General features: G+C 34.9%; 2 pseudogenes; one reads left to right on the top strand and one right to left on the bottom strand.

Moving 5' to 3' along the window:
• The first annotated feature begins 14,159 nt into the window (after positions 1-14,159).
• LOC101413370 (ribose-phosphate pyrophosphokinase 1 pseudogene) lies at positions 14,160-45,051 on the top strand (annotated as a pseudogene).
• Positions 45,052-58,890: 13,839 nt separating this feature from the next.
• LOC101413816 (four and a half LIM domains protein 1 pseudogene) lies at positions 58,891-60,221 on the bottom strand (annotated as a pseudogene).
• Positions 60,222-72,089: the final 11,868 nt, after the last annotated feature.

Raw genomic sequence — 72,089 nt, 5'->3', positions numbered from 1 at the left:
AATTTTTTTCAGTGAAAAATATTATTTAAAATTTGTTGAGCATTGAAACAAAGACTAAATATTTGACTGTACACAAATATTTGTCCATGGACAAAAAAGGGAAAAAATCTGAAAGAGCAATGATGTGATATGGAGAACATATTTGAGAGACTTCAGCATATCTCCAGCATCTAATATATGTTTCAAAAGAAGAAACGCATATATATATAGAGAGATATACCTTATATTTAAATAAAGAATAACTGAAAAATTTATGGAATTATAATCATAAGTTTTTAGCCTTAAAATATAAACTAAAAGTAAAAGCAAGTTAGATAAAATTAAATAAGCAACTACTCATTTAGATTACTTAAAAGTAAATTACTTGTACAGTGATAATAATTTAGTAATCATATAAAGTAGCTATCAGCAGACAATAAAATAATAGCTTCAAACTGCTGAAGGAAATCTGCTATATTGTGGTCAAATTATGAGAGTGTAAGATGTTTTAGACATGATAGCTTGACATGACTAGAATTCATGAAAGAAATATTAAAGAATTTACTTCACTACCAAAAACATGCAAACAGAGGCAAGAAGTGAAATGAAAGGACAAATGAGAGTCAAAAACACTCAAAATATTTAAGCATATTATAAAAATGACTTTTGTTTCCTCAAAACTGAAACAGGGACGGAGCAAGAAGGGGAAAGGGGTAATTTAGTATGAATTTCTCCACAATGTACACCAAAACTAGATTAGAGGGTTCTCATGCATGCTGAAAACAAAGAGTAACTTATATGTACCAAAACCAGTAGGTTTGGCCTCAGTAAATAGTATACAGTAGCAACAAGTTGGTAAGTAGAGTGGGTGAATATTTCTTAAATTTCTTAAGTTCCAGGAAAGCACAACCCAACAAAAATAAAGTTCTCTTCCCCAGTCATAAATAGTCCATTTTAAGTGGGAACTAGTGTGGGAATATCTGAGATCAAACAGAGCATTAACATGAGCCAATTTTTATAATAAATCTGTCTCTCTTCTCTCGCTCTCTATTTCTATCTTTTGCTCTCTCTATATATTCTATAAATTCCGTTTCTTTAGAGAACCCTGATCAGTACATCAACCAATAGTTAGTTGTAAAACTCCTAAAGAGAACAGTTGTTGAAAAAATTTAATAAAATATAATTTTATATGATCTAAAAACAAAAATTGCACAATATTCAGAAAAGTGAAAAGACAGAAAAGTTGGAAAGTAGGATATACTTGATAAATGCCTCATGTAATAGCTTGTAGTAAAAGAAAATATTAGCTTAGATTTCCAATTCATATAGATGCTTAGGCATATTTAAAGTACAATTGATAACAAAAAATATGATACCATTGGACAGAATTACAATAGTGGAGGAAATGGAATGAAAAGAGAAGAGAAAAACAATTTTATGTTTCCAACGTAGTAGAGAGCCAAAAGTCACTATTGAAAGACAAAGGGCATTATAAGTTTTATATAAATATATTACCATGTGGATAGTAACCAGGACAAAACTAAAGAAGTCTTATTTTTTGTTACTTCTTTTTTTTCAAAGATTTATTTCCTTTTTAAATTTTCCCTCTTCCCCTCCTCCCACCCTGCTGTTTTTGCTCTCGGTGTTGTTCTCTCTTCTTATTTTCTATTCTCTAGGATTCACCAGGATTTGATCCTGGAGACCCCTGGTGTGGGGAGAGGTTCCCTGTTAATTGTGCCACCTCAGTTCTTGGTTTCTGCTGTATTCACCGTGACTCTCTCCTGGTCTCTCTTTTGATGCATCATCATCTTGCTGCATGACACACTTGCGCGGGCACTGGGTCACCACATAGGCACTCGTACAGGCACTGACTCACCAGGTGGGCACTTGCACGGGCACCGGCTTGCTGTGCAGGCACCACATGGGCACTCGTACTCACACTGGCTTTCTGCACAGACATACTTTCTATTCTTCTTTTTCACCAGGAGGCCCCAGAGATTGAACCCGGGATTTCCCATATGGTAAGCAGAAGCTCTATCACTTGCATCATATCTGCTTCCCTAAAAAAAAGTCTTATAACTATCAGGGGAAATAAAATTTAGCAAATGAGCAAAATATATATACCTGATACTAAAAATTTTTGAAAATTAAATACTGGAAAATTTAGGCAATTAAAAATGATAACTTTAGGTGACAGAGTAGAAGGATTAAGATGGAAAGAGCTGGCATTAAAACAAGTCATTTTATAGAAATAACCTGAATAATACATACTAAAAATATAAAATGAGATCTTTTTATCAATTAAAAATAAACTGCCACAGCCAAAATTAAATACAGTCAGGAGCAGGTGTAGCTAGTGGTTTGAGTGCACGTTTCCATGTCCAAGGTTCAGGGTTCAACCCCCAATACCATGTAAAAAAAAATATGTACAATAAAATTTGTAAATAACCACAGTGAAAAACCGAAATTTTGTCTGAACAAATTTCAATCTGAGATAAAGAATTATAAAGAAATTTTATACTTCAATCAATAGTTTTATGATTTATAGTAATTTCTCTGTTGCCATATTTAAACCACTTTCTTAACATGAAATAAGTAAAATGAGTAATTATATCAATCAAGATTCTAAATAAATATTTTTAATTTTAATATTTTAAAAAGTATGGAAATAATGGGTAGTAAACACATAATTTCTATCTCTAGTGTCATTTCACAATAGTAGCCACCAAGGTGCTTTAGAGGAAATATGTGATTGAATGCTTGGATATCTTGTGACCAAAACTTAAAACTTTTTGTGGTATCAGCTAAATGTCAGCATAGGTGCTCCAAGGGCCCATCCCTCCACAATAACACTGAAATATCAATAAATAATTGTCTGAATCAAATTTATCAGAACTCTTAAATATAGTCCAAGGCTTACAACAATCAAGCGAATGTTCAATGAAGATAAAAGCAACTTGAAAAGGATAGGAAAGGCTTATGATACTTCGCCTGCCCTTGTGCAGTTACCTCACCCCTCAACAGCATGTCATCTTCAAGACCCTTTCAGCAAAGGTCTTGAAGATGGCAGTCTATATTTGTAATGTGGAGCCTGGTCCCTGGTTCCAGACATAGCAGAACAGTCTTTATTATCAAATTATATGTCTTCTTTGGCTAACCTGAAGGACTGACATAAAATGTTTGCCTTTGTTTCATCCATCTGGAAATTACCTCAGAGCGGAAAAGTAGCTACCCTGAAGGCATTTCTAAAAAACTTTGTAAGAAAATGAACAAACTGCTTCTGTGTGTGTGTGTGGGGGGGGGGGGGGGTCAAAGATTACAGTTGAGGCAAACTGTAGATTGGCCAAAATCCTGGTACAAAAACCTGGGGTAAGTGTTTCTGTGGGAAATTAGGGCTTTCAAAAGAACTAGGGATTTTAGAAAACTTCACGCATACCCAGAGCAGAACACATGGTTACCAAAGATATGAGAAGACTCCAGGCTTTCATCTCAAGCTGATTTTTTACTGAAATCAGCTGTACAGAAAGAAAGCTAAGGCAAAGTTTTAAATGACTTGGTTAAGAATTGAAGGATCCCAAAACATGGTCAGTCTTCAAAGATAATGAAATTTTTTTTCTAAAGTTTCTCTTCCATTTTTAATTGCACCAGTTATTTGAGGATATTTCTGTCAGAACCCTAAATGACCGCAAGCTAATGGAGCAGAGATTTCAGAGACCATATAAGATAAAGAATATGGACTTTACAAAAATAGTTTAGAAAAGTTACTAAACACACAAATGACTGCATTGCCCTGCAAGCAATAACTCAAATCCTGAGGAAGGAAAATAATCTTATTTGAAGTGTTACTGCATTAAATTATTTAAAGTGTCCATTAAAAAAAAAAACATAACACATGTAAACAAGCAAGAAAACATGGCCCATTCACAGGATAAATTAAGAGAAGATTGTTCCTGAGGAAGCACAGGCATTGTACCTATTAGTCAAAAACTTTAAATCAATTGTTTTTTATATACTCAAAGTGATAAAAGAAACAGTGGGTCATGATGTATCAATAAACAGAGAATGTCAATAAAAAGAAATTTTTAAAAACAAATTCTGAAGCTGAAAAGTATAATATCTGAAATGAAAGAAATAAATAGTGAATGTAGAGAAGAATAAGGACTTGAAGACAGTTTAATTAAATCATCCATTTCTAGGAGTGAAAAGAATAAAAATTAAAAACTTAAGTGACCCATGATATAACATCAAGCATAACAAAATAGGTACAATGGGGGTCCCAGAAGAAAAGAACAGAGAGGAAATGTCAGAAATAATATTTGAGGAAAAGAAATAATGAAATTTCATAAATTTGATTAAAGAATGCAAATCTTTATATCCTCAAAATTCAAGAAAATCTGCAAATGATAAAAGCAAAGAGATTCACACCAAGAAATATTATTAAAAATTTTTCTAGAGAAAGCAACAAGAGAGAAGGAAATTATAAAATCTAAGGGAGCCTCAAAGAGATTATCAGACATACATATTAAGACAAATTAAATGTAAGACTTAAATATAAATTAATATTTATTAAATTTAATATAAATCATTAAATATAAATAAATTTAATATAACTTTAATTTAAATTTAATATAAATTTTATATAAAACTTAAATATAAATATATATTAAGATTTAATATAAAGACTAAAATGCATAAAAATTATACAACTATGTTAATGGGTAGATTATGTGTGTAAAAGTAATTTGAAAATGATATAAATGGGGAGAGTTTCAATTGTATAGGAAAAGATTTTTTGTATGCTATTCAAGTTAGGGTGGTATTAATTCAAAATGGATTGGTAGAAGCTTAAGGATTTAATTGTAATTTCCAAGGTAAACACTGGGAAGTTAAATAAAAATACACAGAAAAGGAAATAATAATGGAATTAAAATGATAGACTATAAAACAAAAATTATATACAAAAAAGTCAGTAGTAGAGGAACTGAGGAACTAAAAAATATGAAACATATAGTCAACAAATAGAAGTCCTGCCTTATCAGTAATTACTTAAATGTAAAATGATTACACTATCAAATTAAAAGGAAGAGATTGGCAGAATATATATGAAAACAGTTTCCATCTAAAACCTATGTACTAGAGACTCACTTTAGATCTAATGCCACAAGTTGACTGAAAGTGAAAGAACGGAAAATAATATCTCATACAAATAGCAACAACAACAATAAAAGCTGGTGTGTCTATAATAATAGATAATAGATATATAATATAATAATAATTTAAGTCAAAATTATTGAATGAAGCAAAGTAGGTCATTAGATATTATTGAAAAAGTCAATTCATCTAGAAAATATGGCAAATTATAAACATACAAAGACCAAAGAACAGTCTTAAAATATGTGAAGCAGGCATTGGCAGACTTGAAGGGAGAAATAGAAAGCTCTATCATAATAGATGGAAACATCAACACCTCACCTTCAATAATGGATAGCACAACAGGACAGAAGATCAATAAGAAAACAGAATGGTGGAACAAGACTATAAACCAGCCAGACCTAATAGAATCATACAGCACACTCCTCCCCAAAACATATTATACATTTTTTTCAAGTGTACATGTAACATTCTTCAGTATAGACAATATGTTCAACAACAAACAAGTCTCAAGAAATTTTAAAAGATTGAAAATAACCTAAGTATCTTTTCCTATATAATATATTGGAACTAGGAATCAATAACAGAAGGAAAATGGAAAAATTCACAAATATGTATTAATTAAGCAACACACTACTAAACAATCAATGAGACAAAGGAAAAATCAAATCAGAAAACACTTTGAGGTGAATTAAAATAAAAACTTATAGTACATCAGGAAAACAATTTCATGTTTGTCAATGAATACTTTTATACAAGAAGGAACTAAAATCCATAAGTAACTTTATACATTAAAGAACTAAGGAATGAAGAGCAAATTAAATAGGAAGGAAATAAAGATTATCATAGAGATAAAGTAGAAAATAGAAAAATAATACAGAAAATCAATAAATCCAAAAGTTGGTTCTTTGGAAATATCAACAAAATTGGCAAACTTTTACCTAGAATGTCAACAGAAAAAAGTGTGAACTCAATTTTTTATAGTCAGAACTGAAATTGGGGAAATAACCACTGATCTTATGGAAATTAAAAAAAGAATTATAAGAAAATTCAATCAGGTATAGTATACCAAAAAATTAGATAACATAGATGAAATGAAAAAATTCCTAGAAATGGGATAATACCAGATCTAAGAAGAAATAGAAAATCTGAATGGATCTATACAAGTAAACAGATTGAATCAGTGGTCAAGAACTTCCCAAAAAAGAAAAGCTGACAACCAAATGATTCCATTATTGCGTTATACTAATCATTAAAAGAAGAACTGGCACCAACTTTTCACACGGTCTTTCAAAAACAGAAGAGAGATAATTTACCAAAACATTCTGTGAGGCCAGAAATATCCCAGATATAAAATATCCAAAATAGGTAAATCCATAGACACTGAAAGAAGGTTGTTTGTTCCCTGGTCCTAGTTTTTGGGAAAGTGAATGTGAGTGACTGCTTAAATGGTACTGGGTTTTCTTTTGGTGTGATAAAAATGTTTTGGTATTTGATGTAAGTGTAGTAGATGTCATTGATTTGCATACTTCAAGTTGCTAATTTTATGTTATGCGAATATAACCTCAATAAAAACAAATGTATAACAATTTAACAAAATTTACTATTACCTATGCTCTTCAGGTGATTTATCTGTGTCTGAGGGCGGTCATACTATTAATATAAAATGGTGTTTTGCCACGCATTTCTTCCCGACTTTGCTTTTATTGAAACCACATTGCTAGTTTCAACTGGTGTGGTGGGAACTTTTACATCTTAGAAAATGGCCAAGCTAATGCTGGGACATTATTGTTTTGTATAGTGTTCAGGCTTCAAAAATTAATAGCAAAATATTAATAAAACTGATTAAAATTAAAAATGTGCCTTGTTTTTAGTTGTTATATTTTCAATACCATGAAAAATTGAGAAAAAATTCTTCCTTTATTCAAAATTATTAACCAATTCAATAATGAATTTGCTTACATCATTGAAAAATAAGATCCAACATGCCTTTTCATTGTTTCACTTTTGTCTTACTCTTTAATTTTAAAGAAAATATCAACCAGCATTCATTTTGGAACTACATTTATCCATAAACTGCAATTGTAGTTTAGTAAAAGATGCAAATATTCGGCAAAAATTAATGAAAGAATTCTGTGAAAGGCAAGTGATTATATAGAATTCACAGTAAAGACTCCTATGTATTTATCATCATTTTTAAATTGTGTGATGCACATCTTTTATATCAGAAAAATATATAATAATTATATGTATATATAAAAAATTATGTGCAGACTATTTTTTCAAAAAATCAGTTGTTAAACACTTATGGGCAAACCACTGACCCTGAAAAGCACTCAAATTGATTTTATTATAATTCCCACAAATAAAAGAAAGTTCTGAAATGAATAAATTTTCTTAGAAGTATGTGTTAGCTTAATGTGTGTTTATTTCTGTTAATATTAGCTACTGATTGTCTTTCATGTATACATTCCTTTCTGTCATGATCTTTGACTTTTGAATAGTGTTCATTCATTTGATTTTTCAAACAGCATAATTATCAACTGCAAGAAAGCACATCAACCAGATTATATATCCCGGACAGTTCTGTTGATCTTTTCAGATGTTTAGCAATGCCCCCTTTATAATGTAAAAGCATCAACAGGCTGTCTTTGGAACTTCTTTTGTTGAAAATGCATAAAGGTGATTCATAGTGGAATGCTTTCTTTCAATGTTTGTGGAAAACTAGATGTATAAAAAATACTACAGTTGTTCTTGTTCAAAATCAATGACGAAGAATTTTCCTAAAAATCTTTTGACTAGATATGTATTTCAAATAATGTGCTTTTATTCAATAAAGGTGTTTCTATTCTAACCTATTAGGAAACAGGAAATATACAATCACACCTGTGAATAACACAACTCTAATGTCACTTTTATAACGATGCATTTAAGGTCTGTGTGGGTAAGTATGTCATATCTGTTCCTCAGATTTGACAGTTGTTCCTTCAGTAGAAATTTAAATAGTAAATAAATCATCCCTTTTGAGCTGAATGTTAAATGAGACTTACATACATTTATAGAATGTGCTTTCACTACTCTGTGTTTTTTATTTCTTTATTTGAAATTGTAATCACCTTTTAGTAGGCTTGATCTGTCAAAATCATATGGTGCAATGTGATTGTTCAAAACTAAAAACGTTGTCCGGGACTTCTGTAAAAAAATTCTTAACAGATACTTGGAAAGTTGTTCTGAATAATTGCTGAGACAAGGAAAATTCACAGAATGTTAAGAATCTAGTATAATCAGTGACCATAATGACCTTAGATCCTATGTTTTGTTATTGTTATTTTTATACTATCTACTATCTTGTATGTATCTTGCTTATAAATATTCAGAGATTTTAAATGTTATCTTCCTGATCAACTACAAGTTTATCAATGCATAATTGAAATTCTCCATTACTAGATTCATCCTATTTATTTTATTTAAATCATTTATTATTGTTTTATCTGATTTATTTATATTATATCCCTTAATTTTTTTAGTTTCTCATGGCTATATCCAGGTCTCTCTGCTGCTTAATAATTTTTTTCTGTAAATACTAACTGTGTTATAACATATCATCATTAAATCCTCTATCACTAAGCCACCTTCTCTCCCTTTCACTTAATTTATGGAAAATATTATGATTCTCGAGTATATCACATCTTCTTAGTTTCAAATTTTCTCTGTTGTCTATTCACCACTCTTTAGTCCAAGGGGATGTAGTGATATTTTTCTCATTGATCCCTTTCATTTGTAGATTCCAAACTGCAAGCACTTAGGTGCCAGTGGCATGTGAGGAAATGCCATGGGGAAGAGAATATCTGGATTGCTTGGGGAAATAAATGCCTGCTAGAAGTGTCTCCTCTTGGGATATTAAGAGTGACCAGCATTTGGGAGAGAGGAAAAACAGATGGTGACTCTGAGAAAAAGAACATGGTAATGTCTTCTTCCCTTCCTGAAATAAGCATTAGTTGCATGAAATCTACAGGATTAACAAATAGGATGGTTGTTCATTTCCCAAGTAATGGTCAGCAGTAAGTATAGACTACCAAGCTCTTGATTTCAAAAGAGTGGAAAATATAGACACTGACTGAAATTTCATTTGTTAGTGAAGATAGACAAACATAAAGGTGTGCTTTTCGTACCTAAAAGGAAAGATAGCAAAACAATAAACAATTTGAGAATTTGGGGTTAGAAGATATTTTAAAATTATAATCATTACTCTTCCCCTCTTTTTCTAGACCCATTTCCAAGTTCTGGTTTTATGTCATAAGAAGTTTACCATCAAAACTTTAAGTTGTATGTTCATATTTCAATGAATTTATCTACCAACTTTACATAATGTCTATTTTTTCCCAATGAGAAACATTATTATTTATTGTTCTTATGTTATTCCTTATCTTTGCTCTTCCACACTTGTTCCAATATTGTAGAACAAATAATGTTTTTTTCTCCTCTAATGGTTACATTTGAATCTTGCAATATTTGTAATTTTGTCAGCTTTTGACAGTGTCTACTAATTATGTGAAAGTGTTGTAGAACTTGAGAGAAGTTCAATTATTTGCATATAGAGAGGCCAGGGCTCAGGAACGATTTTGAGAAGGAAAAGTGGTTTATTGATGGCTGGCCAGACTCGGGAGCTTCCTGTTGCAAACCTGAGCCCCAAACAAGACTTTCAAGTTTCTTTTATACAGAGAGGAAAGGTTAAATGGTCCTTTTGTTTCAGTTCTCAATAGGCTTGAATTAGCATATATATGTTCCAAATATTAGGTAAGCTTTTAGCATGGACTTCAGACATTCTAGATAAGCTCTTAGCATATCTGGTTTGCATTTCCCCTGAATACTTAAAGTTTATAGACCTTGCATTGTTAAACTGTTTCCTGGGACTGGAGTCCTTGCCTTGGTCACAAAGGGCAGGACTGCAGCCTCTTACCATCTCATATCCACAAGTTACAGACAGCATAGGTTATCTTTGAAGAGACAAAGAGCCTCCCACCCATATCCCCATCATTTCCCCCCTTTGCCAAAGTTTAACTTGCTAAGCTTTGGCATAATTATTGTTGGAGCTATGAGGTGGATGGCTGTTTGTTGTTTTGATTGATTATTTATCAATCTTTAGTGTAGCATCCAGGACTTTGTTTTTAGATGTTTAGATGTTTTTATTCTGGACAGCAGAATCCTGGGGTGGAGGACCCCTGCAGTCATCCTGGGGCCACTGGCACTCATGTGGATTTCCAGTCAGGTTCCAGATCCATCTAATAATTTTGTTTTACCTTTAAAGAGTTTACACCTTTAATCTAAAAGGGATGCTGAAGGGAGATGATCTCTTTTCTGTAACTGCTTCCTGCTGGCCATGGGTTGTAGTCATTGCCTAACAAGATGTAAAATTCTTATTTTATTTTAACTGGAGGAAGATGGATCTGGCTTTCTGTACAAAGTTGGATGAGCTTTTCATATGGTTAATAAGATGTTCACTCTGAAAGAAACAAACTTAATTAAAAATTTGGAATACCCGTTTTTAAAAGAGGACATTGGATTACAGAGGTAGACAAGGTTAGGTGCTTATAAAATTGGCCCTCCTTTTTAAAAGCTGGTGGGAACAGTATATATATACTTTTTAAAAGTTATTATTAGAGAGAAATTGCAATAGATACTTAGCTTTGTTTGAAGACACATTTCAAGCTGTTTAATGATTGGCACTCATGTGCTCTGTCAGATGCTCCTGGTGAACTAGCAGCCTTTGGGCAATTGGTTTCATTCAGGATTAGTACACCAAGTTGGAAATTTTCTTAGTTTTTAGCTGTGGGAGTGATCAGAACTATAGAATAAAGATTTTTTTACATTTTGGTTTTAATTGTACAATTTCTAGTAATTTTGACTTGTTCAATAGGTGACTCATTGTTAGTAAGCAAGCCTCATTTTTGCTACACAGTAGAGTACAGTAGAATATAGTAAGTTGACTGAACCTGGCTGAGATTGCCACTTTATTTTATAGACATGTTTGTTAGCTGTTTAGAAAATGAATTTACCAGGAATTTAACATGTCTAATACACTTTTGCACTTGATTCAAAATAGAAAAGATAACGTTATAATTATTAGGCATATATTTAGTACAGGATTAAAAGTACAGCACTTAATATTAACTAATGTATTACTTAATGCATAAGGATTCAGAGTTGCAATTATTAGTTTTCAGTTTCAGGTTTGTAATAGTTTACATGTTATCTCTCCATGAGAGCAGGCCTTAATGCCAATTGCGTTTAAGTTTTACTTACAGTATCCTGGTATCATGGGTCTACTTAGCATGTTCTTTACACAATGAGCAAGTTGCAGCATCATTGATCCTAGAGAAATTTTCCAGTATTCTACTAGCTTGGTGCCTAGTGCTCTCTGGCACTATGAAACAGTGCCAGTCTGGAGGCGATATCCATTGTACACTTGGCTGTACTGAGTCATCATTGGCTGCTGCAGGAGCTTGAAACTACAATGTAGTTTCCATCGACTTAAGGAGCAGAACCAGAGACTGATAAAGCAAATATTTTTAATTGAGGAATCAGTGACCAACCTAGCCAATAACTCACATGGAGAGGCAACCTGTAATGTATTCAAGGCCTGGTGTGAATGCACAAAAGAGTTTGACAATGTTAAAGTTTATTCCTTGTTTTTATATGTATTTTAAACAATTTAATACAACACATCATATATTAAATGACTGTTTACTTACACAGTTTTACTATGAAGATAACAGTAGGTACTTTTCTTTAGTAATAGAGGGAAAAAATTATTTTTCATTGTTAAAATGAAAACAGAAGATTCTCAATAGAATCAAGATAACTTTTTATTACCATTTACTTAAATATGCACCTTGCGGTGGCCTTCAGACAGGTTTTATTACCACCAAGTTATTTTTTTGCAACCAATACCAATCCAAGTTTTTAGTTAACAATGACTTCTAGAACTATTTAAGTATTTTCAAACTCTTTATAATTGGCTATAACCATATTGACTAGCCACCTCATGTTTAAATAAACTTATTAAATTACAATTACCAACCAAAGAAATTTACTTTATTTGTTTAAGAGAGCATATCTACATTCTTTTTCTATTAGCCTAATTTTACCAATGTGAACTTACAGTTTCCATTACTTTAAAGATTTTGTACATATAATGTTAATTTAGTTTATAAGTTAACTATGGGAGATTACACTCAAGTTAAATAAAATTGAAACCATTATAGATTATGCAAGGAATGTTCTCTTGTTTCCTTACAGGAAGCTAGAACTTTTCTTTTGTTTAAGTTATGAAAATGAATAATTTTTTTTAAAAGCACATTGACTACCAGGTTTCAAAACACATTACACAATTATTTAATTCATTTAATCATAATCCCTGAAAGATCTCTCCATAGTTTTTATGGACTTTACTTACTGAAATTTGTCAATAGAGCCACTAATTACCTTTATTTTTGTTGGAAAGAAATTTTTTGGAAGAAAATAAGGCTCACCTGATTGTGGAGAAGAAAAGAATTTATTCTAAATCTTGCAAGAAGGGGCACACAACCAGAAAACATGGCTGACACCCCAAACAAAGGAAAATGACACAGTTTATACCCCTAAGCTTAGCACATGAGCTTTTCATCTGTTTCTCTATAGATTGGATACTTCAGAAGTTACAGCCTATCTGAGAAGATCTAACTTTCCCGTGTAAAAGTTTGTGATTTAACCACTTCCTCTATCACATTCCAACCATTTTAGTTTTTACCTGCTCCTCTTTGTCAAATAAGGAATGGAATTTAGTCCTGAATTGGTATTGGCATAGCTCTTTCTTGGGCATCTCTTATTGCCTATAGGACTGGCTTAAACTGGTTTCCTTTGTTGCTGTTTAACACGGGAATTGGAGACTGAGGCAGTAGGCTGCCAGGTTACATTAACCAATATTTTCTTCTTTTATGTGAAAACTAAACTAATCTTTGTTTTTCTACATTTTATGGTTGACAAAAGGTTTAAACTGGGAAATGACAGGGCATCCTGATTCTTAATTCCTTAGCCTAGTAGATAGGTTTAATCTGCCACACCTAGTCTTGCCTTCAAGCTCTTGCAAAGAGGAAGCCCTTTCCCAATAGTTTTTATAATCAGATTTTTATATGATTTTTTCATCCTGCTTAGTCCAATTTGGGCTCCAAGAATATTTATTCACATATATAACTGTATATTTAATTTTTAACAATTTGAATAGAGTTTTTTTAAGAATTCTCATTTGTTAATTTGATACTATCATCCTGATATGTGAAGACATACACAGAGCAAATGGTAGACACAAGTAGAGTTAGACACAGAAACACAACTCATTGATGTTACTTATAATTTGCTTTATTTTATATACTGTTTAGCTTAATTTGGGTTTCAGAAATATATATTACTTATATAACTGTATTTAACTTCAACAATTTGAGCAAATAGGCAGACATGAATAGTTTGACACAAAAACATAACTTTAGTTACTTAAAACTTCTATTTTTTTTACAAAATAAGTATGACTGCAAAACATTTCAAAGACTCCTGAAACTTTTCTTAATTTGCACTATGACTGTGCAGTTTTACACTATGACTATGAAGTTTTATACAAGAATTTTCTTTTTTAACTAATGGCTTGTAAACAAAATGTTCCCAATGTTTTAACACAATTCTCCTCTGTTTCAGAACTTTATATTTTACCTTGAATTTAGCAGAATTTTGATAAGCAACAAGATCAATTCTTGAAACTTCAGGGAGACAGACTGGTGTCTCTCATGAATTGCCACTCTTAGGAACACTGACAGTTAAAGCAAGAGATTTCCTTTATTCCCCCCCGGTCCTTGGAGATAATAAAACTCCAGTGGTTGTTTAACCTTAAGGGCTAAGAATTTCACCAGGCAGCAATTCAGTCCACACATAGATTCATGAGAGAAAGCAGGGTTAATAATACCAGTAGGCTAGGAGCTGTTATGAAATAACCATAGGCAATGGCAAGAGGTGAGGCTAGGATCGAAGTAACCATAAATGAAGGTAAGGTTAGTTTAGAATTTACACTTACAATAATATTTTCAGGCTAAATTCACCCAGTTATAATTTTAGTCATTATCTTTCCACTGTTTTATAATATAAATGCATTTATAAATGATTTTAACTTTTAGCTACTTTTTTTTTAAATTTTTTTAAACCTGTTAATTTTATAACACTTTTAAACACCTTTCATTTGACTTAAAACATATTAAATGAACTTAACTATTACTTTAATTTTTCTTTTAAGGTAAAAGAACAAATCTCTTGCAGTTAGTTTGAAATAAAAAACTACTTTTCAGGATTTGATTTCTAGAACATAATGTTCTTTTAAAAAAGATAAGACTCTTCTTTAAACACTGAGGAAATGATGAAGTTAAAGCACAAGAAGCTATTTTGATAAAACAGATTTTCTTTGTATATTGATTATTCAAGAAACTTTTACTAAAAGAGACTAATGACTTGAGAGACTTTGAGAAAGAACAAAATTTTAACTTTGCATGAGTATACTACTTGATACTAAACCCTTTAAAACTTTATATAGACTTATTAAATCTTACTCAGTTTTAATCAGAAAAATTTTCTTCCACAAACTTTCTGCACTTTCAGTATTCATTCTGGTTTTGTCCCACACTCTACTCTTTCCAATAATCAATCATTTTATCTTAGGACAAAATCAGCTCCTGTTTCCTTAACAATAAAAATACATTCCATATATTCTACGTACTAAGTTACCAGGCAAACTTCTTACAACATATAATTGCCATTAACACTAAACAAGCTTGTTAAAATAATGAACTTTTCTTCACTTTAAATACTTAGTAGCATGTAATACCAGAAACAGTTTTTTAGAAGCAAGTTGGCAGGGGAGGCTGGCCACCAACAAGTTTTCCTGTTATAAAATTACCTTTTATTAGTAGGATAATCAATTCAGGTTTTGTTTAATAAAGACTTTTTGAAATTAGCCATTTAAGTACCTTAATTTAAACAATGCTTCATTAAACTTTTTATAATTATTTATAAATTTAAGACAAATTTTACCTTCACAGAACACATTCGCTTATTTAAAGTTACCACAATACCTTCTAAGAACCTGGGCAGATTGCAAATGTATTTTGGCTTTGACACCCTAGGGAGGGAACTTTACTGCATTTATTTTGATTCTGCTTTTCATTCCCTTCACTCCCCCCCCCCCCCATTCCAGGCAGTCAGGTGCACAACAATCAAATAGGAATATGGCTTATGAATAGAAGTTGTGGATTCACTGGAAAGGGGCAAGCCACTCCCCCCTTTCCAGCTTTCCGCCAAAATGAGCAGACAGAACTTAACTCGAATTCAGCACCCATTCTAGGAACTCAGCCACCCTGACTGGGGCAGCCCCAACAAACCTGGGTGCAAGGTGCTGACACAGATGGCCTTCATGCCCTGGCAAAGGGGCAGACCAGAGATGAGGCAGCAGAGCATGCACAAATATCCAGACTTTGCAAACATCCAGACTCCTCACTTTTGCCTCATAATCCAGCTCTACTAAATTCTACTTTACATAACCACACAACTCCAACACTAGCACTAAGCTGACACAGACAGAAGCACAAAGGTCAGTAATCTGACCCACAAGTTCTATATATATATTTTTCCAACATGGCTGCCCCTGCAGCCATCACAAACTTTAGAGAGAATATTTAACACTAGCATCTGGTATAAAGCAAATTCATTCAATATTCAGCACCATAACAAGAGGTTCCAGCTGATCTTTTTTTTTTTTTCACTGTTTAACTTTACACCCAGACCAAGCTTCACTAGAAAAGCCAATCCATTTTCCTGTAACCAATTTTTAAAAAAACATCCAGACCAATTTCCAGGATGTTAGGACTCGAACCTATAAACAACCCTTCCTATTATAATCAAGCCTCCACTCCTTCAGTGGATATAAGACCAGTATATCATGCAGTTAGACAAACCCAAAACACCAGGCTTTTTCCCGGTTTTTCTCCTTTTTCCAGACCTAGAGAGAATGGCTTCCCCCCAATTTTCTGGGGCTACTAGGGGTCTCTTGGGAGGTGATCAGCCTCCCCTTCCTAGGAATTAGAGCTAGGGTTTTCCAGACTGTGCTCACCTGGGGAGTCTTACCTTCTTCCATGTTTGGAGTTCTTTTTTGTTCCCAGAATCTTTCTCTTCAGACCTTCCATTGCCCTCGATTTTCATCAGGAAAATTCTGGTGGAGCCCACATCTTTTCTGGATTAAATTTAATCCAGGGGCACCCAGATTTGGGGTTCACCTGAGTCCTCCCGACTTCCTCAGGGATTTGGAAGGGACAGCAAAATGCTACTGTCTCTGGCCTTCATTTGCAATACCAGACAAGCCCCCAGAAATGTTGTAGAATTTGAGAGAGGTTCAATTATTTGTGTATAAAGAGAGGCCAGGACTCAGGAATGATTTTTAGAAGGAAAAATGGTTTATTAATGGCTGGCCAGACTCGCAAACTTCCTGTTACAAACCTGAGCCCCAAACAAGACTTTCGAGTTTCATACAGAGAGGAAAGGTTAAATGGTCCTTTTGTTTCAGTTCTCAATAGGCTTGAATTAGCATATATATCTTCCACATCTTAGGTAAGCTTTTAGCATGGACTTCAGACATTCTAGATAAGCTTTTAGCATATCTGGTTTGCATTTCCCCTGAATACTTAAAGTTTATAGACCTTGCATTGTTAAACTGTTTCCTGGGACTGGAGTCCTTGCCTTGGTCACCAAGGGCAGGACTGCAGCCTCTTACTGTCTCACACCCACAAGTTACGGACAGTTTAGTTTATCTCTGAAGAGACAAAGAACCTCCCACCCATAGCCCACATCAAAAGGAGACTATTATTTTCCCTACATGTCCACCCACATTGCTTACCACAACTCTACATATCCAAGCTATGCATCTATTGATTTAACTTTGCATTTTTCACTCTTACTATATTTAGGTGTTTATTTATGATATTGGTAGATCCTCAAATTTAAATTCTCTTGACTATGTAAATATTTCTCATAGCAGTGTAAAATGTCACGTGCCTGTGATATTTGTATGAGAATATACTCATTGTCAAAGTCTATAGAATATTTTTCTATTCCCTATTAATTTTAACATACGTGTGATATTGAAGTCCACTTCATATCTTGATCATATTCATTATATAGTAGCTGATTGGTTTTATAGTGTTTCAAGTGTCTTCTTTTGTTAAAATGATAATTTACTTTAATAATTACACTCCTTCATGCATCCTATTCATTCTTTTTAATATAAATCTATTTATTAGCCCAGACAGGTTTTTCCAACAAAGACTGACTTTCCTTCTATTCTATTTTAGACTGCTTGCTTGATAACGTTTTTGCACAGTTAGTAACACTCTAGTCTTAGATCTACCATATCAACTTTTCAACTCTCACTCATTCTTGATTTTTTCCAACTTTTTTTAATCAGATGTGCATAACCAAATTTCCTCAGCAAAAGAAGTTATAGTTTATACACATCTAGGTCATTCACAGCTGAAAATGTCCTTAGTTTGCCCTCGTATTTTGTCAGAGTATAGAATTCTAGGTTAAAAGCAATGTTCTCTCTTCATTATAAAGATTTTTCCAAATGTCTTCTAGTATCCAGGATTTCTCATTAAAATGCTGAGGCTAAACTGCCTTTATAGATTCTCTATTGTTTTTTCCTTGTTTCTTTGAGATAGAAATTCATCTGAAGAGACTTGGTTGGATCCTCTTTCATTCACACTGTTTGAAATAATGTGAACCCTTTCATTTAAAAGACCTTATATTTTCCTTAGCTTTGAGTGATTTTATTCAAACGTTTTTCTTTTTCTCCCCACTCATGCCTCACCTTGGTTTTTCAGTTCCTTTCTTATACTCTATTATTTAAACATTTGAACTCCATTTATTTTATGTATTTTCTCAAATATTTTCTATAAATTTGTTCTATTCCACAGAAATTCATTTATGTTTATACTACAGCATTCAACAGAATGTTTACTTCTGGAAATAATGATTTTTATTTATAATAAATATTTAATATTTTCCTTGTCCTCCTCAACATCATTACCCTTCTCCCCCTCCTTCTGATTTCTCTTTCTCCTATTTATTTTTATAGACTAACTTCAAAAATCTCTTCAGGTAAGAGAAATACTTTTTTATTCTTCTTTTTTGATTCTTCTTTTCAATCTTCTAGCAATTTGTTAACAAGTCTTGGTTTTTCTCTTTCTGGCTTTTTCTTACATATCTGGAAAGCAGTGGTATTAAAATTTAAATTTTAAAAATATGGAGAATTATATTAGATTGATGCTATTGATTTATTTTGTTTTTGTATGGGAAAGATTTCTTCTACAAGAGGACTTCCACTGAGGTAGAGGGTGAATTATTTTATTCATTTCAAATTTATACTTAATTTTATTAGTTATCTACTAGTATATACTTGTATCCCACTTTAAAAAGTAGCTCTCCTAATAGATTTCTATTATTGTTTCTTTCATTATATAACCATTTTGAAAACTCCAGAAGACTTTTCTTATCCACTTTGTAGGTTGTTATTAAATATGTATCTTGCCTTGAACTTTGAATGGATTTCAATAGGCCTCTCTAAGCTCCATGAAACAGGCCCAAGGTGTGAGTGATCATATGAATTTTTATGAAAATTCTACCCAGTGAACTATGAGATAAAATTTATCATCACTGAGGCAAAGCAGATGACATAAAATGTAGGGGATTGAAATAGACAGATTACAGAGTAAAATTCTATAAGCTGTCTACTAGAGGAATGTGGTTTCCTAGGCCAAAAAAAGAACTGCTCTGTGGTTTGTATTATGTATGGAATTTTTAATTACCCTCTTTTCATACAATAAATTCATAATGTATTTTGTTTATTATATAAATTATATACTATTGAAATATTAATTGAAATGTATTGTTAAATATTTTAGGCATTAAACAAACATGAAAAGAAAATATTATACAACAAAGACATATTGAATATATTTTCTTGTCCATTAAAGATGGTGTATTAGTATTTTATTGTATTATTGTATACAGATGGTGTCAATGTAAATAAACAGATGGAAAAGGTAATAGAAAATGCTGTATAAGAAAGAGATGCTGCATAGTTTGCTACTGAATTGGGATGTCAGAGTGGTGTGCTGCATAATGTGTGTTTTATTTTGCCAAGAAAGCAGACTATTTATTAGGGTTTTAAAAAATTTTGCTAGTAATGATTTCCTGCAAATGAGTCTGTCTAAATAAACCATAGTGAAATAAGTTTAGAAGGAAGCTATGGGAGTAGTAAGGTATTCATTCATTTACATTTTATGTGTTCTAAATTACATTTCTCTTATTAGTTGTTGAAATAGGAACTATGAAACAATATGATTGGGAAGGTTTTAAAGATCTAAAACAATCTCTCTCCCAAGGTTAAAACACTACCTATAGCCTTAAAATCATTATTCTAATGAGTAAAACACATTTGTGTTTTTCATTTATTTCATGTGACTTTGAAATTTGACTATGTAAAAGTATGTTTTATTCAAACTCTTTTATCACTATATTGTTTTCCTGTAAGATTCCTATGAAGAGTATCATTATTTATTGACTCCAGAGTCCCAGCACCTACATTTGTTCCTGGGAACAAACAAAATTATGATGAATGGACAAAGACACACCGGTAATAGGAGGCACAGCATGCTACTAAAAATAGAAAAGCTATACTTGCTATTGTCTCCAAGACATTACGTCAATAATAATTTCTTATCAAAAGGTGTAAATAAATTATGCCCTTTTGTTAGGATTGCATACATCATTAATTATAGCTGACTTGAGAAATACGTAGACCAGTATCTGTTGTTTTGTGTTTGGCAATGTAATTTGATGGAAACAAAAAAACATTAAAGTTGAAATCAGTCAATGATTCAGCAAAATTTTATTAAGCGCTCAACGTTTGCCCTGTACCTTATAACTTGCATTTTGAAAATAAAATGTTAGTTATACATTTTCCTCAGTCATATTGGAAGAATATTAGAGAAACCATCTCTGCATTTAGCATATGAACTTATTTAAGAGTTGTAGCAGAAGAAAATATGAAGGAGTGTTTCTGTCAAATGATATCTAACCTATAATTTGTACTCATTAATTAACATTGCAAAGCATATAATGTCAAAAGTTACATGTGGATGAATGTACTGACACCTCTCTCCACATTTTAGTTTCTGATTTTGATTGTTATACAGATTTTGATTTTGATGTCGTCAAATTTGGTAAAAACATTTGTCAATTATTTGATTGGAAGAAAAAAGTTGCAATACTAATTACAGCAAGAGCACCTGATATTCTTAAAAATGTATCTCATTTATGTTTCAGTGATAAGACTCCACGTATTACCATGACTTACCATGCCAATTTGGCAAGCATTGTTCTAAGAACCATCCTGTAATAATAATGTTTGTATTATTATTTGGTAGGCAACATTGTCTTCAGACCCAAAGGATTGATTCAACATACTTTTAAGTAGTTTTACATTTGGAAAATTCTCTAGGTCCAGAGTGCCTAGAGATGTGGTATATTGACAGGCAGTAACCTGTTCATATTGGGATATTAGTTAGCATTTTATTTAATTTTTTTAATGTTTCCTTTTCATATATAATAGGCATTGGGTAATATTTTAAAAAGATAATTCCAGGATATGATTTTTGTTTTTAAAAGCTCAGTTCAGCTTCTGGTATGTGAGGATTGGTGTAGTAAGAATGGAACTAAATCAGTAGTCTATCAAGAAAAGATGAAGGTTTGTATTAATATGTAGGTCATTTGAATTTCAAATTGGTGGACAGATCTGAGGTGTATTTTGGAAGTAGGATCAACAGCAGTTTAGGTTTCTGACATTAGTATCTGATATAGATTGACACTAATTGTTGAACTCAAGGCCTTGGAATATGTGTGTGTATACCTGAATGCATTTGCAAACATTGAGGGTACTTAATGGATATTTAAAGTTTGACAGCTTGGTAAGACAGCCAAGAGAATATGTAATAAGATTATTGAAAATGAGCGTCTCAACCCAAAATCAAATACTTGAGCTGCAAAGTAAAATTTCCGAGTTATCAGAATGAGGATAATATCTAAAGCAATAACAATGAAAAACTTCTTATAGAATTATAAAAAAAAAAAACAAATCCCAGGATGAAGCTAAGAGATGCTCTGATTTTAGAGTTTTTGTAGAAGAGAATACAGCAAAGATAATTTAATCTGTCCTGATAGATGAGGCAAAACAGTTGTGATATTAAAGAATTTGAAGTAGGAGAATGTTAATTAATATATTATAAATATGTTCCAGAATTGATTATAGGAAAGGAAAGCAGTAGTTTTGGAATGTGCAGTTTCAGTGGAATGCTAGAAAAAGAAATAAATTTGTTGTGTCTTGAGGGATACAAGTTGTGAAAATTAAGGTAGTTTGTGCAGACATTTCTTTGAAGTACAAAAAAAATGGAGTTTAGTGATTAATAAAATGGAGGATAAGCCAAAGAAATGACATGTTTAAACAGGGGAGAGCAGACAAGTTCTACAAGAATAGTGAAGGCATGGACCTTAATGTCATGTGGAAATGGTGATGTAATTTTTTCCTTAGTTAAGTGAAGAAGAATTGGTTCCAGTCTGATGAAATCTTTTGTGTGAGTGTATAAGAATATCAGTTGGAAGTGATGACTTGGGATTTGGGGTTTGCTAGGAGAGAATTAAGAAATAGCTCTCTCAGAAGAAAGTTTTGAGGAAATATTTTCAAAGCAGATATGTCAGCCAGGTCATGCTGTTTTCCACCAATGCTCATTTATTCAGGAACTTGTTTGGAGCAGTTATGCTGGTATAGCACTGAGGGTTTTCATTTTCTTATTACAGCAAGGTAATGGGAAGTGGGGCAGAGACACTGAGTGAGGGGAAGAAAGAGAGTGAGATACGAATTTGGGTATTTGTTGGTGTAAGATAAAAAATGTATCAGTCTTTGTGCGTGCCAAATAGGAACGGCAGTTAAGACAGACAGTACCTAGAAGCAGTGAGACAATTATGGATCAACATATTTGAGTGAGAGGCATGCCAAGGATTGTAGCAGTGGTACACAAAATTATGTAAGGTGAAAGATATCAGTTGGGAGTGCATTCCCAGAGCAGATTGCTAAAAAATAGATGATAGAGATTGAAGTTTTTAGATATAACAAAGTCTACCAAATGATAGCCAATAGAAATGCAATGTGAGCCACAAGTGTAATTTAAAGTGTAGCAGCCACATTCAACCAAAAGTAAAAAAAAATTTAATGGGTTAATATTAATAATATATTTAACCAATATATCAAAATATTAATGCTTCAGCATGTAAAATATATATCAATTAATGAGAAAATTTACATTTTTCATACTTAGTCTTCAAAATATATGTATATTTTGCACTCATATCACATCTCAATTTAGACACTAAATTTTCATCACAAATATTCAAATTGTATTTACATTAATAAAATTTACAGCTGAAAAATTCATTCACATACCTGTTACTTCAACCATTTAATTTCCCACTTACCAAATCAACCAACAAAAAATCATTTTCCTTTAATATTCACATCTATACAAACAAAACTTTCATTAACTATTTTCAAGAATTAGTTTGATTATAGAGTAAAAGATATCCATTTCAAGATTATGTTTTTCCAGGTTGATTAAATTCACTAACTCTTGTGTAATCTTAGTATTAACAGCACTGACTTCAAATGGGTATTTTATAAATAGAAAATGACTCTAATCAATTTACCAATACCAACTGTACACTATCTAAATTTTTCTGGTAATATTTGCAGTCAATTTCAATAGTACTGTCTCAACATTTCAAATCTTGAGAATATTGATTCATGATAGAAACATGTGCAAAACTATATTATTGATTTGTATTATGAAGGTTCCTATTTCAATATATGTTATAGTATCTAACCAGATCACATGTAAGCTTTATTTTTCCTTGAAACTTATTTTTCCTTGATACAAATAAGAACATATAAATTATACTACCATGCTTTTGTTTTTGATTAATGAATATTTAGCAAGCATTCCATTTGTTTTAAGAAAAGTTTGAGGTGGAATTACAGTTTAATCATTTGCTTCAAATACTTCTATAACTCAACTATGTCCATTGGCTAAGAACACAAGATTATTACATTTATTTTCTTCAATTTCAAGCTAGTTGGGATAAGAAGATTAAGAGCCGGGCCCCAATATCTGCCAAGCTTGCCACAAATATGCTATCTGTAGCAGGCAAAGATCATATCATCACCACGGAACTACATGCTTCTCAAATTCAGGGTATATATTTATCTCCTAGAAGGCACTTTGTATGCAGAGGCAGCTGTCCTAAAGTGAATACGGGAGAATATTTCTGGATGGAGGAAATTCACTATTGTCTCACCAGATATTGATGGACCTAAGAGAGTGGCCTCCATTGCACACTGGTTCAATGTGAACTTTGCCTTGATTCACAACGAACAGAAGGTGGTCAAGGAAGTGGACCAAGTGATGCTGGTGGGAGATGCGAATGATTGAGTGGCTATCCTTGTGGATGACATGGCATATATTTATGGCACAAGCTGTCATACTGCTGACAAACTTCTTTTAGCTGAAGCCACCAGAGTTAATGCTAACTTTGTTTTTCATTTAAAAAAATTATTGAAGTATATAATTCATACATGAGCACATATGAACAGTAAGTGTATAATAAAAGTTGTGAACTTACAAAACAAATATATAAAATCATACAGGACTCCCATATATCACCCCTCCACAAATACATCGCATGGCTGTGAAACATTTGTTACAGATAATGAAAGAGCATTGTTAAAGTATTACTATTAAGTGTAGACCACATCTTACATTTAGTGTATTTTTCCTCCAACCCATCCTAATTTTTTTCACTCATATACAGTATAATTTATCTCATGTGTACAATCAATGGCATTGGTATAATCACAGAGTTGCACACTCATAAATTCAATCAATACTAAAGCATTTTCATTACTCCAAAAAGGAAAAAACACCAAAAAAAATACAATACCACTGTCATACCCATATGTTTGTACTAATAATTACAAATCCTATGAGATGTTTCACCATTTCTATTCATTTTCAAATATTTACAAACAATGCTTACCAATTCTGCACTGATTAAACCATAGCTTTCTATTCTCTTATCTCATTCTATTCTCTGGTTACTTATATTCTAGCTATTATCTCCATGAGTTTGCACATTATATTTACTTGATAATAGTGCAATCATACAGTATTTGTCCTTTTGTGTCTGGCTTGCTTCACTCAACATAATGTCCTCCAGGTTAATCCATGCTGTCCTATTTCATTTCTTCTTACAGCTGAATAATATTCCCTTGTATGTATATACCAAAGTTTATTTATTCTTTCCTCAGTTGAAAGACACCTGGTTTGTTTCCATCTTTTTGACTAAAAGTATAATGACCTGTATCTGTCATTACAACATCATTCAGAACAATTCAGATGTTCCCAAAATGCCCCATATTACACCTATTCTTCCCTCTTCCCCTCATTACCTCTGGTGGATACCGCCTTTATATCAATGTTACAAGTTCTTCCATTGCTAGAATAATAATAAGTCTACTTTAGTCCATAGTTGCATTCCCCTCTTATGTTTGTTCTTTCCTCAATCTTAAGGATTTTAAGATGGTGATGCCCACTCTGTTTCTGATTGAGAAGGGGCTTGGATCCCATATGGCAGATGAATGGAACTATCTTGTTTGCAGTTGTAGATCCTCTCTGTTTTTTGAGATGGGCATTGTCCATCATCATCATTTTGTTAGCTGTCCTCCATGAGTCTGATGAACTGGGAAGTGGGTGTTGCAACTATGCTGAGATTCAGGGCTTACCTGGCATATGAACAACCATAATACTGGTGCATACATTCAACTGGTATTGTGCTAATAATAGGTTCAAATAAAAGGAACTGAAGAGCCATACATAGGGAAATTATAAATAAGTCTAACTCTGTTACATTGGGAAACATATATTCCAAGGTAGGGCCCACTGACAGGGTGCCAAATTCCTGAGATTGTCTGTCCTTCCTGTAGTGTCTAGATGTCTCCACAGCCCTCAGGAGCATCCCTCCCTGAGGCACTGTTTACTGTGGCATTCAATGAGATCCTCGAGGCTTGCCTAAGTGAAACCTCTGGAATGATCTGACTCACTTTGAAATCTCTTAGCCATAGAAACTCATTTGTATTTAATATTTCCTCTTTTTTCAAGGTCTTTTTCCAAATAATGGCTACTTGGGGCTTGGTAATAATCTTTTGGTGCCAAGAAGGCTCATCCCTGGGTGTTATGTCCCATGCTGGGTGGAAAGTAGTGAGTGTATATGCTGAATTTGGCTTAAAAGGCTTTTTGTTCATTTTTAATTGGGCACTTTTATTGTTGATTTGCATGCTTTCTTAATATATCATATCATGAATATTACACACTTTTTGGAGGTGTGATTTCCAAATATTTTCTTCCATTGTGTAGGCTGCCTTTTTACCCTCTTCACAAAGTCCTTTGAGGTGCAAGAGTGTTTTATTTTGAGGAGGTTGCATGTATCTATTTTTACTTTTGTTGCTTATGCTTTGGGTGTAAGGTCTTGTAGACATTTCCCTACATTATATCCCAGGAGTTTTATGATCCTTGCTTTTATATTTAGGTCTTTGATCCATTTTGAGTGATTCTTGTATAGGAGTGACATAGGGGTCCTCTTTCATAACTTTGGTTATGGAAGCCCAGTTGTCCAAGCACCATTTGTTGAAGAGACTGTTCTGTCCCGGAACAGTGAACTTAAGAAGTTTATCAAAAATACACTAACCATAAAGTTATGGATCTATTTCTGAACTCTCAGTTTGATTCCATTGATCAAACTGTCTACCTCTATGAGAGTGCCATGCTGTTATGACTCTTGTTTCTTTATAATACACTTCAGTGTCTGGAAGAGTGAGTTCTTCTACTTCACTCTTCTTTTTTAGGATGTTTTTTTGGCTATTCAAGACCCCTTTCTCTTACAAATAAATTTGGCATTTGACTTTCTATTTTTGTAAAGTATGCAGTTTGAATTTTGATTGGGATTGCATCAAATCTATAAATAAGTTTGGATAGAATTGGCATCTTCATGATGTTTAGTCTTCCAATTTATGAACACAGAATGTCCTTTCATTTGTTTAGTTCTTCTCTGATTCCTTTTACCAGTATTTGTACTTTTCTGTACACAGATCTTTTATGTTCCTGGTTAAATTAAATCCTAGATATTTCAGACTTTTGGTTGCTATTGGGAATGGAAGTTTAAAAAAATATTCCTCCTTGGCTTACTCATTACCACTGTATTGAAACAATGCAGGTTTTGCATGTTGGTCTTGTGTCCTGCCACTTTGCTGAACCCATTTATTAGTTCAAATAGCTTTGTTGCACATGTTTTGGAATATTATGAATATAGGATCATGTTATCTGTGAATAGTGAGAGTCTCACTTGCTATTTTCCAATTTGGATGTCTTTTATTTCTTTTCCTCACTAAATTGCTCTAGTAGAACGTCTAGTGCAATGGTGAATAACAGTATTGACAGTGGCAATCCTTCTCTTTTTCCTGCTCTTAGAGGGAAAGTTTTCAACTTTTCCCCAATGAATATGATATTGCTATATAAGTTCTTCATTATGTTGAGGAACTTTCCTTCTATACCTATCTTTTCAAGTGTTTTTTTCAAGAAAGGATGCTGGATTTTGTTCAGATGCCTTTTCTGCATCAATAAACATGACTGTGTGCATTTTTCTCTTCAAGTTGTTAATATCATTTATTATGTTAACTGACTACTATGCTGAACCACCCTTGCATACCAGGAATAAAACTCACTTGATCATGTGTAAAAATCTTTACTATGCTTTTGGATTCAATTTGCAAGTATTTAGTTGAGAAAGTTTGCATCTATGTTCATTAGAGAGATTGGTCTACAATTTCCTTGTTATGTAGTATTTTTATCTGGATTTTGTAGTATTTTTATTTGGCTTTTGTTATTAGGGTGATGTTGGCTTCATAAAATATATTGGATAATTTTCTTTCCTCAATTTTTTGGAAGATTTTAAACAGTATTGGTATTAATTCTTCTCAGAATGTTTGGTAGAATTTACCTGTGAAGCCATCTGTACCTGAAATTTTCTTTGTTGGAAGATTTTTTATGACTGTTTCAACCTCTTTACTTGTGATTGGTTTGTTGAGTGCCTAAATTTCTTTTAGAGTCAATGTAGGTTGTTTGTGAATTTCTAGGAATTTGTTCATTTCATCTAGGTCATCTAACTTTTTGACATACATTTTCTCATAATATTCACTTACAATCTCTTTCATTTCTGTGCATTAGTCAAAATATCCCTCCTTTCATTCCTAGGTTTACTTATTCGCATCCTCTTTTTTTCTTTTATTTGTTAGTCTAGATAAGGGTTTGTAAATTTTATTGATCCTCTCAAAGAAGCAGTTTTTAGTTCTGTTGATTTTCTCTATTGTTTTTTGTTCTCAATTTCATTTATTTCTGATCTAATATTTATTCTTTCTTTCTATTTGCTTTGGGGTTAGTTTGCTGTTCTTTTTCTAGTTTCTCCCGGTGTTCAGTTAGGTCGTTAACTTTGGCTCTTTCTTCTTTTTTAATTTAGGCATTTAGGGCTATAAATTTCCCTCTCAGCACTGCCCTAACTGTATCTCATAAGTTTTGATAATTTGTCTTCTTGTTTCAATCATCTCAAGATATCTACTAATTTCTTTTGCAATTTCTTCTTTGGCCCATTGATTGTTTGGGAGTGTGTTATGTAGCCTCCATATACTGCAAATTTTCCCCTATTCCACCTATTTTTGATTTCCAGCTTCATTACCTTATGATCTGAGAAGGTGCTTTGTATAATTTCAATCTTCTTAAATTTATTGAGAAATGTTTTGTGGCCCAACATGTGGTCTATCCTGAAAAAAGATCTTGAGATTAATGTAAACTGCTGATTTGGGATGTAAAACGCTGATTTGATGTATGTTTTTAGGTAGGTCCAGCTTGTTTATTATTTTATTCAAGATTTCTGTTTTCTTGTTTATCTTCTAATTGTTCTATGTGTTGATATGAGTGGTATGTTGAAGTCTCAAACTATTATTGTAGAAACACCTATTTCTCCTTTCAGTTTTGCCAGAGTGTACCTCATGTATTTTGGAGCACACTGGTTAGGTGCATAGGTTTTTATGACTGTCATTCATTCCTATTACATTTTTCCTTTTATTAATATATTATATCTTTCTTCATCTATCACTGTTTTTTTTCCATTTAAAGTCAGTTTTGTCTGACACAAATATAGCTACCCATGCTCTCAGTTGTTTTATAGCCTTGTGTCTAAACTGAGTCTCCTGAAGACAGCATATGGATGACTCAAATTTTTTTCTATTTTTTAAATTTATTGAAATATATCACTCATACATAAACATACATAAACAGTAAGTACATAATAGTTGTGAACTTACAAAATAAACATATATAACATCAAACAAACATATATAACAGCTCACTCTACCACCAGTAACTTGCATTGTTTTTAAACCTTTTTGACTAATGAATAAAGAGCATTGTCAAACTATTACTACTAAACAAAGTAATTTTCCCCTAACCAATCTGATTATCATTTTCTTTATATCATTTATATATGAACATACAGAAACAAGTGTATAGTAAAAGTTGTGAATTTAGAAAGCAAATATGTATAACATCATACATGGGTCCTACACATCAACCTTCGACCAACACCTTGCATTGTCATGAGACATTTGTTACAAACTATGAAAGAACACTGTCAAAATCTTACTACTAACCACAGTTCTTATCTTACATTTGGTGTGTTTTCCCCCCAAACCATTCTATTATTATTTTTAAATATATCCACGAACTACCACTAGGTCTTGAAGATATTTTCCGATAACTCCTTCTAGAAGTTTTATGGTTCTTGCTTTTATTTTTAGTTTGTTTTTATCCATTTTGAGTTAATTTCTGGATAAAGTGTGAGATAGGGGTCCTCTTTCCTTCTTTTGGCTATCGATATCCAATCCCCCCAGCACCGTTTCTTGAATGGATTGTTCTGCCTGAGCTGGGTGAGTTTGACAGGTTAGTCAAACATCACTTGAACATACCTATGAGGGTCTGTTTCTGAACCATAAATTTGGTTCCATTGATCTATTGTATCTGTCTTTAGGCCAGTACCATGTTGTTTTTACCACTATAGGTAGTTATTGTGATTTAAAGTCTGGAGATGAGGGTTCACTTTTCCTTTCCATGATGTTTCTGGCTATTCAGGACTCCTTACCCTTTCAAATAAATTTAATGATCATGTTTTCAATTTTTTCTTTAATTCTGGTGGAATTTTTATCAGGATTGCATTAAATCTGTGTATCAATTTGAGTAGGAATTGACATCTTGATTCTATTTCATCTTCCAATCCATGAGCATGGAATGTTCTTCCAGTTATTTAGGCCTTTTTAAAATTTGTTTTAACATTGAGTTGCAGTTTTCTGAATACAAGTGCTTTACATCATTGGTTAAGTGTATTCCTGACTATTTGAGCTGTATCTGTCATATTTTATTTTCACCCTCTTTTTACACTTTCAGTTAATTTTATTGATATAATCTTCATTTTTAGATTCTCTTCCAGGTCCCTCTCTCCTGTCTTTTCTTTTCAGGCTCTAGCACACCCTTTAATATTTCCTGTAATTTTGGTCTCTTGCTTAGGAATTCTCTCAGTTTCTGTTTATCTGTGAATATTTTAATTTCACCCTCATTTTTGAAAGACAGTCTTGCTGGATATAAGATTCTTGGCTGGAAATGTTTCTTTCATAGTATCTTAAATATAACATACCACTGTCCTCTTGCCTCCATGGTTTCAGTTGAGAAATCAGCACTTAATCTTATTGGGTATCCCTTATATGTTATGCATTGCTTTTCTCTTGCTGCTTTCAGAATTCTCTCTTTGTCTTTGGCCTCTGACAGTCTGATAAGTATGTGTCTTGGAGTTGGTCTATTTGGATTTTTTTGGATGGGAGTATGCTGTGCTTCTTAGACAGGGATACCTATGTCCTTCAACAGGTTGGGACATTTTTTTCTACCATTATTTCTTTAAATATTCCTTCTGCACCTTTTCCCTTCTCTTCTCCTTCTGACACACTCATAACACATGTTTGCATGCCTTTTTCTGTCATTTAATTCCCTGAGACTTCATTCAATTTTTTCCATTCTTTTCTTCATCTGATCTTTTGTATGTTCCCTTTCAGAGGCTATTACTTCAAGCTCACCAAGTCTTTCTTCTGCCTCCTCAAATGTGCTATTATATGATTCCAATGTTTTATTTATTTATTTATTTATTTATTGTCTTTATTCTTTTTTTAATATTACATTAAAAAATATGAGTTCCCCATATACCCCCACTCTCCTCACCCCACTACTCCCCCCATAGCAATATTCTCCCCCATCATCGTGAGACATTCATTGCATTTGGTGAATACATCTCTGAGCATCACTGCACCTCATGGTCAATGGTCCACATCATAGCCCACACTCTCCCACGTTTCATCCAGTGGGCTATGGGAGGACCTATAATGTCTGGTAATTGTCCCAGCAGCACCACCCAGGACAATCCCAAGTCCTGAAAACGCCTCCACATCTCATCTCTTCCTCCCATCCTCCACACCCAGCAGCCACCATGACCACTTTCTCCACACCAATGCCACATTTTCTTTGATTACTAATCACAATAGTTCATGAATAGAATATCAGTAAGTCCACTCTAATTCATTTTCTATTCCTCCATCTTGTGGATCTTGGATTGGTTGTGTTCATTCCACATCTATGTCAAGAGGGGGCTTAGATTCCACATGGATGCTGAATGCAATCCTGCTGCTTTCAGTTGTAGGCACTCTTGGATCCCTGGTGTGGTGGTTGACCTTCTTCACTTCCATGTTAGCTGAGTGGGGTAAGTCCAATGAACCAGAGTGTAGGAGCTGAAGTCTGTTGAGGCTCAGGGCCTGGCTATCATATGATCAGTTCAGAGATTCAGATCCCCTGGGTATATATTAAACCCCAGCACCAACTACAATTCTGGTAAAGCAACAGGAAAGGCTTGTGAAAAGAGATCACATCTGAGTCCAGCTCCATCACACAGAAACACCAACTCCAAGAAGGGCCAACTTTCATGGCACTGAAGTCCATCTGCTGTGATCATAAAACCCGTGGGTCTCTGTAGCCCTCAGAAGAACCAATACCTGGGGTTGTATCTACTTTATCTGTCTCTGGGACTCTGCTCAGATGTGCATAAGTGCAACCCCTCTGATAACCTCCTGGCTCTTTTTTAGAGACTTATAGCCATATAAACTCATTTGTCCTTTCCATTTCCCCCTTATTTAGGTCAAAAATCATGTTTAACTCCTGCTATTATATGTATTATATGTATTATATATATATTACATGTATTATCTGCTGGTCCGAGTTGAACCTTTTATTCAAGGCCATTTTCTAGTCACATCATCAGCTGGTACTTGGTAATAATCCCTCAGCACCAGGGAGGCTCATCCCCAGGAGTCATGTCCCATGCTAAGGGGAAGGCAATGAATTTACATGCTGAGTTTGGCTTTGAGACTGGCCACATTTGAGCAGCACAGAGGCTCTCAGGAGGTAACTCTTAGGCACACTGCTGCTCTAGGCCTTGTTCTTATTTCAGGTGCACAGGCTCACAAGCATAGCCATTAGTATCAGGGGCTCATTGTTGGACCTTCCTTCTTTTTGGTCTTTGCCATTGCACTTGGGGGATTGTTTCTGTTTCTTTAGGGACTGTGATAGAGCTTCCCTGGCTAGGAACTCAGCACTCCCTCAGTTGTTGTTTTTAATTGTTTCCATTATGAAAATATCCAAACATTTTTATGTACCCTGGATATATGCCCTGTAGAACTCCCTGCCAACCATGTGTCCCCTGTCAATAACATCCCACACCAGTATTCCTCTGCTGCCTTTGTTGAACCTCTCTGTGATCCAAAACTTCCTGAAAAGTGAAGTGCGGCGGCTTGCTCGGTCGGTAGAGGTGGGGTCTGGCTGCGGACAAGGGGTTGGTCCAGCTCTGGACAAGGGGTCAGTCCCGCTTGGGACGAGGGGTCGGTCCCACTTGGGACGAGGGGTCGGTCCGGCAGCAGACGAGGGATCGGTCTCACAGGGGTTGCGCGGTTCGGCTGACGGGGTCGCCCGGCGAAGCCGGTGACGAGGGAGTCACCCGGAGAAGCAGGCAACGAACTGGGGACAAGGGAGGCCAGGCCCTTGTCGGGGGCTCTCAGGACTGGAGGGTGCATGGCAGAAGAACTACCGCGGAGACAAGGTAAACATGCAAGTCCAACTTTATTGAGGGAGAGGCAACAGTTTTATAGGGGCTGGGGAAGGCTGATTGGTCAAAGCCATGCCCTGTTCTGATTGGTTGCCGGCGAAAGGTCAGTGGGCGGTACTGGACGGGGGAGGGGTGGTGGTTAGGGATTGGCTGTCACTGTTGCTGGGGGAAGGGGCAGGGTTTAGGGATTGGTGGCTGCTGTTGCTGGGGTGGAGGGCAGACTTGAGTTTCCCGCCCACGCCTGGCTGTTGCTGCTGTCGGGGGAAGGGAAAAAGGCAGACTGGATTTTTCCGCCCATGCCTGGCTGTTGCTGCTGTCGGGGGAGGGGAAAAGGGCAGACTGGAATTTTCCGCCCTGCGCCTGCGCAGGGAGAAAGAAGAAGAAGGGTGCCGCCCCACAGGCATCGTGTGGCGCCATCCGGGAGGAGGGGCGGCTGCGGAAGCATGGCTGCCGAGAAGGGGAGACCCAAGGGCACTCTGCGCCCATGCCGAGCTCCCTTCAGGGGTGGCGGTGAGTCCAACCAGCCACCCTATTATGGGGGCAGCGGCTTGGCCTGCCGCAGCTGCTCCCCCGCCAGGCCAGCAAACCACACTTCAGCCCAAGGGGTGACCGCAGTGAAGCCCAATATATTGCCAGGTACCCTTAATAGTAAAATGGAATATAGCAATGAGTTTAAAGGTTAGATATAGAATACATATTAATTTGGAAAAATTCTACATCCTATCTTTTTCTTTTCTTTTTTCTAATTATTAAGCTTATCTTCACAAGAGTTTTAGATCACAGTAATTCATATATACAATATACAGTACTCCCACATATCCAATATAAAAACTTTACCTATCCACAGCAATAATCTTTTAACACATTCATACCATATTTACTCAAACTGATGTACAGATATTGAGACAATAGCTTTCAAACAAGGTAACATTTGTGTTTACATTTTGGTTTATACTTTAGGCTATACAATTTTCTAAATTTTTAGTTATCCTATGTTTTACATTATGATTTATATTATTAGCCTTTTGGCCCCTATATATCTTTGGTGTAATATTACATGTTTTATATCCATCCTTGTGTACTCTTGTGAAACACTTCTATTGCCCTCACAGTTACATTGGTTTCATCTATTCAATACCTATCCCCCCTCCCCCTTAGGGCCCACAGTGACAGTCAATCTTTATTTCTTGAAGAGCCATGTTCACAGATACTTGCAACAGTGTTGAGGGCTTGACATGTTCAATTGCCCTAATGCCCTGGGAGCCACCATCTCTCTTGAGAAATACAGTTCCCTCTATTTGATGGCATCAGTCCTCCCCAGGATGTGGATATACCTTCACTCTCATTATATGGGTCTTTACCCAATAATATAACCCACTCTGGCAAAATGAGCATTCACATATTCCTTAGGAGTCTGTCCTGCATCAGATTATCCCCTTTAATTATCTTAAACAGGTAACTTTCCTTATTATATTTTTGAAAAGGTTTTCTCAGCATTATACTCTTGATGAACACCTGACAATCTCCTATGTTCATATGTTGCCCCACCCTTCCCCAAATTTCTTGGGCAATATTACCCATCCTCCCATCCCTAGCCCCCCTCAAGCCTGCAAAGCCCCACCCAAAGGTAACCCGATGCCCCCATTTTATCCCTTCCTTGTACATATACTTACCTCCAGCTTATCATAGATTTCACCCATGTAGATGTCAGCTTACATCCTTCCTCTACCCCCAGATTTCCTGTAAGCCTATCATCCAGTCTCTAGCTCTCTGAGGCAGCTTGGTTTACTTATTTCATATCATTGAGGTCATATAGCATTTGTCCTTCAATGCCTGGGTTGCTTCATTCAGCATACATTCTCCAGATTCATCCATGTTATCACGTGTGTTTGTACTGTATTTGTTCTTAAAGCCAAGTAGTATTTCGATTGTATGTATATACCACATTTTATTTATCCATTCATCTGTTGATGGGCATTTGGGTTGAATCCAACTTTTGGCAATAGTGAACAATGCTGCTATGAACATTGGTGTACATATATCAGTTTGTGTCCTTGTTTTCAGTTCTGCTGGGTATATATCCAGGAGTGGAATTGCTGGGTCATATGGCAAATCTACGGTGAGTTTTTTGAGAAACCGCCAAACTATCCTCCAGAATGGATGGATCCTTCTGCATTCCGTTCAGCAGTGGATAAGTGTTCCCTTTCCTCCACATCCTCTCCAGCATTTGTAGTCTTCTGTTTTTCTCATAGCTGCCAATCTTATGGGAGTAAGATTGTATCTCATTGTAGTTTTTATTTGCATTTCCCTGATAGCTAGAGATTTGGAACATTTTTTCCTGTGCTTTTTAGCCATTTGTATTTCTTCTGTGGAGAAGTGTCTGTTTAAATCTTATTCCCATTTTTTAAATGGGTTGTTTATCTTTTTATTTTCAAGATATAGGTGTTCTTTATATATGCAAGTTATAAGTCTCCTATCTGATATATGGTTACCAAATATTTTCTCCCATTGTGTAAGCTCCCTTTTCACTTTCTTGATATACTCCTTTGAGGTGCAGAAGGCTTTAATTTTGAGGAGGTCCCATTTATCTATTTGTTCTTTTGCTGCTCGTGCTTTTGGTGTGAAGTTCATGAAGCCATTTCCTATTATAAGATTTTGTACATGCTTCCCTGCACTGCTTTCCAACGTCTTTATGGTCTTTGCTCTTATATTTAGGTCTTTGATCCATCTTGATTTGATTTTTGTATAAGGTGTGAGATGGTAATCCTTTTTCATTCTTCTACATATGGATATCCAGTTCTCCAGGCACCATTTGTTGAATAGGCCATTCTCTCCCAGTTGAGAGGGTTTGGTGGTTTTATCAAATATTATATGGCTAGATATATGAGGATCTATATCAGAACTCTCAATTTAGTTCCATTCGTCTGTGTGTCTCTCCTTATGCCAATGCCATGCTGTTTTCACTACTTTAGCTTTGTGGTATGTTTTGAAGTCAGGTAGTGTGATTCCTCCAATTTCATTTTTCTTTTTCAATATGTCTTTGGCTATTCAGGGCCTCTTTCCTTTCCAAATAAATTTCATAGTTAGTATTTCTAGTTCCTTAAAGAATGCTGTGTTGATTTTTATTGGGATTGCCTTGAATGTGTAGATCAGTTTGGTAGGATAGGCATCTTAATAATATTTAGTCTTACTATCCATGAACAGGGAATATTCTTCCATTTATTTAGGTCTTCTTTGATTTCCTTGAACAGTCTTGTGTAGTTCTCTGTGTATAAGTTTTTTACAGCTTTAGTTAAATTTATTCCTAGGTATTTGATTTTTTATTTACTATTTTAAAATGTATTTCTTTCTTGATATCCTCCAAGCTTGCTCATTACTGGTGTACAAAAATGCTACTGATTTTTGCACATTGATCTTATAACCTGCGACTTTACTAAACTCATTTATGAGTTCTAGAAGCTTTGTTGTAGACCTCTCAGTGTTTTCTATGTACAGGATCATGTCATTTGCAAATAATTAAATTTTTACTTCTTCCTTTCCAATTTGAATGCCTTTTATATCTGGTTCTTTCCTCAGTGCTCGAGCAAGTACTTCTAAGTCAATGTTAAATAGAAGGGGAGGGAGTGGGCATCCTTGTCTTGTTCTTGATCTTAGAGGGAAGGATTTTAGGATTTCACCATTGTAAACAATGTTGGCTGTGGGTTTTTCATATATACTCTTTATCATGTTCAAAAATTTCCTTGTATTCCAATCTTTTGGAGTGTTTTTATCAAGAAAGTGTGCTGTATTTTGTCAAATGCTTTTCTGCATCTATAGATATAATCATGTGATTTTTTTCCCTTCAATCTCTTTATATGGTGTATTACATTGATTGATTTTCTTATGTTGAACCATCCTTGCATACCTGGAATGAATCCCACTTGGTCATGTTGTATAATTTGTTTAATGTGTTGTTGAATATGTTTAGCAAGTATTTGGTTGAGAATTTTTGCGTCTAGGTTCATTAGAGGAATTGGTCTGTAATTTTCCTTTTATGGTGTCTTTGTTTGGCTTTGATACTGGGGTAATGTTGGCATCATAGAATGAGTTCAGTAATGTTCCTTCTGTTTCGATTTTTTGGAAGAGTTTCAGCAGGATTGGTGTTAGTTCTTTCTGGAATGTTTTGTAGAATTCACTTGTGAAGCTGTCTGGCCCTGGGCTCTTCTTAGTTGGGAGGTTTTTAATGACTGATTCTATCTCTTTACTTGTGATTGGTTTGATGAGATCATCAATTTCTTCTTTCATCAATATAGGCTGCTAATGCGTTTCTAGGAATTTGTCCATTTCCTCTGAACTGTCATTTTTGTTGGAATATAGTTTTTCAAGGTATCCTCTTATGATAGTCTTTATTTCTGTGGGGTCAGTGGTGATATCTCCTTTCTCATTTCTTATTTTGTGTATTTGCATCTTCTCTCTTTTTTTCTTTTTTAGTCTTGCTAAGGGTTTGTCAATTTTATTGCTCTTCTCAAAGAACCAGCTCTTGGTCTTGTTTATCTTTTCAAGTGCTTTCTTATTTTCTATTTCATTTAGCTCTGCTCTTATTGTTGTTATTTCTTTCTTTCTTCTTCCTGTGGCATTACTTTGTTGTTGTTTTTTACTAATTCCTCCAAATTGCCATTAGTTCTTCAATTTTTGCTCTTTCTTCTTTTATTGATGTATGAATTTATGGCTATAAACTTCCCTCTCAGTACTGCTTTTGCTGCATCCCATAAGTTTTGGCATGTTGTGTTATCATTATCATTAGTTTCAAGGAAGTATTAATTTCTTTTGAGATTTCCTCTTTGACCCACTGTTTTTCTAAGAGTGTGCTGTTTAATTTCCATATCTTGGTGTAAAATCTGGGCCTCTGGCCCTTGCAGATTTCCAGCGTCACTCCACTGTGGTCAGAGATATTATTTTGTATCATTTTGATCTTTCTGAATTCATTGAACCTTTCTTTGTGGCCTAGCATATGGTCTATCTTGGAGAATGATCCATGTGCACTTGAGAAAAATGTATATCCTGCTGTATTCAGGTATAATGATCTGTATATGTCTATTAGATCCAGCTCCTCTAGTACACTGTTCAAATATTTTCTTTCTTTAGTGATTCTCTTTGAGATATTCTGTCCAAAGTTCATAGTGGTGTATTAAAATCTCCCACTATAATTGTAGAGGCATCTATTCTTTCTCTTATTTTTCCAGTGTTTGCCTCACGTATTTGGAAGTGCCCTTGTTAGGAGCATAAATATTTATGATTGTTTGTTTTTTTTGAGAGATTGTCCCTTTCACTAATATGTAGTATCCTTCTTTGTCTCTCATGATTGTTTCACATATAAAGTCTATTTTGTCTGATATTAATATAGCTACTCCTGCCTTTTTTTGGTTATTGTTTGCTTGTAAGATTGTTTTCCAACCATTCACTTTCATCCTCCATGAATCCCTGGGTCTAAGATGTATTTATTGTAGACAGCATATAGATGGGTCATATTTCCTTATCCAATGTCCCAGTCTGAGTCATTTGATAGGTGAGTTTAATCCATTGACATTCAGTGTTATTACTTTCAAGGAATTATTGATGTTAGCCATATTTTGATTGTACATGTGTTTGTCATATTTTGTTTGTTTTATCCTTCTCTTTTTGTCTTTTTTGTTGCTCTTACACTCTCCTCCAACTCTGCCTCTCCTGTTTTTTTCCTTTCTTCCTGCAGAACTCCCTTTAGTATTTCTTGAAGGGGAGGTTTCTTGTTGGCATACTCTTTCAATTTCTGTTTATCTGTGAATATTTTGAACTCTCCATCATTTTTGAATGCTAATTTAGCTGGGTAGAGTATTCTTGGTTGGAAATTTTTTTCTTTTAGTACCTTGACTATATTATATCACTGCCTTCTTGCCTCCTTGGTTTCAGATGAGAAATCAGCACTTAATCTTATGGAGCCTCCCTTGTATGTGGTGATTTTCTTTTCTCTTGCAGCTTTTAGAATTTTCTCTTTGTCGTGAGCATTGGATAATTTGACAAGTATATGTCTTGGGGTGCGCCTGTTGGGGTTTATGATGTTTGGGGTGGGTTGTTCTTCCTGGACATGTACATCCATCTCTCAGTAGATTTGGGAAGTTTTGAGCCATTATTTCCTGTAACACCCTTTCTGTCCCCTTCCCTTCTCTTCTCCTTCTGTGATGCCTATAATACATATGTTTGTGTGTTTTGCATTGTCATTCAGGTCGTTAAGTCCTAGCTGGATTTTTTCTATCTTTTTATTGATCAGTTCTACTATCTGATTTCAGATGTACTCTCTTCCACATTGCTAATTCTCTCCTCTGCTTCTTCTAATCTCCTGCTATTTGCTGAGAGTGTATTTTTGTTTCTTGAACTGTGGTGTTCATTCCCATCATATCTGTTACCTGTTTGTGTATGTCTGCAATTTCCTCTTCAAGCGTTTTCTTCATAACGTTAAACTCTCCTTTACTTCATTAAGTTGGTCTCTAATATATGTTTTGAGATCTTTAATTACTTGTCTGATGTTCTGCTCCCCTTCCTGGTTTTTAGTTTGTTCATTGGATTCAGCCATGTTTTCCTGATTATTGGTTTGTTTTGTAGTGTTTTGTTGTTGTCTCGCCATCATTTTATCTTGACAGGTTTAATCAGTTCCTTACTTTCTTTGTCTAGTCTTGGGGATTAATTAGTTGTTCTTGCATAAGTGTTATGTCTTCTCTTTGCCACTTTGTTCTTCTTACTCTAATTTCTTGCTGCTGGCTAAGTTCGCTTTGAAGGAAAATATTATGGCCAGGGAAAGGAAATTGTGTAAGAAAAGAAAATGTGTAAAGTAGTATTGGTAATAAATGTTAACAAAGCAACAGTGTGAGATATGGGAGAATGGATATTAGACTCATGTAAGTTGTGTAGAATTATAGCAGTAAGTAGGGTACCTATAATGAGAAAGTCAACTGAATATCGGGAGGAATATAGTATGAATTAAAAAGTGAGTGTTTTCATGGAAGAGGGAAAGAGAAAAGAAAGACAATAATATCAAGAGTGGATAAAAGACAGAAAACAGAACAAAGGTATTAGAAATTAAAAGTTAGAAAATTTGGGGACCAAGGAAGGGAGGTGGAATGTAAGAGAGACTGTAGATAATGGAGGATAGCAAGATGTGGGGGAAAAGGGATAATGTAGGTGGCCAAAATCAATTCACACAGAAATGAGGAAGGAGGATGAGGAAACCCAGCAAATGTGAGGTGCTTCCTGCAGCACCTATTGTATAAATAAAATAAAATAAAAATAAGAAGAAAAAGAGAGAAAAGAAAAGAAAGAGAAGAAAAAAGGGGGGGTGGGCAAAGAAAAGGGAGGGAAACAAACAAGAAAAAGAAAAGAAGAAAAAAAAAACCTAAATAAATGAAAAAGGACCTTGGGGGATACAATGGGAGAAAAGACCAAGAGATAATGCAATATTAGCAACCAAGACAATAAAAAAAAAAAAAGGAAAAAGAGAAAAAGAAAAAAAGAACACAAACGCCAAGGGCTAGGACATTCAAGGACCTCAGATGGACCTCAGGGAGTGGTGGATTCAAGGATGGGAAACCTGTGATATTGCAGACTCAAGAGGTGTGTCTCTGGAGTGTGTGCCACCAGGGTTTAGGAGACACAGACCTGGGAACCACGCATCTGGTTACCAAGGAGCCTGGGTGCACTGCAGCACAATACAGCCTTCAGGGATCCCCGCAGCTGGGCACCAGCCCTAGGGGGAGGGGTCACACCCACAAACTCTGACCTCTGTGTCAGAAACCCAAAATTCCACGTCTCACAGGAATCTCCTCTGTCACTTTCTCACCAAATCGACTTCAAGACACCTCCCGCCCTGCAAGCCCCTGAAACAGCCTCCTGGGGGTGCTGCTGGACTACAAACTGTTCAGGGACTGCCACAGATGGGCCGCCAGTCCTAGGGGAAGGGGCTCTAGCCAGAAGCTCTGACTTCCATGTCAGAAACCCAGAATTCCACATCTCGCAAGAATCTCCTCTGTTACTGTCTCACCAAATCGACATCCAGACACCTCCCACCCTGCAAGCCCCCGAATAGCCCACTCAGGACTTGGGAACTCCCCAGCACAGCAAAGCATCCAGGAATCATTGCTGGGACCCCAGGCCCAGGGGGAAGCTTCCTGCACAGAGCCCCGATCTCTGTGAAAGAGACCCAAAATTCTACCTTTTACAAGAATCTTCTCTATCACCATCCCACTAAATTGCCGTCCAGACACCTCCTGCCCTGCAAACACCCAAAACAGCCCGGTCCAGCAGGATTCCAACCCTACTCAGCCATTTCTTTGCAGGAGAGATTATAAGGTGCACTCACTCAGACGCTATCTTGCCCCGCCTCTCCAATGTTTTCTTAATGTCATTGATTGCCCCTTCCATTCCCATAAGATCTGCTATTTTCCTATGTATCCTTTCAAATTCTTCTTTGTGTTCATCCAATGTCTTCTTAATACCCTTAATCTCTTTAGCCACCTCATTGAATTTATTAAGGAGATTTGTTTGAACATATGTAATTAGTTGTCTCAACTCCTTTATATCATATGGAGGCTTATCTCATTCCTTTAACTGGGCCATAGCATCCTGTTTCTTGGTGTGGATTATAATTTTTTGTTGGTGTCTTCCCATCTGGCTTACTAGAGTATTTTTGCTGGGTGCAGTTTTTCTCTCTAGTTTAGGGCTTCTTATTGTTTCTCCCTTGCTCTTTATGCAGTAGGAGCAAATATATAGTTGGTGCTGTAAGCTGTGGAGGCTCAAGCTGCCCTAATTGCACCAAGGACCAATGAAGTTTCTTCCAACTTTCTCCTTTGCCAGGGGTAGGAACAGAGTCACGGCTATGTGGAGTAGTCCATGTGCAGGCCTAGACTGTAGTTGCCCAGAGAGACTGATGAACTTTCACATCCCTTTCTCCCCTGTCTGGTGGGGATGGAGCTGCAGGTGTGGGCAACAATCTATGCAGTGTGGGTCCAAGATGACCACAATTGCCCTGGTAGACTTCTGTTTTTCAATCTATGTCAGCCAAAGTTACCTGCATTTACCTGTATAGGTTGGTGCAGGTGCTCCTCAGCCTCCTCCCCACCAGAGGCAGTGCTGAAGCCTAGGCTGGCTGCAGGCTGATCTGCATGAAAGAAATTGGTTCCTGCTGACACTGAGAGTTTCAGTCAGTCTGGCTTCCCTTCAGGCTAGGGGCAGAGGTAGAATGGTGGCTACTAGCCTCTTTCCAACTTGGGCTGGTTCTCATGCCAGCTATTTCCAGGGTTATCTCTTACGCACCCAAGTCTCCCAATCAGTAGCTGAAATTGGCAGTCAACTGTCACCTCCTCCCCTGTTTCTTAGAAATGGAGCTTCTAATTCCCATCACAGAACAGGTCCTGGGGTGGCTCATGCTGCCACTGTAGGACAATCCCCGGCCTCTGCTTCTTGTCTGATAATTACCTGGAGAGGCTGGCATAGGTCCCCACAGCTTCCTTCCTGCTGGAGGTGGCACTAGGGCCTATGCTAGAGCTGCAATCTGACCTGGATGGAAAGAAGCCATTCCCCACTAGCACTGGGATTTTCAGCCCACCCCACTTCCCCTTGTGCCCCTTGCAGAATTAAGATGCTGGTTCCCAGCCTCTTTATGTCTTGGACAGGCTCAAACTTTAGTTGTTCTCAGGATCATACTGTAGCCCACTGAAGTTCCTCATCATAGCTGAAATTGGTATTCAACAGTCTCTTCCTCCCTCATTTTGGGGAAGTGGAGCTTTCAATTCCAGCCATGGAACAGCTCCCAAGGTGGTCTGTGCCTCCAGTGGAGGATGGGCACTGGTCTCGGGGGCATGGAGCACTCTACTCATGAGTCTTCTCTGCAGATGGGCAGTCTCTTCCTTCTACTCCTTCAAGGATGTTGCAGGATGCTCTTCTGTTCTCCTGGAACCCCCAAACATGTTCTTCAGCTAGCTCTAGACAGCTCTGGGTGTTTGCTAACTGCCCTATAGCAGGAGCTGACTCTAGGAACTCCTTACTCCACCACCATTTGCTGGTTCTCTGACTCATGTTTTTTTTATTCATTCTGCCAGCCTATGTCTTTTTATTGAGAGTTTAGTCCATTAATATTCAATATTATACTGTAAAAGCATTAGTTGCTTCACAATTTTATCCTTTGGCTTTCATATTATTTCATCTTATTTTTGTCTGAATTTTTACATTTTTGGCTACCATTTCTGATAGCCTTCACTTCTACCTCTCCTCCAAGTCTCTCAGTCTTCTTTTCAGGATGCAGAATTCCCTTTTGTGTTTCCTGCAGTGCTAGAGTCCTTTTTATGAATTCTCTTAGTTTCTGTTTATCTGCGATTATTTTAAACTCACTGTCATATTTGAAGGACAGTTTTGTCAGATAAATAATTCTTAGCCAGCAGTTTTTCTCTTTCAGAGGCTTAATTATATCCTTCCACTGCCTTCTCACCTCTCTGCACTAAGTCTTACTGGATGTCCCTTGAATATGATGTTTCCATTCTCCTTTGTTGCTTTAAAATCTTTCTCTTTATCTTTGGTATTTGGTATTCTGCATATGTTTCTTGGGGTAGGTCTATTTGAATTTATTCTAATTGGGGTGCACTGTGATTCCTGGACATGCATATTCATGTCTTTCATGAGAGTTGGAAATGTTTCAACCATTATTTCCTCAAATACTCTTTCTACCCCTTTGCCTTCTCTTCTCCTTCTTTAACTCTCATAATATTTATGTTGGTGTGCTTTGTGCTATCATTCAAATCCCTGAGCAGGTGCTCATTTTTTTTCCATTGTTTTCTGTCTCTGTTCTTCTCTATTCTCAATTTCATCTCTTCTGTCCTCTATGTCACTGATTCTTCCTTCCATGGGTTCAAATCTCATATTGTATGCCTCTATTGTATTTTTAATCTCACTTACTGTGCCTTTCATTCTCATGTTATTTTTCTACTTAAGGTTTCAAATTTTTCTTTGTGTTCACCAAATATCTTCTTAATGTCTTTTATTTCTTTAGCCATATTGTCCTTCAAGTCCATGATTTGATTTAGGAGATTGTATGACCATCATTGATTAGTTGTTTCAAGTCATGTCTCATCTAGAGCTTTGATTTGTTCCTTTTCCAGAGTCATATCTTCCTTGATCTTAGTCTGGCTTGTAATTTTTTTGGTGATATCTAGGCATCTGATTCTGATGCTGAGTTTACTCTGATGTTCAGTTTCTCTCTGTTGCCTAGGAATTTACTCTAAGTAGCTCTGTGCTGCTACTCTTCTTTGATTCTTGTTCAATGTGTTCTAGATATTTAGCTCTTCCCCTGGTAAATTCCTCAAAAAAGGGCTAAAGACTCAGTAATAGGGTGCAGGCCAGTTTCTAAGGGCTGTGGAGAGGAAGGCAGTGAATCACCAGGTTGCCTCTGATTCAGTTCTTACTATTTCCCCCTTCTTTGCCAGCAGATGGTGCTTTTTGGTAGACCTCTCAGCTCGGGCTCCAGATCCTTGGGGGGGGGGGGGGAATGCATTCACTGTAACCCCTCCAGATGGCCTGTCCAGAAGCAATGTCTTCAAGGTGGGCAAAATCTGACAATGAGCTTTCCCAGAAGCTGCTCTTCTCCCTCTGCCAGCCACACCATCCTGCCTCTGAGTTCTCAGCAACCAGCCAAGGGAAGCAGGGAGAGTGTTTGAGAAGGCAAATTATCTTTAGCTCCCTGCAGGCTCTCATGGCAAATAATCTTGCAGCCCCACACAGCCTGGAAGTGTGCATCCCCTCCAATGCAGCACAGCAAGTTCACTGGCTAAAATCTGAATTTGCCATAGGCTATGTTACTCTGTCTAATCTTTCTTGGGGAAGAGGACCTCTGCAACCTCCACAATCTATAGTTGCCTGCCAGGGTTCAGAGAACCTAGTGCTCTTTGTTCCAAAAGTAGGGAGATGGGCATCAGCAGCTGCTGTTGCAGATTTACTCATATGATTTTTCAGTCAGTTGAGACTCCTTTCCTTTGCACTTCTCTCTTCTGGTTGGTATCTAGCCCTCCTCTGGTGTTCTGAGACTTATAATAGTTTTCCAGACAATTTCTGCCTGTTCCCTAGCTATTTATCTGGGAGAAAAGTGAGCTGCTTCTCTAATCCTCCATCTTCCTGGAAGAGAGTTTATGCTATCTTGATTCATGCAATATTTTCTAGAACAGCCCTTTCTCTCATCAACAATGTATATTTTGAAGGAGTAGTTGTCACCAATGCTATACCTCAGGAGGATAAGATGAAGTATGTTCCAAAATACAGGTGATTGATGTCTCCATGAACTTTGAAGAAGCCATCAGGAGAACTCACAATGTTTCCTATCTGTTCAGCCATGCCCCTTTATAATAGAATAATTTATGAGGTCTTTTAAAAATAAAATAAATGATGCCCCTTGTTTTCCCTTGATATTTGGTGAAAAGTTCAGCATTTCCAGCTTGCTCCAATGTAGCTTTCTACATCCAACAACAGTTGTATTAGAGCATATTCTAAATTGAGGAAAGAGAGATTAAAATGAACAGCTGGAGTTTCCTACTTGTGTTGGTTCTAGTTTCCTTGATTTTGTGAGACTTTCATCCTTAGCTATCACTTACTTGTACCAAGATTTCATACTTTTGAGGGTGTTGTGTAGGGGTGTTTGAATATGCTGAGGGAAGTTTTACATTAGATGTTTTTGCTATAGCTTGATCTTCCTTAGCCTGCTGCCACCATGGTAGTAGACCTTAGGTGGTAGTATAGTGCCTTTTATTAATTTAAATATTTAGTTTTCATCTTCCACCCTTGGATCTGTTTAGCCTCTCAAGTGACTTCAGATTTCTGTAAAAAAGCTTGATGTTATTGTTTAATAAACTAATAACATGTCTTTATGTGAAAAAATATAAGGGAGCTATCAGTCACTCCAGATTTTTGAAGTACAATAGCTGGAGCATTGTTTGTCAGAAGATGTATTATTTTTTAAAAACTGAAATTCTTCTTTGACAGATATGGAAGGTTAAAAAACATGCTGTTAGTTTTATTTTTAGGCAAAAATTGATCAATCTATTCATAATTTTGGAAGTCTTGTGGAAGAAAATATAAACACATTATGAATTGTACACTGTCTCTTATGTCCCAACAAATCTAAATCTGAGGAGGAGTCCCTGACTTGGAAAAATAAACTTCACTGCTTGAAATATTTCTGTCAAAACTACCATCCACGGACTTAGAGAATGCTTATCCACTATAATCATCTTCCACAGAGCATTGCTTTTGATCAGAGAACTCACCTCATAGAAAATGAAGTGGATCAATGGGCCCATGCTTGTGGAATTCACTATTCTTACCATGTTCCCCATCATCTTAAAGATAGAATGATGGAATGGACTTTTGAAGATACAGTTATTGTCATAATCAGGTGGCTATACCTTGCAGTTCTGGGGCAATGTTCTCCAGGAGGCTAAATACATATGCTCTAAATCAGTGAGCAATATTTGGTGATGTTTCTACCAGAGATGTGATATATGGGTCCAGGAATGAATAAAGGGGTAGAAATGAGAGTGGCATCTTTCTTGGTGATCCACTAGCAAAATTTTTGCTTCCTGTCTGTATGACCTTAAGTTCTTATGGTCTAGCAGTCATACTTCCAAAGGGATGGTTGCTTCCATCAAGAGATACAGATTCCACTGAAGAGGAAGTTTAGATTTCCATGTAGGCTGAGGAAAGGAAGCAGGCCGAGGTATGGTTTACCTCTGTGGCCAGCCTGGGGCAGCTGTAAGGCGCCACAGCTGCCCGGGAGGGGTGGCGGGAATGGGTGACTACGCCCTCCGCCTGGTACGGGTGACTCCGCCCTCACATTGCCCCCTGCTACGCCCCCTCGCCGGCCCACCTCTGCCCCGTCTCCACCCACTAGTCTGCAGCGCTGCATCTCCTGGCCATATAAGGGTATTCTGCCGTGCTCACCAATCCCATGCTAGCCCCACCCCCGTTCCCTCGGGCTTATATTGTCAAGCACTTCCTCATTAAATCAGACCTGCGCCCTCAGCCTCGTCTCTGTGTGGGTTCTTCCCCTCATCGTTACTTGCCTGCGGCCCCTCTGCGGACTCCTCACCCAGCGAGCCGCAACCTCAGTAGGTATTTTGGGTTCTTCATGCCTCTGAATCAACAGGAAAAGAAGGGAGTTATTATACTGGTTGGGATGACTGATTCCTGATTATCAATGAGAAATTGGAATTCTACAACACAAAGGAGGTAAGGAACTGTGTATACCTGGAATACAGGAAATCCCTAAGGCATGTCTTTTTTTTTTATTTAATTTTTTAATTATTTTTTTAAAAGTTAATAGATCATACAAAATGTTACATTAAAAAACATAAGAGGTTCCCATATATTCCAACCCCCACCCCCCACTTTTTTAATTGTACTTTTTTGAAGTTACATAGATCACAAAAAATGTTACATTAAAAAATATAAGAGGCTCCCAAATACCTCCCCACCCCACTCCTCCCACATCAACAACCTCTTTCATCATTGTGGCACATTCATTGCATTTGGTGAATACATTTTGGAGGACTGTTATACCACATGGATAATAGTTTGCATTGTAGTTTACACTCTCCTCGACTATATTCAGTGGGTTATGGCAGGATATATAATGTCCAGCATCTGTCCCTGCAATATCATTTAGGACAACTCCAAGTCCTGAATATGCCCCCACTTCACATCTCTTCTTCCCTCTCCCTGCCCTCAGCAACTACCATGGCCACTTTCTCCACATCAATGCTACAATTACTTCTATTACTATTTACAATAGTTCTATTGTAGAATATCAGTAAGTCCACTCTAATCCATATTTTATTCCTCCATCCTGTGGACCTGGGATGGTGATGTCCACTCCACCTCTATATTAAGAGGGGGATTAGATCCCACATGGATGATGGATGCAATTCTCCTGCTTGCATTTGTAGGCACTCTCGGTTCCCTGGTGTGGTGGTTGTACTACCATGCCTTTGGCACTACTTGACTAATTAAAGTCAAAGAAAACTACAACCTTATCCAGGCAGGACTATTATTGGCTCAGACCTTTTAGAAAAGAAAGTTTGGGTCACCCCACTGGGCAAAGGACCATGACCAGCTGAGATATTTGCTGACAGTAAAGGGAATATGAAGTGTATATTGGAAGAAAGTATTTATAAATAGCAGCTATTACCACATGACCGGTTGCAGAAAAGAGAAATGTAATTTTTTAAGAGTGGCAGACCTTTAAAATTTTTTCCTTATTTTGTTGAATATATTGTTTGTGAGTAGAACAACTATCTTTGTTTCTTTTCCTTACTTATAAGATGTATTAATAATAAACTTTACATTATAGAATTTAAGTCACAGGATATCAAGGAGAAGAGATATCAAGGAGTTTGCTTTTTTTTTTGAGAAAAAGATTATAGTATTTTTTGTTGTACATAGAATGATTGTGTCATGATACATAAATATATTACTTTATTATTATTGTCTTAATTGGATAGTATGTTTGTTTTGAGATATGTGTGAGTGCCAATTTGACAAAGAGCAGATTTTGATGGTTAGCCATACATGTCAGCTTGGCTAAGTTCTTTATCAGCCAAGTTATTTAATCAAACTCTAATATAGATATTGCTGTGAAAATATTGTGTACATGTGGTTGACATCTACAATCAGTTAACTTCAAGGAAAGAGTATACCCTTGGTAATGTGGGTTAGCCTTACTCAATATGTTGAATGTTTTTGTGAGCAAAAACAAAGGTTTCCCACAGAAGAGATACTGCCTCAAAACTGAAACATGAAATCCTACCTGAGTTTCCAGTCTGCTATTCTGCTCTCTGGAATTTGGATTCAAAATTCCAACATCAAGGCTTCTCTGAGTTTCCAGCCTATCAGACTTCCCTAAAGACCTTGGGCTTGCCAGCCCCCACACTCTAATTTCAAGGGACTAATTTCATTGATTAATTTTTATTGTTGTGAGGAAATATGAAATTCACTATGGATTTTCTGGAAAATGTTTCTTAATAGTGCATGTTATCTTTAAAACATTTTTACTTAATTAGTATCATTTTTCTATTTGCAACATTGCAGCAAATTGCATTCCTATACATTGTGAAATCTGCAACAAATATTCCTCCAGTACCTTTATTCTTTACTATTCTAGTAGCAGTACTATCTCCCACAACTCCATTCATTTATCTAAATAGTGTGCTTAAGCTTCAAATTTTTAAATTGTATAATTGTTTTAATTAGAAAAGCATTTTATATATTTCCCAATTAAAATAATAAGTATTTCAGTTTAATTATAACTTACTATTTATATAGGTAACACTTTAACTCCTGATTCCAATAAAAACTATTCAAATGAATACACTATAATTTTATATTGGCCTATAGAAAAAAGGAAATTTAAATGGAATCAATCTATTGACACAACACACATGGTCACATGTTTATGTTTAATACCAGATAAGTGTACATGGGCCTAAAAAATGCACCAGCATACAACAATAATATTTCATGCAATGAAATGGTTACAGTGAAATGTATTTCTACCCAAACAATATAGTTGTATTAAGTGCAAAATATTGTACTTTGCTTTCATTTTTAAAAATTTTAAACTTAAATCTAAACTGTGGAAGAGTTGAGTAGTATAGTTGAGATGTTTAGGCTTTCAGATGCAGTGCAGAGTTGAGTTTATTACTGATAAGAGCTAAACTGGTAAAATCAGATCTCAATCAGATATTAATGAGGCTATCAAGAAGGTGGAACATGCTAGAATTTTGCACTCAGAATATTGCATTTAAATGGATTTACCACATTTGTATAAAATATTTTTGTTTGGTGTGGGAATCTGCTGAAAAATTTCAGTTGCAATTATTGCAACATCTAACTATGATAGATTAAAAAATTGGAAATTCCCAGGCTTATTCTCCAGTTCAATGATTTAACAGCTCTGAGTAGGCTTCTCTATGATTCTTTTGGCCTCAAGGTTTTAACTTGGCAGCCACAGCTCCAAGGATTATATCCTCACAGAAGATTGTGCAACAATAAGAAGTAAGCTATATAGTTTTCTGCCCATACACATTTCTCTATTGTGGTGTAACACATCTGAGAAACTTCCCCAGGGTGTCTTCTCTTATATCCATAGGTTGGGATTGAGTCATATGCTCATGCTTATGTGAAAGGGGCCGTTTTTGTGATAAGGAGACAACTCGAGCAGCAAAACAGAAAAGGAAAAGGGAGGGCCATTAAATAGGCAACTGGGAATGAAAGGAACTCCAACAGTTCTGCAGTGTATTTCCTTCCTTTCCTAGAGAATCTTGGGAAATACAGCAATGAAAAAGATCAATTCCTTTTGTAAAATTAAACATACTACTAATAAATTAACTGCCAAACTCACAAATGGTACTGGCAGGAAATTCCTTATTGTGAAGTGATTTTAGAAAAATGTATCTTATCTGTATAGGATGGTTATTGTAAATAAACTTCGAGTTCGTAGCATTCTTGTGTGTTAAGAAATGCCATGTAATCTCTGTAATTAATGAATTGTAAATGTCATGTAATTTATGTAATTAAAATTGAGACGATCCACAATTAGCTCCTTCAGTGCAAATGATACCTTGCAAGCATTACATAGAGCCACATGTGTTAAATCTGGACCAGAAAACCCAGAAAGACCTGGGGAAGTGCACTGATGGTTTCAGACTTTTCTGAGCTTCACCAGTGGTTCACAGGTACCTGCATACTTTGCATTATCAATGCACTTTGATATTGGGTGTTATCTTAATTCTTGTGAGACAGATTGTACAATCTGATTCTATTTGTCGTGACAGTCTTGAACATACCAGGTTCTTCACTGTACCTTTCAAATGCAAGTTATTCTGGGTCAATAATGAGTTTTATTTATTCTCTGGTGAAAAATGACAGCTATAGCTTGGAGAGCCCTTAGTGATCAAACGATGGAAAGGGCAGAGTAGCTTAGAATAGTGGCTTAATGGCTTCTTGATGCTTTATGGTATATGGACATTATCATTATAGTGAAAGTGCCATTATATGGTAAAAACCTAGCATTGATTAGCATATATCCATACATAATAAACACTCAGAAGTGTTTGTTGTGCTGCTTTTAATTTAAAAGCTCCGGCATTTGAATTTGCTTGTGCCTGTACATTCAAGTCTTGGCTCACATGAGTGGAGATTTATTAAGCTATAACTCTTGATATCAGACTTCATGGTAAAATAAATTACAGTAATGATTTTATTATTCATTCAGTTCTTTATTCAACATGTATTTATTGAATGTTGATTAGGTCCAGATCAGTTTTAGACATGCAAACAAGCAATTGCTACCTGTAAGTAATAAAAAAGATATCCTGAATTTTCTGTTTTATAGTTTGACCAAGACTGCTTAAATATGAATATAATGTTTACGATATTGGAATAGTAATGGAAATAGTTAAAAAAAGTTTATTCTATCCATTATAACTTACAGAGCTTGACATTTTAGATAATAACATACTTGCAAATCTGATGTATTAATGATGAGGTGTGATGGATTATTTGCTTTAGATATATTTCAGATATCACCAGGATAACGAAACCCTGATTCAAATCATGTGTTTTTTGGCTTGGTAAATATCACAACTATCCACTTAGTATCTTGGATTAGAAACTGAGCTTGTATCATATTCAATTCTTCATTATTAAAATATTCAAAATTTTGAATTCTGTTTTCCATATATATTAGAGGGTAATTCCTCTATATGTCCACTGAGAATTTGTTAGAAAACTTACAGAGTGCAAGAGGCTGCTCAGCACAATGTTCAAAATCACCCATATGGACTAATAAAACTGAGTACTAATTACCGAGTGGTATAAAAAACAAAACAACCAAAATCAACACTTCTGAGAAAGAAGAAAGATCTCTTAATTGAGTGCACTGGATAGAAAAGGAAGAGTATCTGACTTCATTCTGACACTTGAAAGCATTCATGACTATGAATGTGACATGAGAAGGGAGGCAGCCTGAGGCAGAGGTGAGACTACTGACCTTGCTTCAACCATATTTTGAATATTCTGGATACTTACTAAAGGTTCTATCCAGGGAAATTTGAAGAAATTCGGGAATCCAACTTGAAAGGTGTGTGTCAGTTACATTCAAATCACGTCGTACTCAAACACCTTATGCTGCATGGAATCCTGACATATATCACGTGGGGGCTTATTTCTCATTAACCTATAACCCCTAAAATCTGCAAAGTTGTGGAAAAATTACTACTGGCAAGTAGGCTGACTTGAATGGAACATTACAAGTATTTACATCAAGAACTAAAATAGTCTTGTAGCTGATACATAAAGTTGTCTATATTATATTTTCATGAAAATACATGCTTTTCATAAAAGATATAAAAGATATTTACTGAACTCATCATTTTTCTTTTTCCATTTACCCCAGTAGAATAAAAGAAATTCACCACATACTTTCTCAATTTAATGTATCTTTAATTTCATTTTTCCTTTCCTCAGAGCATTTTATATTCTTTAAGTATCCTTACACATTTTATAATTTTTTTGGTTAAGCAAATAAAATGCTCTAATTCTAGAAATAGAAAAATATATAATTATGATTGAAAGGATAGAGCAGAAATTACACACAACCATGTATAACATTGACATAATCTTGATACATCTGTGATCATTTATTTGAATTATTTGATCTAATTTAAATTCCTAGCAGATATCTTCTTCCTAAATCACTATTTTATAATCCTTCTACTCTTACATAACTATTTATATGGTACAATATAGTTGAAATTATACCATACATAACATTATCATCTCTCTTTTTTTGTATAAACATTATACTAACCTTCTGGGCACTCAATAAAGCCTTTACATAATAAGAAATCTCTCTTTTAGCATTTCTTTTCTCATGCATTCATTCTTCCAGAAAATATTGACAGAGTCTAGGCTATGGGAATCAAGAGAGAGAGAAATAGACTTTACAAAATTGATATGCAAGGTACATAAAGATGAATTAGTAATTAATGGGGATTTTATCTCACATTCCTACTTAACAATTATTTTCTTCAATTTTTGCCTTTGCCACTCTCATACATTACACTCTCTGGAATTATCTCCTACTTTTCTTATTTCTTAGGGGAGGGAATTAGAAGCAGAAACAATGTGATGTTTGAGGCAAGGATTCATTTCAGACACACAAAGTTATTGTCTACACAACTGCTTTTGATGAAAGAAATGACAATAATTCCAGTCTTTACAACTCAGCATCCTGGAACAACAATTACAAAATGTCAATTTTATACTCTAAAATTAGCCGTCATATCTCTAATGTGGTTCAGGCCATGCCATACACAGACTGTATGTCTTTTATGTATGTATGTATGTATGTATTTATATGAGAGATAGATATGGGAGTTGGGAGTGTCCTCTTGGAAGCACTTTAAGTGGAAAAGGTTATTTTTTTACATTTTGTAATAACTTAGTAACAACTAGAAAAATGTTCTTTAGTTGTTAAAAAAAATCAACCTGCAATCTAAGTCTAAGCATACAAATTTTATCCCAAATGATATCTATTTAAAAAGGCAGGGTTGACTGGAAACAGTGGTTTGTAATGAAAGCTGTCTCACAAACTTCAGTTTTATGTTTCTTAGCACAAAGAATGAAAGACATATCACAAATTTAGGTCACATATTTGTGTATTAATGTAGTTTGCAATATAGAATTATTGACATTGATTTATTAATATTGATTTCTAAGTTGTACAACATGGATGATGCTGGGGTTTTTTGCTTTTTTCTAAGTAGATTAAAGAAAAAATGGCGAAATATAGATTGTGTGCTGTCTTGAATTTTGATAAAATATCAACAGAGTGACTTTTTGATATCTTGTCACCAATAGCAATGAACTGCTTTAAAAGTGTGTATGGCAATATAACTTAGTTAATGATTTTACATTATGCACATGCTTACATTTAGAAGAAATAAAATTTGAAAGTGAAAGTCGTATGATTTATAGTGCCTAAATGTTTTTTTGTGTGTGCTTTGGAAATTTAGATGTAGCATAAGTAAAATGGTGGAATTATTTTACATCATCATGGCATTGCTACTAAAATATTAAGCCTATGTATTATTTGCTTTTTTTTCCAATTTATTTTATCCTTTTGGGAAAAAGGAGATTTTTATTTATTTTTCTATCCTTTGGAAACTTTTAAAAGAGAAACGCTGATAGGAACCTTGCTATATCTTCAAGTGTCTTGCAAAGGAGTATTACATCTAACAACTGACAATTAGAAAAATTCATCATTATACAAGATAGGATTAACTATTTTTTAAAAAATAACTTGTAGCTACAGCAACATAAATTTTGTGAATTACTCAGAATATTTTAATAAAATAGTATGTTTAATTATGTAAAATAGAAAATATTATACCAGGCTAATAATTTAAAAACCAGGGTTATGCTTTCCTGGAAATAGTATCCTAGGTGAAAATGCATTATTACTACACAGAATCTCTAAGTTATTTCAGTATTTTCCCTCCTTACCACAATTAATAACTTTTAAAAAAATTATATTCTTTCATTCAAATTTACATTGGTTTTTTCAATTAAGACTTATTTTTTGTTATCTTGCTTTATTCTGGATACCTAGTTTTTTATTCCACTCATTTGTACCCAATGGATGATACTTAAAGCTTTGTCAATCTCTCAAATGTTTTACCTCAATTCAAAATTTCTTTTATTTTCCAATTTATACAAACTTGTATTCTATTGCTTAAAAAATAGACAACTGAACTACTCATTTTCACAAATCAGTGCTATATAATCTGCTAGATTTTAAACTACTTAAGGAGAATAAACTAGTCTTAGTACATTTCACTCTCTTATTTATTGTAGACAAGTCCTCACAGGCATAGTTCTCTAAATATGTAATGGTATTACAACAATATTTGCCTTCAAATTAATACCTAAATTTGAAAGAGTTTGTCCGTGAACAGACTTTTCTTCCTCTTAACACTAAAGGTAAGAATGCCAGTTTACTTAGAATTGCTTACTCTATCCATAACTGCCTCAGCATCTACCACTATATCTAATTTTCAGGCATTGCTATTTTCATTATTAAACATAAATATGGATTAATCTCTCCAAATAAGCACCATTAATATGTCACCATGCAAATTAATTTAGTAACTTTGCTTTTTGGAAAGGTAACTTTAAGAGGTATACATATTAATATGTCTGCAAACAAGACAAAATATCTGCTATAAATATTTCTTACCAGAAGCCTCTAGATTATGCACAATAATTTGAAAGCATATGATGCTATGAAGCTGATAAGATTGACTGTCTGAAGATCTATCACCAAGAAATTAATTGGATGCTGCATAGTTACTCATAGTTGTTCTACTTATGTCATTAAGTCAACCAAAATTACTGGACCACAAAATGAACATACTACTTATTTGGGCAGACTCATCTGAATGAAAATGATTATGCATTGATCAAATCAGGTTCTCTAGGGCTTGGCTGTTAAAAGGATTGAAACGCTTGAACTCATCACATTTTTTGTTGACTCGTTAACTTTCAATTTAGTTTCTCTCTAACGCAGAATTCAATGACTGAAAATTATTTGCAGAAACTGTATTTGTCCATTTTTGCTTGTCATTAGACTTTACCCCATAAGCTTAACTATATTGATAGAGTATTGTTGGAAATTTCAGGCTGAAGAAACTTCAGAAATGTCATATGTAACAATATTTTAAAATTCTTCAAACAAAAAGAAACCAGATTTATTTATAATACAACTACCTTCAATATGAACCAGTATTTTAATAATCATCTTTGCTACACCTTTTGAAGAACAACAAAGAAAATCACACTGTTAACTGTGGGAAGGGGGGTGTGTTTGTGCACAAGTTTTCATTTGTAATGATTTTCTTTTATATTATCGTTAGCAGCTATAAATTATAAGTGCTAGTAGAAGTCTTAATTTTCAAACTTTATTTATACCACTTAGAAGTGGCTATTTTCCCAGGCAGTTTTTTTGAAAAAATAATAAGTGGAAATTAAATATGTTTTCAACACAGTTACACAGGATGCTTTAACTTAATTTACATTACATTTCTGACTTTTCAAAGTAATATTACTGTAGGTTCATTTGTAAAGTTTTATAAATATTTTTTTAAGTTTTATAGATATTACTGAAATCTATTCATTCTTTACTCTGATTACCAAAAAAATTCTATGCAGTACTTCAAACAATCAGTAATATTCAAGTCCTTAGTAGAAATCATCACCAGTTTAAAGCTGGCATAAAACTAAGTGACTTTGAAAATATATTTAGTAATTTTATTCACACAAAATATAAGATAGAAAAATTAAAAGCAAACATAATTTGATACACAACTAGAATACTCCTAAATATGTCTTTTCTTTAAGTGATTTGTTTTGTCACTAAATTTTTATCCTTATTCAATAAACAAGTTTTATAATTATTCAATAAACAAGTTGAGAAAATAGCAAAATACTATATATACTGTGAAAAAAAATATAAAAATAAATGAAAAAGTATGGCCATGGAAAAAACAAAACAGTTCTGGGAAGATATACAATGTAAAGGCAAGCAAAAAATACTTTTGTTTGTAATGTAATTGTCTGTGATTAAAAGATTTGTGCTTTAAATTTAGTACTGAGATGGGTGCCAAAGCAAGCAAGAAAACTCGATTAGTTTCAAGATTCACAGTATACACAAAGCAAAAAGAAGTAGCTGTTCAGTGGAAGCAGTTCCTTGTTTGATTTGATTTTGTTTTGTTCCCAATATTCAGACAGAAGAAAAAGTATTCTTCTGAAAATTTTATAAAGCATATAGCCCTGTTAAATTCTTGGGTACACACTGTAAGGAATTTGTTTTCTTTAGCTTTGTTTTCACTTTTAAAATACCAAGACATAGCAATGTTCTTGACTTAGGAAATGTTCAAAAGAGTTAACTGAATTTATGAATTAATCCATGACTTTCCTCTGGAAATCCAAGAGTAAAAGTCATGGAACAATTCAGTAGCAACAATTCTACAAAGAACTAAGACAATGGGGCTCAGATATACAGCAAATCTAAGTATAAAATATGACATATCTAACGAATTTACCCATAAAGTTTATACTTGAGAAGGAAACAGAGAGTACCTAAGTATATGGCAAAGATCATAAATCCCAGCAATTTTGTATTTGTGGAAATCTAGGCCATCGAAGTTCACTCCTCATTTTTAAAAAAAAGAGAAATTTAAAGAAAATCCAAATTATACAAGACATGATGGGGGATTATAATAAATATGACTGCATAGAGTAAAAGAAGAATCATGGAAAAGTTAAGTATACCTCTAAAATTATTTTCAAGCCATTCTTTTTATGTCTGAAAAATGCTTTCAAAGGTTATATCTTCTAGGGTATAGGAGTTGATTGCTATAGGAAAACAAACATTAGAGAAAATTGGTTGAAAAAAGTAAACATAATAATGCAAGGCATTTTTAAAAAACTTATGAAATAATTGGCATTGGTCAAAATTGGAAAAAGCTTAATCAGTGAACCTAACAAGGTCATACATAAAGCATGGGCAAAGCACAGAAGATTAACAGTGAAGCAAATATTTTAAATGTATTACCGGACTATTGTCCATGCCACAATCAAAGACCTTTTACTTTGAGCTGATTTGGTGTCTGTTGTTGCTTTCTCCTTTGGCTTTGCCAATCTCAAGAGTCAATATCTTTGGCTCAATAGAACCTATTGTCATATTTAAACTTCAGAACTTTAAGTTGATTTCTATTTGGACCAAATTCCCACTGTTTTCTGAGAAATTATCAAGCAAGAGGGGAGCACAATGCCACTCAGCCTTATTTTTTCCAATAATGTTTACAATGCAATATCCAAAGTTTAAATATTCTTCATTCTTCTCTCATTCTCACACTGCTTTGTATATCTTCAAATCTCACACACAATTCTAGCCTCTGGAGCAAGTGACCCAGGATAAAAAAGCTACATTTTCCCTGAATGTCTTTTAAAATCTTCACCTCAACTCCAGGCTGAAAATCCTCTGAAGACATCACTTTATCTGAGCCTCCTTATTATTTCTTGTTCCATGTAACTCAGAGACTCAATTGCTTTTCAATATAACTTCCAGAGCAGTTCTCCTCCATGCTTTTTATAAAGTCATTCTAATTTAAGTATTATGCCAACTGGCTCTTCAACCCTCTCTTCATTTTCATTATTCTTATGTTCCAATATCTTGAAAGTTTGCTTACTTTATGGCAATATTTTGGCAGTATTCCTTTCCACACCTGTTATAGATCATTAAAGGAATTTAAATTTTTTAAATTTATGTGCTGCTTTATTTCTGTAAAGATACATTGAAAGGACAGATAATAATAGCTAAGGACAAAATGTAGAAATGAGATGTCAATTTCTACCATTTCTAACAATGTTAATGTGTGTTGTCATTACATGTTTACTGTTGATATTGTCTCATACTGTGAAATATAATCACGTAGAATACAGCAAGTAGGTGATCCTGCATTTCAGGTAAGCAGTAGGTGGAAATCCAGTTCTACCTGTGAGAATAGTGGTCTCCCCGCTCCCTCAGAGAACCAGCTAAGCTACTGAGAAAAAAATCCCAGGAATCCCAGGCAAAGGGACTCGGCGGTCCTCCTTAACACGTGAGCAGAGAACAGTCAACTAACATACCATGTTCCAAGGGGTTCAACCGGAGCTCTCTGACGTGTCGACGACAGCTCTAGCAGCCTGCTCAGCTACCCCTCTAGAGTTTTACGGTTACTTCTGCAGTACGAATCTCAGTTTTAAGGGGCCAAAATAAAATCTTTTCATGCAAGTTTCAGAACTCAAACTATGTTGCTGTGAATTAAAAACAACAAAACTTATTAATTGGAAAAAGCAAACAAACAAAAAACCACTAAGAGGACAGCGGAGTTAGTTTCCTTAAGCTTGCAAAAGGATTCATTGTGCCCAGGACCACCAGAAACAGGCTGGTTTTTTTCAGATCGGCCCACGCTTTCCAAATCACCTGCACGTTCCGTGCTTAGAAAGTCGGGACCCTCGGAGAACAGACTGCACAGGTAGGTCAAAGGTTAGTACGGAACAAGGTCAGTTTAGAGTCAACAGCTGAGTTCAAACGTTAATTTTCAGGAAGTTCTTATTAGTCATCCCAAAGCACAGAAGAACAGAAGACAGGTAAGAGTCTTGATGAGGACGCTCCAGCGCGCGTTCCGGCACGCTCTTGCTCTGCTCAGGAACCGGGTCAGCAGCAGAGGCCAAGCGGCCGCTGTGGCTCTCGGCGGCCCGCGACTCCACCCGTGCTAGTTCAGCGTGCTTAGAGCTGTCCTGCTCCACGGTACACAGGCGGAAGAGTCGGTCTAAGTTTCCAGCATTCAACTGCAGCTGAAGAGAAATGAAGTCGGCTGCAGAACTGTTTTTTTGGTAAATCCTAACATGACCACTGTGTACCTTTCTTTAAATAATACTGAAAAATGGGAGCAACCACAGAACGGGTAATGTTGTGGCTGTGAAATACCACGTTTTCCCTGTGGATGGTGCAGGGGAGAGAGGGAGGACTTAAAGAACAAGACTCAGATTCCATTTTACAGGACAGGAGCCCGCGTCAATTTACGGGTTTTTGGTACAGTCAGGGCATTACTTGCGGCTCATGGAGAACAAAGCGCTTGTTGGCCAGATTCTGGGAGTATTTTTTTGCAGTGGAAGCAGTAGTCGTGCCAGGGTTGTCCTTCATAGGCCGCCACCCTGGAGCCTTTACCAAGCCCAGCGGTGGGGTTCTTGCATCCACCGTGCTTCTTGGCCACAAAGTTCTTGTAGCAATCCACGCAGTAATGCTGGTCCTTCACAGTGGCGAAACGCGGCCCAGCGGGCTTCTTAGAGCAGGTAACACACAAAGAGCTCCCCATGCCAGGGCTGATCCTGGTAAGGGATTCCTCTGGAGGAGACGGCCTTGCTGTACTTCACGCAGTGCTTGGCAAATTTGGCCTCATGGCATGTCACACAGTAGAAGTCCTCCTCTTTTGGGAAGAAGCTTCCAATCCTTACGACTTGTTTGCAGAGGCTGCAGGTGAAGCAGTCTTTGTGCCAAACGGTCACCTTGCACTACACGTTTAGCTTACAGGCCACGATCGTCTTGAAGCACCCTTTGCACTTGGTGGGGTCCTCCCGAGTGACACACTTGTTGCACAGGGTCTTCTTCTCCTTGGCCAGGAAGATCTCATTGGCCAAAGGGCGGAGACACTTGGCACAGTGGAAGCAGGTGTCATGTCAGGAGCTGTTCTTAGAGTGCTGTTGCTTGGAATCCGCGCCAATGGGCTCGTGGCATTCTGCACAGATGTTGGTGCAGAACCTGCCAAAGCACTTCAGGCAGCCGTGGTGGTGGTCCTTCTGCACTCCTTATCATGCAGGGTGTCCTGGCAGTAGTGGCAGTCCATCTTGTCCGTCATGGTGCCCATCTTGTACCTGGAGGGACCTCACCCTAGATGTGTGGAGAATAGAATGTAGTCTACAAGGGCTGGACGCAGTTCTCGTTGAGCAACTTCCAGCGTGCTTCTTGGGGATGTCTAGGCGGTGGCCACTGCCTGCTCCAAAGCCAAGGCGGTGGCAGAGGTGCTGCGGACTGGGCCCCTGCTAGGAAATTTTTATTCTGAGAATGAAGTCATTGTCAGATTAAGTTAAATAAATTTTAATAATATTCTAATACTATTTGATTGTCAATTACATAAAATATAATGGCAAGCCAACTGGAACATTGAAATAATAAGCTTTAGTATAGGACAAATATATATATTTTTCTAGAATGATGTTTATTTGTTGTTCAAAAATGTAATATAAAGATAACATCAAATGTTTTCAATACAATTATGAAAAATGTTCCCATTGAGTAAAAATCAGAGATTTAACAATAGACAACCAGAAAGCAAAGTTACATTTGAATTTCAAATACCCAAGACTTATTTCGTCTTCAATAAATGAGCCCACCAAAATTTTGGTTTGTGAAGTAATACAATGTATCTGGATGGAACTCCTGGTTATTTGTGTACCTAATACATTAATAAGCTTAAGTGATTCAAATAAAACTTGCATGAATATATCTGAGGGAAGAAAGTAACTTTGTGCGCTTAGATGTGGATATAAATATGGCTGTATTGTTTTTAATTCCTAGAACTTGTAAAAAATCGTGTAAATTATGTGGTTGATTAAATTGAAATAGATTCAAACATTTTATAGACATTGAAAATCATGTTTGTGAGGAAATGAATATGGTAAATTATTTAGGATATTATATTAAGTCGAGAGGAGCATAAGTAAAGTTTATGTTTTAAATATAGGTATTGATATACACATTCATATGCTCTTCCTGATATTAAAATATGTATATAGTTAGATGCATAGGTAGATAGATGATATAGATATAGACATTGAGAGAGGCACAGAAATGGACATAGACACAGACACAGATATATGCACAGATATATGCAAGTACATAGATACTTGGACACATATAGGGAAATAGAAAATTTGAAAAAAATGAAATATTATTTTCCAAGGGTTCTTACTGAAAGAAGAGATGATGGAAGATTTCTATGTGTTTAAAGGTATCTTTAAAATTAACTCAAATTTCTCTATATTAACTTTTACCCTTATAATTAGAAAAGAGGTTAATATACTAGTTTAAGAATGGTGATTTGCACTTCTATTACATTCCTTGAACATAATCTATCAATATAATTGAAAAGGGATGAAATCAAACAATTCTTTCAGGGGTACAATGGTAAAACCCTAAAGAAAAGCAAAATAATGGCATACATGCAATTCAGGATATTGGTTATACCTCAGAAGGAAGGGAGAGGATTGAGTTTCATGAAATGTAATTTGGGAAAATTCAAAGATATTGATAATATTTAAATTTTTCATCTGGATATCAGGTTCCTTTGATGAGTAATAATAAATATATATTTATATAGAAATACATATTTAATAAACTTTGTGATAGTTTATGCAAATATGTATTATATGTAATACATATTTATTATACGTATAAATGTAATACATTATTTATTATATGTATAAATATGTATTATATGTATATATGCATTATATGTACATATATGTAAAATATGTATTATATTTATAATTTTGGAGTTCAACTGTAGACATTTAAAATTTGACATGCCTATTCATTTAGTAGAGTGGCCTTATAAATCATCGTCCAAACCAGAACCATTGGAAAGGAAATGGAGCAGGTTAACAATTACCAGGTATAAACCAGAACTGTACAAGGCAAATTGGGATTTATTAGAGATATATGTCGAATGTTAAGAAGGCAAATGGATATGAGTTCACAGTGCAAGATGAAATTTCAGCTTGATGTTATACATTCTTGAGTCATAGATAAATGTATTGTATTTAAATTTATGGGCTTGTAGGAGATCACCAAGTGGTGAATTTAGACAAAGAAGATATCATAGAGTGAAATCAGAAAGAGTTCAAATTTTCAAATTCACGTTGGTAATAAACATTCATCAGGAGAGATAAACATTGTTTGAAGTGGCCAGAAATTAGTAGAGTGATGTCACAGGAAGCCAAGGATGGATGAATTTCAAAAAGATTGGGTTCACTATTAACTGTGTTAAATACTTTTGAATGGATACTGTAACAAACTTCAGCATTTCCCGCTGTATTTGAACAAACAGTTCAGTAAGGAGTAATAAAATGGAAGTCCCTGGCAGATCTTGCAGTAAAGTACATAAAGTCACAGTGAGTTTTGGTTTTTTGCCAATGCCCCCTCTCCTGTCTGAAATGTGGCATCTGAGCCAAAACACCAGCAGCCATGTGGAGATTAGAGGAATCATGATCTCACAGTTGGATAATAGAGCAACATGTCAGAGAGGGCAAAAATCACAACGATATTATAGAGATGCCTCACCCACACTTAATGCCTTGCCGATATTAATGACTTTTTCTTATCAGGATTTCTCCTAATCTGGGAGAAAGTTCAATGTCTATCATGGTTAAGCCACTTATTTTAAATTTGCCTTTATTAGCACTTATATGCAATTCTTAACTGATGCAACCATATAAACTATTCAATTTCCTTTATCTAAATATCTATTTCAATATCAATAAAAACTTTTATTAACTGTAAATATGCAATTCATTATATATGAGGAAGAGATTTACCTAGTTGTTTTTATTTTTCAGACTTAATTTTGTGAACTTTCTTTTTCATATAAACTTGGTAAATCATCAAAGTCTATTAAAATTGTAGTTGAGATATTAACTGAAATTACATTAATTTTATTAAGTTATAATTTTAAAATGTTAAAACCTCATTCAGTAGTAGTATACATAAATAACTTTTATCATCTTTCCTATTGAGTTACGCTCATCTTAAAATTATTTTCTCTTACTTTTGTAGTAAAATATATTATTAGGAGCATCTAATATATTTTTCATTATTCTGAATAAAAGTTTTCATTATAGTCAATAGTTTGTTGCTTGTGTGCAGGGAGAAGTATATAGATTTTTGTTTGTTGGCATTGGTTTCCTTGTGGAACTCTCACATTACAACTACTCTCTTTCTAGGTAATTATATTACATCCATTGGTTAGAAAAGTCAAACTTCTGAAAATAATGAAATGTCCCTACTCACAGAAACAGCTATAAACTTGTAGCAACAGCCACACAGAAAAAAGTTGACTGCACTCCACAATGTGTGTTCTGCCAAAGGAAACTGACTTACTCCCTGTGAAGACTTAGAATCAAAGCAGTGGGCCCAAATGACCATCCTTCCTGTGCTCCACAGGTATTGAGGTCATCCTGACTCATTTTCCTGTTGATCCTGGTCCATCTTTGCCATGTCAAGCTTTAAAGCCTCTTTGCTTATCCATTTACTTCTTGATACTCATCCCTATGTGCAACCATGCTCAACTAAACCCTTCCATTTTGCCTGCTGCATGATTGTCAAATACCCCTTGTTTTCAGAACACATATTCCTCTTTCTCTTTGGTGAATCCTGGCTAATCCCTAAAAAGTTCTTATATCAAGATATCTGACTTGTGAGTTTTCCCAAGTCTCAATTCAACCTGCTTATTAGTTTCCCTTATGTACACTTTGTTGTACTTTTTACAGTTTGCATCAGCATTAATCAATGAATTGTGTCTATCCATTAGATTCTCTCCCTAAATGAGATCATATAGATCTAAGATGGTAAAGATAATGCCCTTTTACTGAATCACTTTATATATGGGGCCTAGCACATGGAAAATATATTTTATTTTTCTTATTTTATCTTACTTTTTAATATTTGTCACTTAAATGTCTTACCTTTGATTAAACTAATGAAAAATATACCCACAACAAACTTAAGTTTGAGATCATTACTATACTTTTGGGTATCTAAATATTAGTTTATCCTTTTTCTTTTAATATATACTTTGAATACCAATATAGTCAAGCACTGATTATTTTAAATTGCTTCTCAGAAGTAACCATTATTCTAAAATGTGATAGATACACTCTTTCTATATAATTTTCACTTTATACTTTTTGACTACATGACAATACAGAATAATGCTGTGATTTTTTACTATAAAAAGTATTATAGAACTGAATTTAATGGAACTTGAATTTTATTTTTAATAACAACAATTAGGATAGAGCTTAATTTGGGGAAATGATCTAAAATATATTTTAAATATGAAAAAAAAATAACTTATCAACATGGAATTTTGGGAGGAAGTGCAAAGTAATACAATAAAGAAAAAAATTTGTGGAAATATAGTGCCAGGTTTAGAACCGTCAGGCAAAAATAGAAAAAAGAAATAATCTACAAATAGTCAATCATCATCATCCACATAAAGGTTCACAAGTGATATGATGAAACTAATATTTCTGATTAATAAATCCCTTGCTGTACATTTTTCCTGAGAAGCTGAAATTTTTTTAACAAACCACTTGTCAAAGTATCAAATTTTGCCATTTTCCAAGTCACCTCCAATCTCTCATCTGATCCCCTGCAAAACTGTCTTAACTCCTGCTTTACTTTTTGCATTCAAATTCAATTCTTTAAACATAAATGAAAGTGATCCCTTTAAAAGAAAGTGAAAATAACTCGTTCCCTGTTCAAATGCCCCTGATGGATGCCAGTAACACTTAAAATGCTATGAAAGTGCTTATCATGGTCCATAGGACTTCATGTGTTGTGACTCTTAGATAACTTTCCAACATCATGTTATATCTTTCTTTCATTTGTATTTCCTGCTCTAGCTTACCCTATATATAAAAAAAGCATCTCCCTTTTCCATTGCCTCCCCCATCCAAAATTCACTTAATATGCTTCATTTTTTAAAGCATTCATTGCTGTCTGGCATTGTGTTTAATGTATTTATGTCACCAAATTAAACACTTCAGAAAGACTTGGCTCAATCTGTTAAATCATTGCACTCATCCCAACTTTTGGATCAGCTTCTGGAATATAAAGATGTCTAATAATTATGTGCTGAGTGAGTGGATAAATAAACTTACAGCTCATCTCAGTAGCAAACTATTGTACAGACTGATAGATTTTCTCTTAAATTTTAACTTGATAAAAATTAAATAATGTTGGAAATATTAAGGAGTAGAATTCTAATGTGAAAATAGAAATAAGGAAATAAGTAATGAATTTTTAAGGGGCAGGTAGATAAAATGGGAAGATGAGAAAGTAAATATATTTGTCCAATTATACACAATACTTTAAAGGTACAAATGATTATATAGGACTGCACAGGAAAAAAAAATTCTGGGTTTTCATTATTGCTGGGTTGTTTTTGTTTTTGTCTTTGTTCTTATGTTTTTATCAAGGTTAACTTGAAGGAAAGTCATAGAATCAATTATTATATAACCCACTAACTCTTAAGCTCAATATATCTCCTTAATATCTGTGTGTTCATCTGTAATTTCAAAGTGTTGGATATCTTTTTAAAGTGGCAAAAGTGAAAAGAAAATGCTTCCAAATAAATAAATTTACAGATATAATATAAAGTACCAGATAATGTTATGAAGAGATCAAGTCATGGGAATTATTTAAAATAACCAAGAAAGTAAAAAGAAGTTTATGCTTAGAAATTAAGCTTGGCCATGCCCATTTTCAGATTATTTTCTTTTCTTAATGGGTCTTTTACTTAGGTAGCCAAGCTAAATAAATACTTTGTGGAAAGGAATCTGATTAAATTCCTTAAATCATTTCTGCTCCAACACACTTGATAACTAGTTTTACAATTTAGTGTCTGTCTTGGTTATGTTCCCAGCAGGTTATTAACAATTAATTAGCAATACTTCTCAAATGCTATCTGTGTTAGTCTACTAATTGCAGGGCAGGAAAATAGAATTTCCCTTTGTAAACAAATTGCAATCATGATCATTTGTTTTAGATAAGGCAATTCAAATTTTCCTCACTTTTTTTTGGTGTATTTTCGATTTACAGCCAGAAGGCAGAAATTGTATTTATGAATGGTAGATGAGGCTGTTTATAAGTCACATAATACATATTAGAATAATTTAATTTGGGATACCATCAACTTATTTTTACCCATGCTGGCATCATATTCCTTAGTAAAATGTGTGTGTATGAGCATTTTAAATCCATGACTCACAAGAGAACCTTGCAAAACGTGTTTAGATGAGTAATTGTGATTCCAGAATGAGCATAAAGTTTATATTTTCTAACAAAATCTTAATTCTTTCTTTCAAAATCAATTTGCTCTTGTTTTAAGTGTTCTAAGTTAAAATTGTAGAAAATATTTCCATGTATTTTAATATTCATAGTCTTCGATATTTTCTTTGGTACTTGCTGTGCTTGACTTGTTCAATTCCTAGCTGTGACGATGGCCTACAATTCTTTTGCATGCTACTTACATTCATAGAATGATTTAGCTGGCATTAATCTTTGGTACTTTCTAGTCTAGCCACCTAATTTTATAGTTGAGAAAACTGAGGGGCAAGGAGAGATAATTTGAATTTTGAAAGGTCACTATAGCAGGTACTCATTCATATGCATTCCAAACTTTTATAGTGTGCCTTTCTAAAGAGCAAAGTCTGGGAAGCTAAAAGCAAATCTCCTGCACTGCAGCACCATAAATGATCAGGTGCACTCAGATGCAACTTACATCTGGATCTGAATAAGTCCAGAAAGAGATGGTGCACAAATCATCTATTTTATTAGTTTAGATTGTAGCAGGTACTGTGCCACCCTGGATACAAAGTCACAGTGGTATCTACTTGCTCCCCACATTGTGGTTATGGGTAAATTTAATTCTACTAAATCTTGCTCTGTTTAAACTATGTAGGGCATTCTATTATCTGAATCTGAAACATGACTGCTATAGTTAACATGGAGAGTGAACATACCTTTAAACAGAACCAAGAGCTCCTGACTCATCCACAGGTGATAGAGAGTAGACAAGTAAGGCATTGGAAATTCGTAGGAGAATAAGGAGGTTAATTGATTATCTCATCAGAAATAATCTATGAATTGTTATATAAGGAAACTAAGTGTTCTGCTTTTCTGTTTGATAGGGAAGAGAAAGCTAATAAATGTACACAATAGGCAGATGGAGACACTGTGTTTATTGAGATGTGGTCTAAAGTTAAAATGGACAAAATGAAGGCCATAAATTACTTATATTTAGGAGACATTTCAAAAAATAATCCCAAGATATGTATATATAAGACATAAGAATGTCAAGGTCAACAAAGTTTCTATCACAATTATGGAGGTTTCTGTATATTGCTGCAAACATGCAAACCAAATCAACTGTCAGCAGAGCTGAGTGCTAATTTCATCATCCTTGCTTATGATAAGATATTCTGTTTTTATTACATTACCCTTTCTTTAAATCATGTAAATATCTTCTTCCGATTATTTAATATCATGCTGTATAGAGGGCAACTCACTCACTTTTTTATTAATCAATTTAATGTATTTGTATCTTACTCTCTCAAAACCTAATTACAATCACCTCACCAAAATAGTATTTTTCTAAAGATAAAGCTTGAGCAAAAAACTGTTTCATGTCATATGAAATTATTAAGCCCGTGTGCAATTCAAACTTTCAGAAGTTGTAAATATTATTAATAAAATGTGATAAAAGTATAAATATGACGTGACATCTTTTATGGCCTAAGTCACATGTACTCACAACCTATATATCTGGCAACTTCTCATGCCACCCTTCTAGAGATTAAAGACTGAGATCTCAGCTCTACATGATGAAGACTGACTAGCCCAACACAAACACAAAACCTGCTGCATTTGGGAGGGGTCCAAAGAGCCCTAAATATTTTAAGAACATCTGCTCTTCTCTGGGCAGTAACTTAGCTCTCAATATGAGTAAATGGAGAAACCATGACATCTCCGCATGCCCTTGAGAAAACCCCACAAATATCCTTCACCAGACGTACAGCACTGCATAGATCTCAGTCCCATGGGGACTCTAAATAATATTACTTGGTGCCCACTCCCTGGGAAAATATCAGAACCAATATCATGAAACTTTATAATCCTGTTTAATTTATTCACAGAACAAGTTCTGTTATTTCTTTACTTCTCAATACTTAGACTCTCATCCATATATTTTTCTAAATATCCCTCAATTGGATCTAGTCTCACATGGTATTCCGATCACACTAAACCCTTCCACTGCAGGTTTTGTTACTGATGGTCTGACAGCTTCAACATTGAATATATTTTTATAATTTCTCAGCATTCATTTCAGCTGTTGGTTTTGAGAAAGAGAAAATGATTCCATTACAATCAGGATCTGACTTATCCTAACAGCTATGCCTTTGTGTTGCCAAGAGCTGATCTGGCATTCAGTTAGGTCTCAGTGTTGTAATATTGACCATAACAATTTCATAGAGCATAAACATCAGACAAAGTCACTCTGTGATTACACATGGATGAAGATGATAACTGCTCTGTAATTTTGTATGAACAACAGTAACAAAACAGCCCTAGCATACTCCAAACCATTAATGAGCCCCCTATCCTGGCTAATATGTGTGGTTGCTTTTCTTTACCTATTACTTATTTGGTCTGCTCTATTTCTCTGCCTTACAGATAAGGTTAGTTAAGATACCCAGAATTACCTTGACTTTCTGATAGCATCCAATCCAAAGAAGTCTTGCTTCCTCAAATCCTTCCCCAAATCTCCTAAAACAAGCTCAAATCCTATACTAATTCCTTTCTAACACCATGTAACAGAGCAGCCCCAATGGTCCCATGACACGTAGTTTCACTAATTACAATAAGTGATAAACCCAACTAGTTTGACTACCAGTGTACCCATGGTGCTTTTTGGCTGGAGGGGCACAGGCAGTTCTAATAGTAACCTGATAATCCCCTAAAGATGACATATGATGAAGTGCTTTCAACTGGTAGATCTTTTTCTTCAACTCCCCAGATGCCACACTGTAAAACCTACAGATGACCATATTGCCATGTTGTTAATTTGAATGAAGTGCATTTACACGATTTTCTCCCTTGTTATTTAAAAGAAAAGCAAAACTTCATTGATGCAAAGCAATAAAAGTGCATTGCCCACTACTCTTTAGTTTTGTACTCTTTACACACTCCCTGGTTACTATCCCTCACCCTTCATTAACTGAGAACTATAAAAATGTATTTTTTATTTATTTCTCTCCCCTTCCTACCCCCTCACCCCCCCCCCCCAGTTGTCTGCTCTCTGTGTCCATTCACTGTGTGTTCTTCTGTAACTGCTTCTATCCTTATCAGCAGCACCAGGAATCTGTGTTTCTTTTTGTCATCTTGTTGTGTCAGCTCTCCGTGTGTGCAGTGCCATTCTTAGGCAGGCTGCACTTTCTTTTGCACTGGACGGCTCCCCTGCGTGGCAGGGCACTCCTTGTTGTGCACATCAGCACTGCTTGTGGGCCAGCTCCACACTGGTCAAGGAGGCCCAGGGTTTGAACCGCCGACCTCTCATGTGGTAGGCAGACGCCCTATCCATTGGGCCAAGTCTGCTTCCCCATTAACTGAGGACTATAGAACACCTTTTACCATTCTTCTCTATACCAATATACCTCTCATGGTTCTGGGTCATTTAAAAATGCATTTAAAAATACTCTGTATTCTCACTTCTAAGGAACATGCTTTAACTGTAAACACAGCTATCTGCTGCCATGGTGATACCCTAGCCCATTGTTTCACAAGAGTTATCATCATGGGGGTATGTGTAGAAAGTAAGATTGATTCGGTCCACTCATAGAGGGAGCTGGTAGCCCCAGTGTGCCTCAGACCTTCCACAAACTTCATACATGGGACTGCAGTATGTTGTGGGCCCAAACATTCTGATGGTCTTCCCAAGATTTTCAGATGAAAAAATTGGTTATATGAAACCTGAGATTGAAACATCCCAATCTCTGCTAGTTCATATTTTTCCAGTTCATTCTATCTAGCCTCTCTCTCCCACAATTCTTGAAGTCTATCAGACCTCCAACTCACAGATCCTTTCACGTCTTCCTTTCTTTCTTTACTTGGCTTAAATTTCAAGGTTCATCATTATAGTCACTCTTTAGCATATACCCTAAATTCACTGTAGTAAGTAAATTTTATTTCACTCATGGATTTATGGTGAAAATTAAGTGATATAATCTTTATAAAGCTTTTAATATTAGAGATAGCAGATAGGTAGCATTAAATAAATGGAAATCACTACTCTTAATGAGGTCCCCCAAATGCACCTTAAAAATTAGTTATACCTAAATTGCTAAAGACAGAATTACTATTTTTAAAGTTTTATTGAAGTATATCATTCATACATGCACATACATAAATAATAATTGTTTAGTAAAAGTTATGAATTTACAAAACAAACATGAATATTGTCATACAGGGCTTCCATATATCACCCCACCACCAACACCTTGCAATGATGCAAAACATTTGTTTATAAACTGTGAAAGATCATCATTAAAATACTGTTTTTGAACAGATTATATTTTTAATTTTTTGGCGTTACTGAAAAGCTTGAAGACTTTTTAAAAATCTGTTTTCTTATAATATGATGGTATAATCTTTATGTGGTTTCATTTGAATGATTCAGAGTAAATTTTTCAGTAATTGGTTTAAAATATTAAAATACATAGTTGTCTAAGAAATAAGCAAATATCTTGCAACTCTTTAATAATCTGATGTACTTTGTACATTATGAGGAATTTTAATTTCTGATATAAAAAATAAGGCACAATAAAATACTGTTCAATATTAGTATCTCATATATAGATTGATAGATATATAGATATAGAGACAGATAAATAGATATATACATGATATAAACTTTGTGTAGGAATCTTTATTATTTAAAACCATGAGAGAATAAAAATTGAAAAAAAATCTGTATCTTGGAACATATTTTTAAAAAATATTACAGTGGAAGTAAATTATCATATTTAACTGAAACTATTTTTTTGCATATATAAAACTGCAGTAATAGCTTCAGAATTTGCTGGAGTAAACACTTACTTTTAACTTATAATTTATGTTATCCAATAAAATATTCAACATATATTTCTCTCCAAATTTGCAAAAAATAATGCAAATTTCAAAATTTGCAAAAGGCCAATTTTAATGCAAATATCATGTCTTATAAAGAAAATCTTCAATTTGGTATACAGATTCAACCTTTCTGTAAAGCTATTGACCAAATGTTAAATATTATGCATATTCAAGTTATATCATATACCCCTTTTAATATTCATTTTTCACTGTTGCCCATTTTTAAACTTAGCTATGATTTATATGCTTAAATATTCATAAAAGACATATGAATGAATTTCTTGGAAAACATTTCAATGATCAGTTTTAATTAAGATCATTATCTACCACTAACAGTTCATTTTAACACATGATAATTGAATTCATTTACTCTCTAGCCTTTTAAAGATAATAATTTACAATTTACCTTTACTGGAAAAATTATTTTACTTTATGGTTTACCTTAATGAACAATTTCAAGTTCTCATTAACATTTAATATATTGTATTTGCATCTTAGGAAAAGTACTAAAAGGACATGAACAATTTATCCAATCTAAAATAATGGATTACAAAAACATGATAATTTGCCATTATTTAACCGTTCACATATTTTTAAAAACGCCTTTTGCTAAAATTAGATGCTGCATGACTTTATCATAAAAGAGAAGAATGGAATAAAATTATAATATAAATGGATTAAACAAAGGTACCATACAGCTTGAAGTTGTTAGTGAGACTTCATTCACACATTCTTCAATAATGCATAGATATAAATG

This window comes from Dasypus novemcinctus, chromosome 15 (genome assembly GCF_030445035.2).
Source record: "Dasypus novemcinctus isolate mDasNov1 chromosome 15, mDasNov1.1.hap2, whole genome shotgun sequence".
Lineage (NCBI taxonomy): Eukaryota > Metazoa > Chordata > Mammalia > Cingulata > Dasypodidae > Dasypus > Dasypus novemcinctus.
The sequence above is the reverse complement of the archived record's forward strand: the minus strand, read 5'-3'. Positions and strand labels throughout refer to the sequence as shown.